Consider the following 72089-nt stretch of genomic DNA (forward strand, 5'->3'; position numbering starts at 1 on the left):
ACAGGACCCCCGCGCAGCATGACCACAGGGAGGAGTTGGGGTAGCGGTGCCCACAGCAGGTGAACCCTGGCTGGGTAGGGTAGACCAGGTTCAGCCCTGGGGCAGAGCAGCAGGTCTGCGTGGTGCCAGCCTCCATCAGGACACTCCCACAGCACTGGGCCTCCTCTGAGAGTCTGTCCTGAACCTGCAGGTTGTACAGAGTCCCAGCACAGCACTTCATCTGGTCACTGCTGTGGTCATAGGCCTTCCCTCCGCAGCAGGACTTGTTCCCCCACCTACTGTGTCTGGGCAGAGAAAAATATTTGATCTCCCTATATCAAAAGAGTCCATATCATCTCTCAGAATTTGGTTCCTGTTGTGCTGTCATGTTGGGTGAGATCAGAGCCATATGTACTGATAATTATTTATCATTGATTGGATTTTACCCAGTCTATTTCGATGAATAGCTCTCAAAGAAATGGTATCTGGAGAGTTCTAGCTCTAAAAATGATGAGTTTTAGCCAATTGATTACTTGAATCCACAGATTGAGCAATGAAGAGAGATGACCAGTAGCATGTATTCATGGATGCCATGGGAAGCCAGGCTTCCCCAAAAAAATGGACCAAGGAAGAAATATAAAATAATGTCTCTTTTTGTTTTTATAATTTTCCTTCAATTCGCAAGAGGCTGAATGTATCTCACCGGAGAAAGCATCCGAACGAGCGAAACAGAGCCCCTGTGTATGTGTCGGCCATCTATCTGATGCTGTCAGGTCATATTGTTGCCACGTATAGCATTAGATGAAAGGGAAACCGTTGAGCATTTGGCCTCCCTTGATAAAAAAGTATAAAATAATAGCCAATCAACATTGAGCTATACTGAGTGAGCTCAACTGTGAATGTTCCTGGTGCACCAAAAAAAAGTGTCAAGGGAAGCCAGTTTGGATTTGGCTTCACTCTTATCACATCAAATAAAGATAAATACGTTGTTGAGAGAAACAACTTCAATTGCTGCATCTAATTGTGTTGTTTACCTCCAGAGGCTAGCTAGCTAAAATTGTCCCTTTGCTAAATTAGCCATGGATGGAGATAGGGATTTGTACTTGTGGTTTTATTTAATTCTACGTACTGGCCAATGATTATAACGGCGATTCTGATTCAAACATAAATTCATACATTGTGCCCCTGGACCGAGAGGACGGAAGTTCAATATGTAGCTAGATGTAGAAGGCTAATATTAACTAGCTAACGTTGCCCATGAATGGAAGTTAGGCTAGCAAGCAAGCATTTTAGCCAGGTAGCCTAGGACAACAAAAATATGACAGAGTCATAGACCGTTTTGTTAACAGGAAAGAAAGGAGGATGGCATTGGCTTTTCTCTACAAGTAGGGTGAGTAAATTAGTTTTTCTTGAACAAATGCAAGCATGCACACGCACACACAAATCAGAACCATGGACAGCCATATCATATTTAGTTTATGTTTATTGGACTAAATAGTTATTGGTATCTTTTAGTTGTCACTGTATTAAACTAAGCAGAGGTAGTCAATGTATTCGACTAAGCAGAGGTGATTTGATAATGTTGAAGTCGAAATGGTGCTGAAATAGTGAAGGCAGCTCCTGTTTTCTTTGCAACTTGCGGTAACTCTCTGGTTCTAAATCATTAGTTTAGTAGTCGGCAACATTCTTGCTTGACCATGTAATATGCTTTGTGGACATCACCAGACAGAGCTTGCTCTCCAGTTTTGTGATGAAACAAAGGTATTGTTGAATTTATTTTGATTCAAATGAAAGTAGATTCAAGTGCGTCACTCACAAGTGCACTGCAGAGACCTCCCGCTTATTTCATGACCAAAGTATTCAGTAATGGTATCAGTGTAAATTCAGACTGCCATGCAAGTTCCTGGGAAAGCACTACGGGTTGCGACCCACAGTTTGAATGACAGGGTCATAGCCTTTTCACATTAGAGCATTGATTGTTAATTATGCGTTCGCCCACGTTTCCACTTGTTCTCTATAGAATTTAGATCAGCGTGTGATACAGACAAGATCGAAATTGTGGGGGGAAGTGAAAAGAGGGGTAAAATACCCCAAAAATATTTACAAAATAATTATATATATATTTCCAGTCTGTCAGGTCATGATACATTTTTCCATATTTCCAATTTACAGACTTCAGTCAATAATAAACACAGTTTACATGAAAAATACATTAGTAATGTCCCTAAAATCCCAAACAACCATCAACCAGCTTCCTCCCATAGCTGCGGGAAGTAGGGATGCTGAGGGTGCTGTAGCACCGCTTGAAAAATCACAAAATATATATATATATTTTTTAATTAAATTTAAATAAATGGTGCACTAGGCCTTTATTACTCTTGTTTGAGCAAAGAAGAATCCTGGCTAGGTTCAACTACCTATAGTTTCCACTCTATAGAGCAACTCACTTGTGTCCGTTGCAGCAGATTTCATACTGAGGGTCGTATGTGTCCTCTCCACAGCAGTGTTTGCCTGGATCGTTGAGATGAATGTGTGAACCACACACCATGTCATGGGATGGCAGATACAAGTGGCCACCTGGGGAGCACTGGTACCTATCCTCCACCACACGGTGCAAGGTCTGGTTACAGCACAGCACCCCTCGGTCCTCTACACCATACGGAGTTGTAACGCAGCACTGGGAGAGAGACACACACTAGTCAGCAGGGTAACAACACACACACACACCTGTCAGCAGGGTATCAACACACTCACAACATGAATAACAGACATGCAGACACACCGTAGCATGCACACACCCATAATTCAAACACAATCACAAAAGAAAGTCAACTTGCTATAGTGAAAAAAGGGAAGGTGTCTGAATACATGTCAAAATTCATACAAACAAAAATTAAGATCAAAAAGCAAATTTAAGGTTAGAAATTAGGGTTAGCAGTGTGGTTACAGTTAGGTTTAAAATCTAACTGTCTTACCAGCGGACCTGTCTTCTACCAACAGAGCGCCAAGCGAAAGAGGAGCTACTCTACTCTTAACTGATTGCAGGGTGGGGCTTACAGAACTAAATGTGCTGCCAAAACTGACATAGTACCGCATATAGCCTTTGTAAAGCAACCACCATAAATAGTCATTGTTACTGGTAAATCACGGGGCAGATTGTCTCCCTGACAGACTTTTAGATGAAGCAGCACTCTAGAAAATTGAGTATAGGACACCCTCTTCCCACTGGGCCCCTGTCTAAACATTCTGAGTGGACTGAAATGGGTCTGTGGATAATGTATAGTGTCAGCCTTGCCTTAAAATGCCACCTTTTAGTTATTTTGACCATTTAAATAATGCAAATACACAGATACATCCCTGTGCTGTACAGCATTGTCTTTATGCCTTGACAAACAACAACTCATTTACATTTACATTTACGTCATTTAGCAGACGCTCTTATCCAGAGCGACTTACAAATTGGTGCATTCACCTTAAGATATCCAGTGGAAAAACCACTTTACAATAGAGCATCTAAATATTATTTTTTTTTGGGGGGGGGGGGGGGGGTAGAAGGATTACTTTATCCTATCCCAGGTATTCCTTAAAGAGGTGGGGTTTCAGGTGTCTCCGGAAGGTGGTGATTGACTCCGCTGTCCTGGCGTCGTGAGGGAGCTTGTTCCACCATTGGGGTGCCAGAGCAGCGAACAGTTTTGACTGGGCTGAGCGGGAGCTGTGCTTCCTCAGAGGTAGGGAGGCGAGCAGGCCAGAGGTGGATGAACGCAGTGCCCTTGTTTGGGTGTAGGGCCTGATCAGAGCCTGAAGGTACGGAGGTGCCGTTCCCCTCACAGCTCCGTAGGCAAGCACCATGGACTTGTAGCGGATGCGAGCTTCAACTGGAAGCCAGTGGAGAGAGCGGAGGAGCGGGGTGATGTGAGAGAACTTGGGAAGGTTGAACACCAGACGGGCTGCGGCGTTCTGGATGAGTTGTAGGGGTTTAATGGCACAGGCAGGGAGCCCAGCCAACAGCGAGTTGCAGTAATCCAGGCGGGAGATGACAAGTGCCTGGACTAGGACCTGCGCCGCTTCCTGTGTGAGGCAGGGTCGTACTCTGCGAATGTTGTAGAGCATGAACCTACAGGATCGGGTCACCGCCTTGATGTTAGTGGAGAACGACAGGGTGTTGTCCAGGGTCACGCCAAGGTTCTTAGCACTCTGGGAGGAGGACACAAGGGAGTTGTCAACCGTGATGGCGAGATCATGGAACGGGCAGTCCTTCCCTGGGAGGAGGAGCAGCTCCGTCTTGCCGAGGTTCAGCTTGAGGTGGTGAGCCGTCATCCACACTGATATGTCTGCCAGACATGCAGAGATGCGATTCGCCACCTGGTTATCAGAAGGGGGAAAGGAGAAGATTAATTGTGTGTCGTCTGCGTAGCAATGATAGGAGAGACCATGTGAGGATATGACCGAGCCAAGTGACTTGGTGTATAGTGAGAATAGGAGAGGGCCTAGAACAGAGCCCTGGGGGACACCAGTGGTGAGAGCACGTGGTGCGGAGACAGATTCTCGCCACGCCACCTGGTAGGAGCGACCTGTCAGGTAGGACGCAATCCAAGCGTGGGCCGCGCCGGAGATGCCCAGCTCGGAGAGGGTGGAGAGGAGGATCTGATGGTTCACGGTATCAAAGGCAGCAGATAGGTCTAGAAGGATGAGCGCAGAGGAGAGAGAGTTAGCTTTAGCAGTGCGGAGAGCCTCCGTGACACAGAGAAGAGCAGTCTCAGTTGAATGCCCAGTCTTGAAACCTGACTGATTAGGATCAAGAAGGTAATTCTGAGAGAGATAGCAGGAGAGCTGGCCAAGGACGGCACGTTCAAGAGTTTTGGAGAGAAAAGAAAGAAGGGATACTGGTCTGTAGTTGTTGATGTCGGAGGGATCGAGTGTAGGTTTTTTCAGAAGAGGTGCAACTCTCGCTCTCTTGAAGACGGAAGGGACGTAGCCAGTGGTCAAGGATGAGTTGATGAGCGAGGTGAGGTAGGGGAGAAGGTCTCCGGAAATGGTCTGGAGAAGAGAGGAGGGGATAGGGTCAAGTGGGCAGGTTGTTGGGCGGCCGGCCGTCACGAGACGCGAGATTTCATCTGGAGAGAGAGGGGAGAAAGAGGTCAAAGCACAGGGTAGGGCAGTGTGAGCAGGACCAGCGGTGTCGTTTGGCTTAGCAAACGAGGATCGGATGTCATCAGCCTTCTTTTCAAAATGGTTGACGAAGTCATCCGCAGAGAGAGAGGAGGGGGGGGGGAGGGGGAGGAGGATTCAGGAGGGAGGAGAAGGTAGCAAAGAGCTTCCTAGGGTTAGAGGCAGATGCTTGGAATTTAGAGTGGTAGAAAGTGGCTTTAGCAGCAGAGACAGAAGAGGAAAATGTAGAGAGGAGGGCGTGAAAGGATGCCAGGTCCGCAGGGAGGCGAGTTTTCCTCCATTTCTGCTCGGCTGCCCGGAGCCCTGTTCTGTGAGCTCGCAGTGAGTCGTCGAGCCACGGCGCAGGAGTGGAGGACCGAGCCGGCCTGGAGGATAGGGGACAGAGAAAATCGAAGGATGCAGAAAGGGAGGAGAGGAGGGTTGAGGAGGCAGAATCAGGAGATAGGTTGGAGAAGGTTTGAGCAGAGGGAAGAGATGATAGGATGGAAGAGGAGAGAGTAGCGGGAGAGAGAGAGCGAAGGTTGGGACGGCGCAATACCATCCGAGTAGGGGCAGAGTGAGAAGTGTTGGATGAGAGCGAGAGGGAAAAGGATACAAGGTAGTGGTCGGAGACATGGAGGGGAGTTGCAATGAGATTAGTGGAAGAACAGCATCTAGTAAAGATGAGGTCAAGCGTATTGCCTGCCTTGTGAGTAGGGGGGGAAGGTGAGTGGGTGAGGTCAAAGGAGGAGAGGAGTGGAAAGAAGGAGGCAGAGAGGAATGAGTCAAAGGTAGACGTGGGGAGGTTAAAGTCACCCAGAACTGTGAGAGGTGAGCCATCCTCAGGGAAGGAACTTATCAAGGCATCAAGCTCATTGATGAACTCTCCAAGGGAACCTGGGGGGCGATAAATGATAAGGATGTTAAGCTTGAAAGGGCTGGTAACTGTGACAGCATGGAATTCAAATGAGGAGATAGACAGATGGGTCAGGGGAGAAAGAGAGAATATCCACTTGGGAGAGATGAGGATTCCAGTGCCACCACCCCGCTGGCTCGATGCTCTAGGGGTATGCGAGAACACGTAGGCAGACGAGGAGAGAGCAGTAGGAGTAGCAGTGTTATCTGTAGTAATCCATGTTTCTGTCAGCGCCAGGAAGTCTAGGGACTGGAGGGTAGCATAGGCTGAGATGAACTCAGCCTTGTTGGCCGCAGACCGGCAGTTCCAGAGGCTGCCGGAGACCTGGAACTCCACGTGGGTCGTGCGCGCTGGGACCACCAGGTTAGAGTGGCAGCGGCCACGCGGTGAGAAGCGTTTGTATGGCCTGTGCAGAGGGGAGAGAACAGGGATAGCCAGACACATAGTTGACAAGCTACAGAAGAGGCTACGCTAATGCAAAGGAGATTGGAATGACAAGTGGACTACACGTCTCGAATGTTCAGAAAGTTAAGCTTACGTTGCGAAACTCAACAAGCGTATGGAGGATTTATCTGTTTTACTTTAAATTGAGGAGAACTGATTTTTATGTAGCGGAGGAGGTTCAGTGAACTAAGCTCTAGCTGTAGGCCTAAGCTCTGGACTTACCAGGTTTTTTCCAAGCACCCTATTGGACAGCTTCCCGGCACAGCAGATTTTACTGTCTGGATTGTTTCCCTGAGAGCCACAGCTAGCACCATTGTAGAGATCTGGTTAGAGAGATGGGAACGAGGAAGGACAGCGATGGGGATGGTGGTGATGATCAGATCAAGACTGGTAAATAATCTGTCTGACCTGGCAGCATTTACTGTACATACTGTAAAATCAGCATCCATACAATACAGTGCGATGACTGCTGAACAAAACTGGTCATCTGTTACAAATATGGACTGCTTTTTCATCTACATATTTGATGCATTATGGCCTTGTAGAGAAATGTTACAGGAAAACCCCCAAAATTTGAGTAGAGATTGGGCGATTCGACTGATGATATAAAACAGCTGTTTAATGCTGTTTCCTCCCATGTGTGGTATGTGGGAAAGGGGGACACCTAGTCAGTTGCACAACTGAATGCATTCAACCGAAATGTGTCTTCCTCATTTAACCCAACCACTCTGAATCAGAGAGGTGCCTCCACGTCATTGGCACTCGGGGAGCAGTATCTTTCTTTCGTGGTAGAGCACCTAATCTTCCACAAGAACTCACACACGTGTCTCATTTAAGATTTTATATTTAATAACGCTTTCTGGAGTCTCATGGAATGCATTTCCAATGTCTCCATCGGGCTTCTCTGTCTGTGTGTGTATAAATAGCACAAAGATGCACACCCAGTCTGAGATGGTGGGAAAGTACGTACTGTGGAAAGTATTTTCCCACTTTCTCAGACTGGGTGTGATACTGCTTGTCCCAGCTTTCCCTTGGTCATTGGCTGTTTGGCCCAAATCACTGACATCTCTCCTGGAAAATATCTGTGGAAAACATGTATTTTTCGAAAAGGACATTGTAATTAAGAATACGTCCATATCTATGTAAGGTATAGGCATACCGGTCAGATTTTCTTCATAGGATTTTTCAGACGACTCCTCTCTATCAGAGTCATTCTCTGATGAATAAGAGTCTGCAGCCTCATTGTTTTCAGCCATGCTTATTTCTAAAAGATAGCCAAAAGAAGAATGCTAAATTGAGGCAAGCTAAATCTGCGCCAACCAAAACCTTTGTTTTTATTGTCAAAGGTACATTTACCACTGGGACTGAGGATTATTTCATCCAGAGTTTTCCCCTTGAAGTCTGCCAATCTGCCCTGTTCACACGCCATCAGTATTTGACTTATTTTTGCCAGCTGAAGCGTTCCCTCTGGAAGACGGTAGAACTTTCGATGAATCCGAATGTCGTGACCCAAGAAGTCAGCAAACTGGTCCTGTTCTGTATCATTGAGATTTAACACTCTGGAGAGGGTGGCAACCTGTTTTCGTAGTTAGGAGGTAGAAACATGCAAAGTAACAATTGCACATTAATGAATTGTTTGGATAAACCGACCAATTTCAATCTGTCATGACGCAGTATATCTGACACAATGCGGCTTTCGGACATCTTCAATGCATGTTGGATTCCACCGAAAGACATACATGACTGACATTAATGAATTAAAAATAAAGACAACGGGAACATGCATTGCTTGTCAATACACCAAATACAATTTTAGCAAAAATATTGGTTAACAGTTTAGTTAATAGCTTACCTTCTTGCATGAATGCAAACATCTGCAAACATCTGCAACCATCCTCCTCTTCCTTAAAAACGTGCTGCACAGCTACTTCAGTTTGAGTTTGAGTTTATTTTATTTTTACAGGGACAGTGCACATTAATCAACGTTTCAGTAAAAGTGCCGGTTTTAGCCTGCCGGCTAATTTTCAACCGCAGTCCCTGGGCAGATGATGGCTATTGGGCTTCCTATCGAGCACTTTGAGAGCCTGTTTGTAGACAGACTGAATAGGTTTTAATGTTGTATAGCAAGCTTGGGCCCAACTAGTCAAGCAGTATGTTAAGTGGGGGAGTATCATCGATTTGAAGTACAGTCTTGCTACCTCTGTGGTCAAATAATTTCGTATAAATCAGAAATTAGCTAGGTTGAATTTGGTTATTTGAATTACCTTTTTCACATGCTTTTTAAAAGAGAGGTTGGAATCAAGTATGATGCCAAGGTACTTAAAATCAGATACCACCTGGAGCTTCTCCCCTGACAGATAGACATCTGGCTCAGTAGCATCTGTTGCCCTCTTTGTGAAGAACATGCAAACAGTTTTTTTCACATTGAGATGCAAACACGAGTCACTGAGCCACTTTGTAACCTGGACCGTTACAGTAGTGAGTTCTTGTGCAGCTTGTTGTTTGCTCTTTGCATGCACATATATCACTGTATCATCGGCATACATTTGAACTTCAGACCCAGTGCAGACAGAAGGCAGATCATTAATGTACAGGCTGAACAGGAGGGGCCCCAGTATTGACCGTTGGGGCACGCCCACATCATAGCTAAGAGTGGGCGACAGCTCATTGCTCACTCTGACACACTGAGTTCTACCTTCAAGGTATGATTTCATCCATCTCAAGGCATCGGGGGAAAAGTTGAACTTGGACAATTTTGTGATGAGAATCTCATGGTTAACAGTATCGAAAGCCTTCCTTAGGTCCAGAAACACAGCCCCAACAACGCCCCCTTTGGTGATCACGCTCAGGCAGGGACAGGCTTGCCAGGTCAATTTCAAATTTCTAGGAGTCTGCTCAAAACCAGCCTTCAAAACCCACCTTCACTAGCTCAATTTTAGAATACAGGGAAATTAATCAATTTTTTAAAATGCCATGTTGGTAACGTTGCAATATAGAAGTAGTATAACAACTTCCACCTAGCGACCAAAATCTTTCACCTGCAGCAAAGTTTTCAAAGTACATCAATAAACCACAAAATAGTGTACATGGCAACCTTGGGCAGACATTTATGCTGCAACATGGGGGAGGGGGGAACTGTGTATCATTTATTATTATTATTATTATATATATTTTTTTTTATTAACAACAAATCAATACAGGAAGTACATGTGGGAACACAAGTATATATAAATAATATACAAAGGACGGGGGGAACTGTGTTGACCTATGAAACATTTGATAGTTTGGTACTTTTGTGCACTTTGCAGTGGGGGAGGGGCAGGACCTCAAGCTGAAATGATGGCCAGTAGATATGCAGAACAATGATTCCATCAGCCCAGATTTCTGAATATGTCTGCAATGTTATTACTGTTAGCTACATTTCCTTAGACAATTTGGGTTTGTAGCTTACACAATCAGTATCAGTGAGGTGTTAAGTGCAGCTACTTGAAAGGTCTGTACATGAGAGATGGAGTGGTGGATATGGACATTTTTCACTGGGGAGACTTGCTGACACAAAAGTATCTTATGGCAGGTTAAGATTCGATCTAGCAACCTAACCCCTGAGCAATCAGGTTCACTACCTGCCCACAGACCACTCAAACAGCCTACTGATATTAACAGCCATCTCTCACTATAGGCACTCAGCTACTCTCATATTCTCTCTTAACAGGCCTTTTTTTAAATCCTATTTGCATTTACCCTCCACTAGACCCCTGGTTTCACTATGTGGAATAAAATGTAATGATAATAAGTGATTTCTGGTTTGTACTGCTGTGAAGACGTAGGCCTTTACATTAGCAGTGATCTCTTCGCAAAAAGCCTCAAGAAAACTCATAATAAATTTGGGTAGCTGATGGGTAGCTGATGTTCATAACTTAAAGGACAAGTCCCTATAAGCCTTTGTCAGGAATCAGGACTGGGTTAATAAAGTCAAAGCAACTACATGTTTTACAAATGGTGGGCTATCAAATGGTAGGCCTAGTTATAAAATGACATTATAGGCCGACACTGTACACTATAGGCCTATTTCTTTTCCAGATAGGAGAAGGTCTATTGCAGACTTGCCTAGTGCGGCAAAATGGCCGAAACATGGCCTGGTCATGGATGAAAAGCACCTTTTGAAACTGGGGTAGAACTGAGGGAACATAAGGCGGACCCCAGGATTTCAGCTTCCTGTGTTAGCTGTTGTAATCCTCTTGCTGCGTTTATTTGTAGATAGACTCACCCCAACAAGGAGCTATGGGGAGGAAGGTATAATCAAAATGTCTGCTTAATGCTTTTGAAGGAGCAGCAGAAAAGTGTATCCAAGCTGGGGTACCACTTGCTAGAATTGGTAGTTGTAGCAGTAGTAGTAGCCATGTAATGGCAGCAGTGTTGTAGTCGAGTCACTAAAGCATATGTCCGAGTCAATTCACAAGACCCTATGGCTAACTCTGAGTTGAGTCAAAGTCACCAATGTTTGAGTCAGGAGTCGAGTCACAAGTCCCTATGGCTGAAATCAGAGCCCCAGTGTTCGGTCCAAGAGTTGAAGTCTAAGACAATGGGTCCATATTAACTTAATATTAAGTTATTAACCCAGTCAGATAGTGGCAGGAGGAATTTGATCAATCATTTTTTATATCCCCTTTCTTTCTGTGCCAACAAATGTTTATATGCTACAGGTCAACCAGATTGTCAGCTAGCTAGCTAATTAGGTAACATGATTGAACATGGTGTGGCTGCACAGCTTCTCTATCGTTGATGTAGTCTAAATAGAAACTGAAAGACACAGACAGACAGATATACTTCTATAGACTATACTGAAGTCAGATATTAGTGGCTAATGTTAACATTCTGTGGAGGTCAACTGCTCCTAGATCTGTTAAAAGGTCTACAGCAACAACAACACATTTTATGTTTGTGTTGGAGAGCAAATAACAGGCCTATCATTTGAAATCACATATTTTAATGTTAAGCTTTGATTTGTAACATGAAATGTTTTTCAGTGCATAGTAGTCTACAAGAGTCTATGGAACATGTTCATATTAGTGGTACAGTTGAGTGAGAATTTGAGCTAGCAGTTGGAATTTTGATTCATTGTATGACACACCCTACACTACAGCAAATCATTGAGCAGCCTCCCATCCCCTTCTCTGCTCCCATCCCCCCCTCTCCCCCCCCCCCACCACCACCACCAAGTCATATATATTAAGGCCAAATATAAGTCTTAATGAAGAAACTGCTATAGTCAATACTGAAGTAAATATTAGTGGCTGATGTTAACATTATGTGGAGGTCAACTGATCCTAGATCTGTGACTTTATAAGCGCCTAAAGCCAACTCTAATATACAGTACCAGTCAAAGGTTTGGAAACACCTACTCATTCAAGGGTTTTTCTTTATTTTTTACTATTTTCTACATTGTAGAATCATAGTGAAAACATCAAAACAGAATAATACCTATGGAATCATGTTGTAACCAAAAAAGTGTTAACCTCTCTGGGGTATGTGGGACACCCGCGGGTCACACTATTCAACAGCCAGTGAAATAGCAGGGCAGCAAATTCAAAACAACAAAAATCTCCTAATTCAAATTTCTCAAACATACAACTATTATATGTTATTTTAAAGATACACTTCTCGTTAATCCAACCACATTGTCCTATTTCAAAAAGGCTTTACGGCGAAAGCATAACATTAGATTATGTTAGGACAGCGCTGAGACAAGAAAAACCACACAGCCATTTTCCAAGCAAGGAGAGGCGTCACAAAAACCAGAAATACAGCTAAAATTAATCACTAACCTTTGACGATCTTCATCAGATGACACTCCCAGGACTCAATGTTACACAATATATGTATGTTTTGTTCGATAAAGTTCATATTTATATCCAAAAAAACCATTTTAGATTGGTGCATGATGTTCAGAAAACAGCCGGTGAATGAGCACATCAATTTACAAAAATACTCATCATAAACGTTGATAAAATTTACAACAGTTATTGAAAGAATTATAGATACACTTCTCCTTAATGCAACCGCCGTGTCAGATTTCAAAATAGCTTTACGGCGAAAGCACATTGTTCAATATTCTGAGTACAGAGCTCAGCCATCAAAGCAAGCTATACAGTTACCCGCCAAGTTCTGAAGTCAACAAAACTCAGAAATAGAATTATAAAACTTCACTTACCTTTGCTGATCTTCGTCGGAATGCACTCCCAGGACTCCCACAAGAAATATTTGTTTTGTTCGATAATCTCCGTTTTGTTCACGCGTTCAGATCACTATTCCAAAGGCACAAGGCGCGAGCGCAAAACCCTAGACGAAAAGTCAAAAAGTTCCATTACCATTCGTAGAAACATGTCAAACGATGTTTACAATCAATCCTTAGGGTGTTTTTAACATAAATATTCAATAATATTCCAACCGGACAATAGCGTATTCATTACAGAGGAAAAAGAAGGAACGGCGTGCCTGCGTGACCGCGCAGTAAACAACTCATTGGTCTCAGGCAGTCCAATTGTTGAGTCAGCTCTTATTCTCTCCCCAGTAACAGTAGAAGCATGAAACAAGGTTCTAAAGACTGTTGACATCTAGCGGAAGCCTTAGGAAGTGCAAAATGAACCCTAAGTCACTGTATACTGTATAGGCAATCACTTGAAAAACTACAAACCTCAGATTTCCACACTTCCTGGTTGGATTTCTCTCAGGTTTTTGCCTGCCAAATGAGTTCTGTTATACTCACAGACATCATTCAAACAGTTTTAGAAAATTCAGAGTGTTTTCTATACAAATCTACTAATTATATGCATATCCTACCTTCTGAGTCTGAGTAGCAGGCAGTTTACTACGGGCATGCCTTTCATCCGGACGTCAAAATACTGCCCCCTACCCAAGAGAAGTTTTAAACAACTCAAATATATTTTATATTTGAGACTCTTCAAACCCTTTGCCTTGATGATAGCTTTGCAAACTCTTGGCATTCTCTCACCCAGCTTCACCTGGAATGCTTTTCCAACAGTCTTGAAAGAGTTCCCACATATGCTGAGCACTTGTTGGTTGCTTTTCCTTCACTCTGCGGTCCAACTCATCCCAAACCATCTCAATTGGGTTGAGGTTGGGAGATTGTGGCCAGGTCATCTGATGCAGCACTCCATCACTCTCCTCCATCACTCTCAAATAGCCCTTACACAGCCTGGAGGTGTGTTTTGGGTCATTGTCTTGTTGAAAAAGAAATGATAACCCCACTAAGCGCAGACAAGATGGGATGGTGTATCGCTGCAGAATGCTGTGGTAGCCATGCTGGTTAAGTGTGCCGTGAGTTCTAAATAAATCTCTGACAGTGTCACCAGCAAAGCACCACCACACCTCCTCCTCCATGCTTCATGGTGGGAACCACACATGCGTAGATAATCCGTTCACCTACTCTGCGTCTCACAATGACACAGTTGGAACCAAACATTTCAAATTTGGACTCATCAGACCAAAGGACAGATTTCCACTGGTCTAATGTCCATTGCTAGTGTTTCTTGGGCCAAACAAGTCTCTTCTTATTTTTGGTGTCCTTTAGTAGTGGTTTCTTTGAAGCAATTCGACCATGAAGGCCTGATTCACGCAGTCTCCTCTGAACAGTTGATGTTGAGATATGTCTGTTACTTGAACTCTGTGAAGCATTTATTTGGGCTGCAATCTGAGGAGCAGTTAACTCTAATGAACTTATCCTCTGCAGCAGAGGTATCTCTGGTTCTTCCATTCCTGTGGCGGTCCTCATGAGAGCCAGTTTAATCATAGCGCTTGATGGTTTTTGCGACTGCACTTGAAGAAACTTTTAAAAAGTTATTGACATTTTCCTCAATGACTGACCTTCATGTCTTAAAGTAATGATGGTCTGTTGTCTCTGTTTGCTTACTTGCGCTGTTCTTGCCATAATATGGACTTGGTATTTTACCAAATAGGGCAATCTTCTGTATAGCCCCCCTACCTTGTCACAACACAACTGATTGGCTCAAACGCATTAAGAAAGAAAGAAATTCCACAAATGTACTTTTAACAAGGCACACCTGTTAATTGAAATGCATTCCAGGTGACTACCTTATGAAGCTGTCTGAGAGAGTGCCAAGAGTGTGCAAGGCTGTCATCAAGGCAAAGGGTGTTTACTTAAAAGTATCTCAAATATAAAATATATTTTTATTTGTTTAACACTTTTTTGGTTACTACGTGATTCCATATGTGTTATTTCATAGTTTTGATGTCTACAATATTATTCTACAATGTAGAAAATAGTAAAAATAAAGAAACCCTTGAATGAGTATGTGTGTCCAAACTTTTGACTGGTACTGTATATATATTTTGCGGTTGGCTAAAGACTCAAGTATGAAGGTAGGGTGGCCACGCCTATCTTGTTAATGAACTTATGGGGCCTAAGGCCATTTCTAATATATAGATGCTGCTATTGGCTCAGTACTCAAGTATGATGTCGGGAGTGCCACGTTGCGCCACCCAGTTAAGTTACAAGTGTACAGGGGCAAGCCTTCTTTTTCTAATATGTACCGGTTCATGAGGGTTGCCTAATCCCGCATATGACATTTTAGATAGATGTGACCTTTTTAACCCTTTGAATCAGCCACTATGACCCCAATTGTAGGCACGTCCGGTTGTCACAGGAAGCTGAAAGTAAACACTTATCCTCATTGGGGTAGGCTTTTACAGAACCCTGAGTTTCAAGTCTTTACGTTAAGAACTGACTGATTTACAGAGGGTTGAATTCAGTGTTTTCACGTGCTGCAGGTTGGGTATATCAAAACCCCTTTTAGGGTTATTTAACCACTTCCGGTTGCTCTAGGAAGCTTAAACTCAACACAGGTAATCCTCATAGTGGCTTGATGGATTGTCATTGAAGACAGCTTGATATGGCAATCATAACCCACATAGGTATCAGGTTGAATTTAGAGCAGCAGGCAATGCATTCCTATGGGGAGAGATGTCAATGTAAACTGTTAGAAGAAAACACCTTGTTTTCACTGTTAAGGGTTAATTCCACACGGTCAAAGGCTTGCACAGATCGGGAGGACCTTAGGAACGTTCTGGTGATTGAAATGTGCTTCTAGCCTCAACGGTTCTGCCGCTGTCACCCAAAAGCACCTCAAATTTAGGTCAGGCTTCATTTTGGGCCTTGTGCTAAGACCTTTCTGGATGTCAATATCTTTCCCCAAAAACGTCAGAGACAGCTGCTCTTCACATATGTGGCTCTTTATATGGCCCCCAACCATAATCTGGAATTATATTAAATTCAGACTATACATGGATACATAGCACTACCTAGGTGGCACTTGTAAGTCCTCCAAAAAGGGCTAAAAAACAGATAAAAACCTGGTTTTCTAATATGTACCGGTTCATGAGGGTTGCCTAATCACACATATGACATTTTAGACAGATGTGACCTTTTTAACCCTTTGAATCAGCCACTATGACCCCAATTTTAGGCACTTCCGGTTGTCACAGGAAGCTGAAAGTAAACACATCTCCTCATAGGGGTAGGCTTTTACAGAATCCTGAGTTTCAAGTCTTTACGTTAAGAACTGACTGATTTAGAGAGGGTTGAATTCAGTGTTTTTCACGTGCTGCAGGTTGGATATATCAAAACCACTTTTAGGGTAATTTAATCACTTCCGGTTGCTTCAGGAAGCTTAAACCCAACACAGGTAATCCTCATAGTGGCCTGATGGATTGTCATTGAAGACAGCTTGATATGGCAATCATAACCCACATATGCATCAGGTTGAATTTATAGCAGCAGGCAATGTATTCCTATGGGGGGAGATGTCAATGTAAACTGTTAGAAGAAAACACCCTGTTTTCACTGTTAAGGGTTAATTCCACACGGTCAAGTTTAGGCTTGCACAGATCGGGAGGACTTTAGGAACGTTCCTGGGATTGAATTGTGCTTCTAGCCTCAACGGTTCTGCCACTGTCACCCAAAAGCACCTCAAATTTAGGTCAGGCTTCATTTTGGGCCTACTTTTTTCCACGGTTGCTGCGGTCAGACCGAGTGAGCTACGGTTAAGTGGGGCATCTCGTTGAACTCGGCACGGCCTACAGGCGATGGTGGTGCCATTAAAATGCAAATCAATTTTTAACATTTTTGACATGCGTTTTTCTGGATTTTTGTTGTTATTCTGTCTCTCACTGTTCAAATAAACCTACCATTAAAATTATAGAGTGATAATTTCTTTGTCAGTGGGCAAACGTACAAAATCAGCAGGGGATCACCCTCACTGTAACTCTCCAGGCAGCTGTCAGTTAACAATAAAGTGTTAATAATAATCACTTTATTGTCCGTTTATAACCCTCGCCAGCTCAAATTAGCTTCTTGTCCCTGAATTTATTCAAGGGATAGTGGCCCTATGCTTTCCCCCTACACACAGTAGTGATAGGATACAATATTTTCATTAGTCTCTTACATTTGACATGGAAGCTTATGCGTTTCTGTCTATGTTCTGTTTTAAACAATTTGTGTGAAACAAAAGATACGTGGTGCTCAAAACATTACATTTTCTTTGTGTAGGCCATTAGAGAGCATAGATCTGCTGTGTTAGAACTGTTTTACAATAGTGTCACGTTTGGCTTACTTTGAGACACTTTCGGTCAGAGCTTCGTGCATCATACAGGAAGAGGCTGTGTGGTCCACTTTAGAATGGTGTGATTAACTGGGAATGTGTCCAAGGACTTGGACCATCTCCCACGACAAGAGCCTGGAAGGAAGCATATGAAAGATGCAATTTCTTGCTCACTTTCCTCTAATTTCTTGCCAAGTTCTCCTCTAAATTGTCTCTGCCACAAGTTGTTTTCATTCCCATTCTATTTCTTTAATAGTTATAGTACTACTCATGTACTATTTTTGGACCACTTCAGAATTCGGACAGTTTCCGGTGTCAACCCATTATTTTGATATACAGTAATTTCATTGTGGTTTCTGAGGCTCCACTAAAATATCCTAACGCTTTCTTCAATCACCTACAGATAAGTAATTACCTTATGGAAGAGAAGAGACACAATCACATCAGTTCCTTCCATTATTTTCAGCAACACTATAATGTGTTTGTAGTGTATACAATTGTTTGCCCTGTAACTGGACAGCTTTGTTTGATAGTTGTTTATGTAGAATGGAACTGAACCAAATCTTCTTTGTCTTTCATACAGTAGTTCTGTTAACTTACAGGTGCCAACAAAGCTGTGGCCTCCCACCCAGCCTTGTACAATAGTCACAACTAAGAGAGAGGATAAGCAAGGATCTTATCTCAGTCAATATCTGAGTTTGGAGGTTCTTCATTTATTGTCTAAATGTTGCATTTATTAGAATAATCCTTTATTAAACTTTTGAACAATTCTTATGACGGTTGCTATGTTGGCAGATGCTCCTCTGTCTTCTCTGACAAGTGTGCCTTGTAAAAAGCATACCGATTTCAGATAAAAAAGTGAATTAATGTTGACTGATAATAGCTGTCCATCCAACCTGACAGAGCTTGAGAGGATCTGCAGAGAAGAATGGGAGAAACTCCCCAAATACAAGTGTTCCAAGCTTGTAGCGTCATACCCAACAAGTCTCGAGGCTGTAATCTCTGCCAAAGGTGCTTCAACAAAGTACTGAGTAAAGGGTCTGAGTACTTATGTAAATGTCATATTTAAAAAAATGTTTTACAAAAAATACATTTTTGCTTTCTTATTATGGAGTATTGTGTGTAGATTGAATAGGGGGGAAAAAACGATTTAATGCATTTTAGAATAAGGCTGTAACGTAACACAATGTGGAAAAAGTCACGAGGTCATGGTGAAGTCACACACCTACACACAATTGCTTGGTTAGAAAATAGGCTTTATTTCCTGCCGTTTTACGATGTGGTACAATCACTAAACAGACAGATTCATGCCAATGATGTTAGTGTCACATTGAACAAAGAGTTTCAGTGAGTAAATAGCTTCAGTATGGAATAGCCATTATTAACACAATATAATTGCATTAACGTTAAAGGAACATTTGCGATAATATAACAGAAAACCCCTACCCAGACAAACATAATTAAATATGACTCATGAGAGATCATAAACATGCTAGTTTTTCTTGTAAGCAAATAAAAATTGCTAAAGATATACTGATATCTTAAATGGGTCATCTGTGATAGCCACATACATTTTTTTTAGTTTTAAATGAATGATATTCAAATTGACTCTTGAAGAATATAATGTATGCCTCATGAGCTTAGTTAAACTGTCCTACCCCATCAGAACCCAAAATAGACGTTTTCTTTTTAAAGCCATTGTAAGCAATGTAATTGTGAACAAACACTGTATTGCCTGAAAACATGGTTAAAAGTATCATTTTGAGCACCTGGAGAGGATGGAATGGAGAGGGTAGGAATGATCAGAGATGAATCTTATGGTGTCTGAGAAAGGTATTTTCATCCAGATGTAAGTGTTGCCCGGCACCAGTTCAGGGGAGCTGCAGTGGTCGGGTAATGTGACGTAGTGAGGGGAAGGCAGGGGGTTGACATGGCCACGTGAGGCCAGCATGTACATGGCGTTTATCATCACAATGGACCGCTCGTTCATCTTCACGGACACACTCTCCACTGTCCCCAGCAGAACTGACACACACACACACTTTAGATTAGTTTTGTGAAGCTACTGTAAATCAATTAGTCTAAGTGCTTCCCAAAGGGATTCAAGTGTTTTCCAAAATCTACATTTACATTTTTTTACATTTTACAGACGCTCTTATCCAAATGCATACATTATTATTATTTTTTTTTGTTTTTTTGTACTGGCCCCCCGTGGGAATCAAACCCACAACCCTGGCGTTGCACACACCATGCTGGCGTTGCAAACACCATGCGCTACCAACTGAGCCACAGGGAAGGCAGGGAAAATCATTCAAGTGCTACCCACAAAAGTAGATTCAAGGGCTTCCCAATGCTCTTGCTAAAGGTCAAAGATCCTGTGCTTCAAACTGGAAGCCTTACCTCTGGTGTGACACAGGACTTCAGTCTTCAAATCCCCCAGTGGTAGAAGCCTGGGTCCTGAGGATAATGAACAAATGGGCTAAGACAGAGACAGAATCCAGGCAGGGACCCATGAAAAGACACCCCCTTTATCTTATTCTTGTATGCCACTTAGCAGACGCTTTTATCCAAAGCAACTTACAGTCATGCGTACATTTTTACTAATGGGTGGTCCCAGGAATCAAACCCACTACCCCAGCGTTACAAGCGCCATGATCTACCAACTGAGCTACAAAGGACCACATGAATAACAAATAGAATCTTCATATCACTTGTCTGCCCTGTATGTAGGTCTTTCGGAGACCTTTCAGAGAGAAACTGTGACATAAATCATGTATGGATGAAAAATGGGAATCAAGTTCGGATTGTATCCGGTTCCCACTGACCTGGAATCATGTTCTTGCTGGTGGTGTGTAGTTCAGGCCTTGAGTACAGGACCCCCGCGCAGCATGACCACAGGGAGGAGTTGGGGTAGCGGTGCCCACAGCAGGTGAACCCTGGCTGGGTAGGGTAGACCAGGTTCAGCCCTGGGGCAGAGCAGCAGGTCTGCGTGGTGCCAGCCTCCATCAGGACACTCCCACAGCACTGGGCCTCCTCTGAGAGTCTGTCCTGAACCTGCAGGTTGTACAGAGTCCCTGCACAGCACTTCATCTGGTCACTGCTGTGGTCATAGGCCTTCCCTCCGCAGCAGGACTTGTTCCCCCACCTACTGTGTCTGGGCAGAGAAAAATATTTGATCTCCCTATATCAAAAGAGTCCATATCATCTCTCAGAATTTGGATCCTGTTGTGCTGTCATGTTGGGTGAGATCAGAGCCATATGTACTGATAATTATTTATCATTGATTGGATTTTACCCATTCTATTTCGATGAATAGCTCTCAAGGAAATGGTATCTGGAGAGTTCTAGCTCTAAAAATAATGAGTTTTAGCCAATTGATTACTTGAATCCACAGATTGAGCAATGAAGAGAGATGACCAGTAGCATGTATTCATGGATGCCATGGGAAGCCAGGCTTCCCCCCCAAAAAAATGGACCAAGGAAAAAATATAAAATAATGTCTCTTTTTGTTTTTATAATTTTCCTTCAATTCGCAAGAGCCTGAATGTATCTCACCGGAGAAAGCATCCGAACGAGCGAAACAGAGCCCCTCTGTATGTGTCGGCTATCTATCTGATGCTGTCAGGTCATATTGTTGCCACGTATAGCATTAGATGAAAGGGAAACCGTTGAGCATTTGGCCTCCCTTGATAAAAAAGTATAAAATAATAGCCAATCAACATTGAGCTATACTGAGTGAGCTCAACTGTGAATGTTCCTGGTGCACCAACAAAAAGTGTCAAGGGAAGCCAGTTTGGATTTGGCTTCACTCTTATCACATCAAATAAAGATAAATATGTTGTTGACAGAAACAACTTCAATTGTTGCATCTCTTTGTGTTGTTGTCCTTCGGAGGCTAGCTAGCTAAAATTGTCCCTTTGCTAAATTAGCCATGGATGGAGATAGGGATTTGTACTTGTGGTTTTATTTAATTCTACGTACTGGCCAATGATTATAACGGCAATTCTGATTCAACCATAAATTCATACATTGTGCCCCTGGACTGAGAGGACGGAAGTTCAATATGTAGCTAGATGTAGAAGGCTAATGTTAACTAGCTAACGTTGCCCATGAAAGGAAGTTAGGCTAGCAAGCAAGCATTTTAGCCAGGTAGCCTAGGACAACAAAAATATGACAGAGTCATAGACCGTTTTGTTAACAGGAAAGAAAGGAGGATGGCATTGGCTTTTCTCCAGAAGTAGGGTGAGTAAATTTGTTTTATACTTGAACAAACGTAAGCATGCACACGCACACACAAATCAGAACCATGGACAGCCACATCATATTTAGTTTATGTTGATTGGACTAAATAGTTATTGGTATCTTTTAGTTGTCACTGTATTAAACTAAGCAGAGGTAGTCCCTGTATTAGACTAAGCAGAGGTGATTTGATAATGTTGAAGTCGAAATGGTGCTGAAATAGTGAAGGCAGCTCCAGTTTTCTTTGCAACTTGCGGTAACTCTCTGGTTCTAATTCATTAGTTTAGTAGTCGGCAACATTCTTGCTTGACCATGTAATATGCTTTGTGAACATCACCAGACAGAGCTTGCTCTCCAGTTTTGTGATGAAACAAAGGTGTGGTTGAATTTATTTTGATTCAAATGAAAGTAGATTCAAGTGAGTCACTCACAACTGCACTGCACAGACCTCCCGCTTATTTCATGACCAAAATATTCAGCAATGGTATCAGTGTAAATTCAGACTGCCATGCAAGTTCCTGGGAAAGCACTACGGGTTGCGACCCACAGTTTGAATGACAGGGTCATAGCCTTTTCACATTAGAGCATTGATTGTTAATTATGTGTTCGCCCACATTTCCACTTTTTCTCTATAGAATTTAGATCAGCGTGTGAAACCCAATGAGACAAGATCGAAATTGTGGGGGGAAGTGGAAAGAGGGGTAAAATACATACAAAATAATATATATATATTTCCAGTCTGTCAGGTCATGATACATTTTTCCATATTTCCAATTAACAGACTTCAGTCAATAATAAACAAAGTTTACATGAAAAATACATTAGTAATGTCCCTAAAATCCCAAACAACCATCAACCAGCTTCCTCCCATAGCCGCGGGAAGTAGGGATGCTGAGGGTGCTGTAGCACCGCTTGAAAAAAATCACAAAATATATTTATATTTAAAAAAAATTAAATTATATAAATGGTGCACAAGGCCTTTATTACTCTTGTTTGAGCAAAGAAGAATCCTGGCTAGATTCAACTACCTATAGTTTCCACTCTATAGAGCAACTCACTTGTGTCCGTTGCAGCAGATTTCATACTGAGGGTCGTATGTGTCCTCTCCACAGCAGTGTTTGCCTGGATCGTTGAGATGAACGCGTGAGCCACACACCATATCACGGGATGGCAGATACAAGTGGCCACCTGGGGAGCACTGGTACCCATCCTCCACCACACGGTGCAAGGTCTGGTTACAGCACAGCACCCCTTGGTCCTCTACACCATACGGAGTTGTACCGCAGCACTGAAAGAGAGACACACACTAGTCAGCAGGGTAACAACACACACACACAACATGAATAACAGACATGCAGACACACCGTAGCATGCACATACCCAAAATTTTAACACAATCAGAAAAGAAAGTAAACTTGCTATAAAAAAGAGTCTAACTGTCTTACCAGCGGACCTGTGCACACGTCTTCTACCAACAGAGCGCCAAGCGAAAGAGGAGCTACTCTACTCTTAACTGGTTGCAGGTTGGGGCTTACAGAACTAAATGTGCTGCCAAAACTGACATAGTACCGCATATAGCTTTTGTAAAGCAACCACCAGAAATAGTCATTGTTACTGGTAAATCACGGGGCAGATTGTCTCCCTGACAGACTTTTAGATGAAGCAGCACTCTAGAAAATTGGCCTTGAGTATAGGACACCCTCTTCCCACTGGGCCCGTCTAAACATTCTGAGTGGACTGAAATGGGTCTGTGGATAATGTATAGTGTCAGCCTTGCCTTAAAATGCCACTTTTTAGTTATTTTGACCATTTAAATAATTCAAATACACAGATACATCCCTGTGCTGTACAGCATTGTCTTTATGCCTTGACAAACAACTACTCAACAAGCGTATGGAGGAATTATCTGTTTTACTTTAAATTGACTGAGATGAGGAGAACTGATTTTTATGTAGCGGAGCAGGTTCAGTGAACTAAGCTTTAGTTGTAGGCCTAAGCTCTGGACTTACCAGGTTTTTTCCAAGCACCCTATTGGACAGCTTCCCGGCACAGCAGATTTTACTGTCTGGATTGTTTCCCTGAGAGCCACAGCTAGCACCATTGTAGAGATCTGGTTAGAGAGATGGGAACGAGGAAGGACAGCGATGGGGATGGTGGTGATGATCAGATCAAGACTGGTAAATAATCTGTCTGACCTGGCAGCATTTACTGTACATACTGTAAAATCAGCATCCATACAATACAGTGCGATGACTGCTGAACAAAACTGGCCATCTGTTACAAATATGGACTGCTCTTTCACCTACATATTTGATGCATTATGGCCTTGTAGAGAAATGTTACAGGAAAACCCCCAAAATTTGGGTAGAGAGATTGGACGATTCGACTGATGACATAAAACAGCTGTTTAATGCTGTTTCCTCCCATGTGTGGTATGTGGAAAAGGGGGACACCTAGTCAGTTGCACAACTGAATGCATTCAACCAAAATGTGTCTTCCTCATTTAACCCAACCACTCTGAATCAGAGAGGTGCCTCCACGTCATTGGCACTCGGGGAGCAGTATCTTTCTTTCATGGTAGAGCACCTAATCTTCCACAAGAACTCACACACGTGTCTCATTTAAGATTTTATATTTAATAACGCTTTCTGGAGACTCATGGAATGCATTTCCAATGTCTCCATCGTGCTTCTCTGTCTGTGTGTGTATAAATAGCACAAAGATGCACACCCAGTCTGAGATGGTGGGAAAATACGTACTGGGAAAATACGTACTGTTTAAAGTATTTTCCCACTTTCTCAGACTCGGTATGATACTGCTCCCTTAGTATCCCCCCTACTGTCTTACATGGGGTGTGGTGGAGTGTTCCCTCACAGCAGGTCTGGTTGTGAGAGTAACTTTGTTCCAGGAGAGATGTAGGGTTCACACAGCAACGTTCTGTTGGGTTGAAACAGGCACCTAGACCACAGGGCTGTTTTCCAGACATACTGGAGGCAGATGGAGAAACAGACAGAGTGGGGAGGTTCTGAGACCACCTCTGCAGGAAGTGCAAGTCAGAGCAAGGAAATGCACAGGAAGTCTATAAACTGGGAAAGTTAAACTATTTGTTTGTCATTACATCCGCCTCCACAGTTTACCAGGGGAAGACATTAATTTCAAAGGATCCATATGCACAGTGCACACCCACAATTAGATGCCATACAAACGCATGCACATAAATACATTAACAGACCATAAACATACAGTAGATATGTATACAAATACACACATACAAGCATAGTTAAAACTATCATTTAAAAATTTTAACAATCTATCATGTTCCTAATTATTCCATCACACTTGTTCTACAGACAAACTTTTACAGTTAAAGTGCCTATTGGAGGTTGTCTCAGTGTCAATGTGCTTGTTGGCAGACCATTCAATGCGTCGGGCCAATGTCAAAAGGCAAAACCCACAAGGAAAATAAAGCAATATCTGACACCTGCAGATGTTCAGTAAATACTAAAGAACATTCAGAAAAACTGATATGTACTGGGTGTTTCTATTTGAATTTTAATGATGTTGCATCATTTAAAATGGATGCCATCCCATTGTGGCTTTTAGCCAATGGACATCAAGTATATTATTTTAAAACCTGAATGTTAATGAAATGGTTGAATTGAACATTGAATAAAGAAAGTGAAACATGAGGTTTAGTATACTGTATGGTTGAAGGTCAAAGGCAATCTTACCATTTTGGAGAAGTCTGAGCAATTCCCATGTGCTGAAACAAAAGAAAGAACAAAATACACACAAAGATGACTAACTATCATAATGTGTTTCATTACAACCATACAAAACCAGTAGGTTGCCTTTTACTAACATTAGACCCCGATGATGCACAGCAGCTTGCATTGAGAGGCTGTGGAGATAGTGGTTCAGAATCGATGCAGCAGCAGTGGCTTCGCTGGTCAAACTGGTGGTCTCCACAGCACCGGTGGTGACCAGACATTTTGGTCAGGACCTTTCTTTTAACGACATTTCCACAGCAAAGCTGGTGGTCTTCATTGTAAAGCTCTGCGGAACAGGTAATAATTATTGATCAGATGTACTGTTTAAATGACTGAAGTGCTTTCAAGTGCTCAAGTGTAACAGTCTTGACATTGTGGAGTGAGCATAGAAGCCGTGAGGTGCAGGTGGGAAACATCTCCCAAACAGCTTCCGGAGCAGACAGACCTCTATGGGAAAGACAGTTTGAGAGCAAAGTCTAAAACAACACCACCTCTGTTTATGCCTTTGTGAAGAATAAAACAAACACAACTACATAATCGATGATGACAGCAAAGATGTCAATAGGTGTGAATAGACCTGATCTCGCTTACCTTTTCCACAACACTTGGAATGGGGTTGGGTCCTGATTAGGATCTGAGAGTCACAGCACAGCTGGTTGAGTGGGTCATAGGCCCTAGAACCACAGCAATCTGACACCAGCTGGCTCACATTCAGAGTCAGCTGACCTGCATCGGTTGAATTACAGATAAACACATATCAAAAGGAAAGTTGGGAGGTGCTGAGAAAATAATGTTTTCACAGTTACCAGGTTTGAGTGAATACTGTAGATGCCATGGGATACTGCTAGGAGACATGACTCTGTCTATCTCACCTTCACAACAGGAAGCCTGGGTGAGGTTAAAGACCCTGTTTCCACAGCAGGACAGCCCCGCCCCTTCATGTAGTACGTTTTCACAGCAAGTGTAATCTAGAGCGTCATAATTCAGCCCGCCGCAGACGTGATCTCTGGGAGACCTGAAAGGCAGAGGCTCATCTTCATGTCTAGAGTGCATTTCCTATATCTATGTGCAGCACATATACTAGACATAGGCTGCATTCCTCCCCTCAGCCCTCAAATTAAGTGGACACTTCTGATGACATATCATGACGTCTGACGAGTATACGCTTGCAGGGCAAGGGGCGAGGGAGGAAGGAATGATTTTTAAATGGACCTCCCTTGCCTGGAAATTCGTCACTCGTTCGTCCCGCGACGATTTTCAGCCACCGGTAACTTATGGGTGCTTTATATGTGCTGCTGTCAATTATGATTGCATGTTTACTTATATTAACTATATAATTATTAATAATATAGCCTACTGTATGATAGCTCACAAATGAATTAGCTAACTAGCGTTAGCCTGCCTAGCTGGAACTTCTGATGAAGGAAAATGTTTTATTTCTACAATTTTCAAAAGCTAACCAAACAAAAACATCAGTACTTTTACGAGACATGTTTGTGCATAAGTAGCACAATTTGAAACGTATTTACATCCGTTTTTACTTACATTTGTATGTTGACTCCATATTGACGTTGAGGTTTTGAGTTTTGGCAGACTTTTCTTAGCGGATGTACTGTACAATCATTGTGAATTGAATTATGGGGCGTTTCAGGCCCGAAGTGAACATAATTGTGTACTCGCACTCCATTAAAAATTAGGGCTGAGGGGGTAAAAATGGCGCCGTAGAGAGAACACGGTGTTTCAGCGAGCTCATGTGACATTCGTAAATGTATATTCTTACATTAATCTCCTAGCTTGAAAAAGTGGTAGAATTGGCTAAATAAGTTACCCTACAATGAGTCTTGACGGCTATTTCTCAAAAATCTCCGACAACATGCCCAACAGAACTACTAAGAACTTGACCAAAACCACCATCCCTGTAGATGTGCAGGAGGAGCTAGCTAACGTTAGCGAAGCTAACACCATTGCGGATCCAGGCACAATGGACCTGGTGATTCAAAGGATGACGGATAACATTACTAAAGTGATCGATGTTAAGATAAGAACGGTCCTGGAAGCAATAGCAGGCCATTCAGCTGAACTACAGAGGGTTGTCAAACGTGTTGAGGCGGAAGGAAGAATTGCTACAGTGGAAACTTCAACTACATCTATGGACACTAAGATAAAAGCACTTGAGAAACAGGTTCGCGAAATGGCGGAGCACATTGACGACTTGGATAATCGAGGACGCAGATGCAATATTCGTGTTGTGGGACTCCCGGAAAATTCTGAACGGACACGTTCAGTATAATTTTTTGAGGAATGGATCCCTGGCTACCTACAAATGGACACTAAGGCTGGTCGTGTGAAGCTGGACAGAGCCCATCGCTCTCAAGCACCGATACCCGGTCCCAACCAGCACCCACGGCCAGTGGTTATAAAGTTCCACAACTTTACCGACAAGCAGCGCGTCATGGATGCGGCTAGAAACATCGGTTCTGACGGTAGTCAACGTAAAGGTCCAAAGGTCTCATTCTTCAATGATTATTCCACAGCGGTTGTACGAAGGCACAAAGCGTTTGATGAGGTGAAGGCTCGACTCAAGAGAATGAAGATGGACTACGCACTGCTGTACCCAGCCACATTGAAGATTATGGTCAATGGATCGCCTAAAAAACTCTACACACCTGAAGAGGCTGCTGCGTTTATTGACTCGCTCGGGTAAATAACTTTAAGCTGCACCTCTTCAGCATTGGATAACTTTTTATTTTATTTGAATCTGAGCATGTGATTTTTGGGTTTAGTATAGTTCGAGTTCAGGGTTCATATCATTTGTTTATGCTCAGTGAGATAGAAGAGAGTTCAACACATGGAAAAAGGTACCACCCCATTTTTACCGTAGGATTCAGTCTGGATATTGAATGGTCAAAGCGCAATGGCAGGTAACAGACTAAGTGTATGTACATGGAACATTAGAGGGAGCCATAACCCCATCAAAAGAAAGAAAGAAACTACTGTCTTTTTTGAAAAAATAAAATATTGATATTGCCCTGTTGCAAGAAACTCATTTGGATGATAAGGAGCATCTGAAATTACAACAAAGGGGGTTTGGTCAAGTGTTTTCTCATCATTTACATCCAGAAGTAGAGGTGTAGCAATTCTTGTGAAAAACAACCTACCACTTAAGGTCTTGAATTGTGTGAAAGATAAATTGGGTCGCTTTGTTGTAATTAATGGTACTTTACAAGGGCAGAACATTTCCATAATGAATATTTACTTCCCCCCTGCCCACCCCCTTGATTTCCTCACTAAGGTATTTCTAGACTTTTCAGAATTAAACTCAGACACTGCAGTGGTTGGAGGAGATTTTAATTGTTTGTTGAACCCCCTTATTGATAAGTTTCCCAGCGGTATAGCCTCATTCTCTCCTCAAGCTAAGTCACTTAAAGCTATTTGTGATGATCTGGGGTATGCTGATGTTTGGAGAACTTCTCATCCCTCCAACAGAGAGTTCACTTTTTTCTCTGCACCTCATGGATGTCAGACTAGAATAGATTACTTTTTTGTGCCCAGGACGTCTTTGCAGTCTGTTTTATCCGCTAGGATAGGGAGCATAGTCATATCTGATCATGCAGAGGTGATCCTGGACATAAAACTCAACGGGGCATTCAATCGGTCAAGACATTGGAGGTTGAATACAACCATTCTTAAAGACCATACATTCACATCATATTTTATTACAGAGTTTAAAGCATTTTTCTCTATTAACTCTCAATCAACAGATAACCCCTCGCTCCTTTGGGAAACCTGTAAAGTGTACGCCAGGCGTCTGATTATGTCATATGCAGCCACTAAGAGGCAGAAAAAGCGTGAAAAGCAAAAAGCGTTAGAGGGTGAATTAGGTACTAAAGAGAAGGACTACATTAAAACTCCCACTCCTGCCCTATTAAAAAAAATATCAGTCCTTAGATCAACGTTGGACTCTCTCCTAACACAGGACGCTGAAAAGAAAATGAGATTTGTCAGGCAAAAGCTATATGAACATGGCGATAAGCCAGGAAAGTACTTGGCGTACCTAGCTAAAAAGAGAGCTGACTCACAGTCAATTGCTACTATTACTGATTCTGACGGCAATCATTTATATGAAAATAAATTGATAAATGACTCATTTAAGAAATTTTATGCAAATCTTTATGCCTCAGGACTGCCAAATGATGCACCCAAGTTAATGGAGAACTTCTTTTCTAAGATTGAGCTCCCTACTATCCCCGAAGAACAGAGGTCTCTCCTTAATGCCCCTATTACCGAGGAAGAGATAATGTTCGCAATTAAGAATCTGCAAAATGGTAAGGCCCCAGGACCAGACGGGTTTTGTAGTGAATTCTATAAAGAGTTCCATGGCCTGATCCTTGAGCCATTGCGTGATATGTTTAACCACTCATTTTCAAATGACCAGCTCCCCCAAACGTTGAGAGAAGCCAACATATCACTTATTCTCAAAAAGGGAAAATGTCAAGAGACTTGTTCCTCGTACAGACCAATTTCCCTTCTGAATGTGGATAGAAAATTGCTTTCTAAAATTCTAGCCACAAGATTAGAGGACTTACTGCCACTAATTATGAAAGGAGACCAAACTGGCTTCATTAAGGGCCGTAAGTCATGCAACAATGTCAGGCGGCTTCTTAATGTAATTCAAGCCTACCAACGAAGTGCTATGGATGGTCTTGTGCTCTCCCTAGATGCTGAGAAAGCATTTGATCGTCTGGAGTGGTCTTACCTATTCTTTGCTCTAAATACATTTGGTCTAGGGGACAACTTTATAAAATGGGTGAAAGTTTTATATGATGATCCTCAGGCTGCTGTCCTTACTAATGGACTAAGGTCAAATAGCTTCTCTATACACAGAGGTACCAGACAGGGTTGCCCTTTGTCCCCCCTCCTATTTGCACTCGTTATGGAACCACTGGCCGAGGCCATCAGGGTAACGCCTGCTATACAGGGGCTGCTCATTGGTGATGTTCACCATAAAATAAGCTTGTATGCTGATGATGTCCTGATATTCATCTCTAGTCCTGAGACTTCAATCACATCTCTTATTAATATTACTGAATTATTCAGCGAATTCTCAGGCTACAAGATTAACTTAACTAAATCAGAGGCTATGCCACTTGGTAACCTTCACTCTGTACCTAACACTTCTCCCCCTTCCCGTTTAAATGGTCTCCCTCAGGTTTTACATATCTGGGTATATTTGTAACCCCTTAATTCCAGCAAATGTACAAAGCCAATTTTGTTCCCTTGTTTGATACGATAAGACAGGATCTGGAGCGCTGGAACTCTCTTCCGATTTCATGGTTGGGTAGAATATCCCTCTTGAAAATGAACATTTTACCTAGACTACTTTACCCAATCCAAATGATCCCAGTATCACTCTCCAATAAGGTAATAAAGGATGTAAATGGATGGTTAAGTTCCTTTATATGGAGTAAACGCAAGCCAAGACTTAAGATGGCAATATTGCAGCTGCCAAGTTCTATGGGCGGCTTGGATTTGCCCAATATCAGGTTCTATCAGCGGTGTGCCCACCTATGCTATATTTCTGACTGGATCACAAATGATGACTCCTCTATTTGGTTAGACATTGAGACTTCTCTTTCAAAATACCCCTTACAGGATCTTTTATTTTTCAGAAGTTTCAAGTCTGTAAAAGATCACTGTAATAACCCCATTACACTTAACACACTCAAAGTATGGAGGTCAGTTCAACGTTTCCTGGGAAGGTCCAAACTAATCTCTGCTCTTACCCCAATTCTTAACAACCCAGATTTTGGCCCAGGATTCCTGGATGCTGGCTTTAACTTCTGGCTTAATAAGTGTGTACGCCGACTAAATGACTTATTTGCTGATAAGATTTTATTGTCATTTGAGCAGATGGTTGAGAAATATCGACTCCCAAAGCAGGACTTTTTCCACTTCCTACAAGTAAGACATTATATTCTGAAGAGCACCACCTTAATTGGCAACCCTGATATGTCTGTCGTTGAAATAATGCTTTTCTTCCCACAAAGGAAAATGTCTGATAGTCTGTTTTATGATGCTTTAAGGCCCTTTGCTGCTGTCGACACACAGAGGATGAAACACGTGTGGGAGAAAGAATTGTCTGTTACTATTGACGAAGAGATGTGGGAGGACATTTGGAGATATGCAAAAATAATATCTATATGTAATCGTACTAGAGCAATTCAATTAAGAATAATACACAGATTGCATATATCCCCAAATCGCAGACATGCATTTAGCCCCTCTTCCTCTTCTCCTCAGTGTCTCAAATGTAAAACTGATACAGGCACCCTAACACATTGTTTATGGTCATGTACCAAAATACAAAGATAATGGTCTGGTGTTCTGCAAGAAATTGAAAAGATCCTAGGGGTTGATCTAGAATTGGACCCAGTTTCTTTACTGTTAGGTCTCCCCAGTAGGCATGTTACTTCGGTGGGTAAGAGGAGGCTTTACAACATCCTTACCTTCGCAGCGAGGAAAAACATCCTTTTACAGTGGATTAGTGATAAGGTTCCTTCTATTAAAGATTGGCATAAGATACTATTTGAATGGGTGCCACTGGAATATTTGACATGTACATTGCATTCTAAGACAGATCAGTTCTACAAAGTATGGGAACCTTACCTAAATTACCTAGAACCTGAAGTATCAGCTATTATGCTGCAAGGATTCTCTTAGAATGGTGATCTATGTATTTCAGAATTACACTGTACGGTCCATGTGGGGGAACCTAACTTCTTGGTTTAAACTGAGCTTTTTTGGTTTTAATTTCTGTTGGTATGTTTGTTTAAAATTTATGTATTGAGAGACGCAATGATGAGGATGGGGTGAGAGAAGTGCCGAGCGGGGAGAGGAAAATGGTGTATGTATGTATGTATGTATGTATGTATGTATGTATGTATGTATGTATGTATGTATGTATGTATGTATGTATGTATGTATGTATGTATGTGTGTATGTGTGTGTGTGTGTATATATGTATGCGTATGTATAGGGGTGTATATATATATGCAGGTATGTGTAAGTGAGTGCTGTTTTTTGCTTTGTCTTTGTTGTTGTATCTCTTAATATGGGTGAAAATTGTGAAACTCCTATAAAAATACTGTTACAAAAAAATGAGGGCTGAGGGGTTTACGTTGAAAACTTCCCTTGCTTGGCTAATCATTTGGACCGACGACAAATATAGCCGAAGAGATTCCTCCAAGGGCATAAGGCAAGGGTAAGTTGACGAGGGTGTGTCTGTTATGAGTTTGAAACGCAGCCATAGACATAGTGGAGTCACAATGCTCACAAATACAGTCACATCATGCTGACACATCTTAATTAAAGAAAGGTAGTAGGATGAAGTTGCCCCTAAACACTGATCTAAGGTCAGTATCCCCACTAAAGATCTGGGCCCAAGGGCAGCTTCTACCCAGAGCACAGATAGTAAGGGTACTTGCTATACTCACATGTCGTAGAACTTCCCAGCATGTGCAGAGACTGGAACTCCAAAAGGATTGACTTGCCCTGTGAAATGTGGAACATCCCCACATCAAGACAAAGCACTGGCTATGTATTCTGTGAAAATCTCTCTCGGGTCATGAGGAATGCTATTAATCTAAGGTATACCTTACTTAATGTATTGTCAGGAAACAACGGTATATCTATGGTTAGCGCTCCCTAAAGTTATCCGCAGCTCAATAGAAGTTATTTGAATTAAAAAACCTTATTTGGCTTAATATACCCAAAGCTCTAAACCACACAGCCAGTTGTATGCCATAGAAGGCTATACTGTTCAGAGCAGTGGTTTGCAACCAGGGGTACTAGGACCCCTGGGGGTATTTGGCCAATCCACAGGGGGTACTTGAGATTCTCAGGAGGCCATAGGACTACTGGTAAAATGCACACGAGGGGGTACTTCAGGGGTACTCCGGGCAGAGCAACATTCAGTTGGTGGTACAGTAACTGAAAAAGGTTGGGAACCACTGATGTAGAGCAGGGTTTGTTAAATGATGGTTTGGGAACCAAAGTGGGCCCTGAGCATGTGAGCGGTGGGTCGTGAGCTATTAGTAAACATTTATAATCACACAATATTTCTTCTTCATTTGAGTCGTTCAAGGACGGTACATTTCTCATTTGGGTCTTGAGCTGAAAAAGCATAAGAACCTTTGGTTTAGAGTAATGATGGGGCTCCCGAGTGGCGCAGTGGTCTAAGGCACTGCATCACAGTGCTAGAGGTGTCACTACAGACCCTGGTTCGTTCCCAGGCTGTATCACAACCAGCTGTGATCTGGAGTCCCATAGGGTGGTGCACAATTGGTCCAGTGTCATCCTGGTTAGGGTTTGGCCAGTGTAAGCCGCCATGGTAAATAAGAATTTGTTCTTAACTGGCTTGCCTAGTGAAATATAGATTTTAAATGATGACAACTAATTTCCCTGACTGATCATCTAGATTGCAGATATCCCTATAAAAGTATCACTATGTTTGGGCTTCTAAACCAAAATGATCCACTGCATTCCAGATTGACATTTGTTTTTCAGGATGCATTTCAAGGAAATAAGGTACATAATGTATGAACTCTCAAGTCCAAACCACAAAGCAATAATTTACAATTAATTCTGCTGTGGCTTAATCTGAGAGGCAGAGTAGTAGCCTACACCTCTCAACAGCTGGCCCCATTTCATTCATGCAAACAGATGAAAGACATGATAGTGCTTTCCACTTACCAGGTGTGCTGTAGCAGGGTAGAGCCAGAAGAACTGCACAAATTCAAAAAGCAAATGTTAAGGAAAGGAAGTCTAGAGGTTCTACACAAATTCTAGCGAATGTGCAGAGTTTGATAGGGATGGTCACATACCAAACATCAGTAGTGGAGTGGTCATGGTGACTCTTTCCATAAAGGACTCTCACTCTACAATGAAATACTCAGAGGCACTGAAATAAGTAGTACATTTCAGCCACACCTACAAGTACATCCCCTGACAACAATATCTAGTTGCCTAGCCATCTCAAAATATTCTACAATATGAACCCATGTCATTAATATGTTGTTTGAGTCATTGTTTTGCTGGAACCTCCTTTTCCAGTTGCAGTTGGTGAATTGAAAAAACTATCATTGCTACATTTCCAAAACGTCAGGTATTTTTAAGAAACAACTTATGGTAACACTTTCTAACAGCCACTACTTCATCACTGTTTAGGATTGTTTCCTTAACTAAATTAGTAGTGAGAAGGTTGGGAAAAAACAGGGGAAATACAGTAGGGGAAAAAAGTATTTGATCCCCTGCTGATTTTGTAAATTTGCCCACTTACAAAGAAATGATCAGTCTATAATTTTAATAGTGGTTTATTTGAACATTGAGAGACAGAATAACAACAAAAAAATCCATAAAAACGCATGTCAAAAATGTTATGAGATCTTGCATGGATCTATGTGAGATCTTGCATGGAGCCCCAGGGTGAGGGAGATTGACAGTTCTTTTGTGTTTCTTCCATTTGCGAATAATCGCACCAAATGTTGTCACCTTCTCACCAAGCTGCTTGGCGATGGTCTTGTAGCCCATTCCAGCCTTGTGTAGGTCTACAATCTTGTCCCTGACATCATTGGAGAGCTCTTTGGTCTTGGCCATGGTGGAGAGTTTGGAATCTGATTGATTGATTGCTTCTGTGGACAGGTGTCTTTTTTACAGGTAACAAGCTGCGGTTAGGAGCACTCCCTTTAAGAGCGTGCTCCTAATCTCAGCTTGTTACCTGTATAAAAGACACCTGGGAGCCAGAAATCTTTCTGATTGAGAGGGGGTCAAATACTTATTTCCCTAATTAAAATGCAAATCAATTCATATGTCACGGTTGTCGTCGGGAATGGAGGACCAAAACGCAGCAGGAATGTGGATGCTCATCTTGATTTATTTTTAAATAAAGTGAACACCAAAATAACAAACAACGGAGAACTAACGATCAACACAACAGTCTTGTCAGGCTTACATACGCAAAACAAGAAACAATCTCCCACAAACGCTACACCAAACACTTACCCATATATAGGACTCCCAATCAGAGGTAACGAGAAAGCACCTACCTCCAATTGAGAGTCCAACCCCCCATTAACCTAAACATAGAAATACAACTAACTAGACTAAACATAGAAATACATAAACATAGAACAGTGCCCAAAAACCCCGGAATACATAAATCAAATACCCTTCTACAAAACCACCACCCCGAACCACATAAAACAAATACCCTCTGCCACGTCCTGACCAAACTACCATAACAAATAACCTTTATACTGGTCAGGACGTGACATCATAACATTTTTGACATGCGTTTTTCTGGATATTTTTGTTGTTATTCTGTCTCTCAATGTTCAAATAAACCTACCATTAAAATTATAGACTGGTCCTTTCTTTGTCAGTGGGCAAACGTACAAAATCAGCAGGGGATCAAATACTTTCCCCCCCACTATAGCATGGTGGTGGAAAATTGTGTTTTATAAAGAAAGTAGGGATATTTCCCCCTTTTTTTCACCTTCTCGCCATTAAATTGAGTAAAGGGGGAAACTGACGCCTTTGCAGGATGAATAGAGAATGTTTTATGCATGAACCAGTCTACGGTGAATACGAGTGTATAGCAGGCTGCATACATTCCCATTGGACGGTATGATGACACTGACAACGGTGTACAGATCCCTGATCGAAAGTGTTCTCACTTTCAACATCACCTCCCAGTAATGGGAATCTCTCAGTCACAAACAGGCCAGCAAAACAATCTGCAGTAAATAACCTCAACTCCAAGAACTGTACACACATAACATCACAAGGGAAGCACTCCCGGTCTTCAATGACAACACCCACACACAGCACATATCCTTCCAAATGCTGCCGTCCGGTCGGCAGTAATTAATATGTAAATCTGCAGGTGCCGGAACAAAATGTGAGCATGAGAGGGGGGTGACCTGGAGGAAAAAATTCAACTTTACAATAGAGCTCTGTCGTGCATATCGTCTAATTTGCAAAGTGTCATAGAGTAGTCATAGAGCAGAGGAGCTTACAGAAGTTGCACACAAATCATTTTGTAGCCTAGTTTCTGGAAAAATATGTGGCCTTTTATAAATGTAATTCATGCAATTCTAAGTAATTTAACATGACTAGACACTTAAGCAGAATATTTTTTTAATACAGCACACATCAAAAATGACAGGCTACTTTGATACTGACAAATCAACCTGGTCTCAGAGATTATCGTATTATTTAGTACATAAATCCAAGACTCTCGTATGGTATGTATTCATTTGTGGATGTCTATTACACATTTCGTATGACATGTAATGAATTACAATTCGTAGTATATGTTACAAATTTGCAAAATACACTATAAAATGTTAACAATTTGCAAAACGTACTATAGGTTGCGAATACGCTAAATGTACAATACCAGTCAAAAGTTTGGACACACCTACTCATTCAAGGCTTTTTCTTTATTTTTACTATTTTCTACATTGTAGAATAATAGTGAAGACATCAAAACTATGAAATAACAGTAACCGAAAAAGTGTTCAGTCAGGAAGTTAAAGCTTGGTCACAAATGGGTCTTCCAAATGGACAATGACCCCAAGCGTACTTCCAAAGTTGTGGCAAAATGGCTTAAGGACAACAAAGTCAAGGTATTGGAGTGGCCATCACAAAGCCCTGACCTCAGCCTATAGAAAATTTGTTGGCAGAACTGAAAAAGCTTGTGCGAGAAAGGAGGCCTACAAACCTGACTCAGTTACAACAGCTCTGTCAGGAGGAATGGGCCAAGTTAAACAATTTAAAGACAATGCTACCAAATACTAATTGAGTGTATGTAAACTTCTGACCCACTGGGAATGTGATGATAGAAATAAAAGCTGAAATGAATCATTCTCTCTACTATTATTCTGACATTTCACATTCTTAAAATAAAGTGGTGATCCTTACTGACCTAAAACAGGGAATTTTTACAAGGATTAAAAGTCAGGAATTGTGAAAAACGGAGTATAATGTATTTGGCTACTGTGCCTACACATACGCTATGGTCACAAGACGCATGCTTCCTTATTGTCCCTAGAATTTTTAAGCAAACAGCTGGAGGCAGGACTTACTCCGATAGAGCTCAATTTTTATGGAATGGTCTGTCTATCCATGTGAGAGACACAGACTTGGTCTCGACCTGTAAGTCTTTTCTGAAGACTCATCTCTTCAGTTGGTCCTTTAATTGAGTGCAGTCTGGCCCAAATGTGCAAAGGTGAACGGCAAGGCACTGGAGCGACGAACTGCCCTTGCTGTCTCTGCCTGGCCCGGGTCCCCTCTCTCCACTGGGATTCTCTGCCTCTGGCCCTATTACAGGTGCCGAGTACCTGGCTTACTAGTGCTCTTCCATGCCGTCCCTAGGAGGGGTAGAGTGGGTTGAGTCACTGACATGATCTTCCTGTCCGGTTTTGCGGCCCCTCGGGCTTGTGCGGTGTAGGAGATCTTTGTGGGCTATACTCAGTGTAATTATCCTGTCTTATCTGGTGTCCTGTGTGAATTTAAGTATGCTACCTCAAATTTTCTCTCTTCCTCTCTCCCTCCACTCCCGGAAGTCCTGAGCCCGTGCTGCTGTTCCAGTTTCAACTGTTCTGCCTGTGGTTATGGAACCCTGACCTGTTCCCTGGACGTGCTACCTTGTCACAGACCTGTTGTTTTCGACTCTCTCTCACTCTCTCTCACTCTCTCTACCGCACCTGCTGTCTCGACCTCTGAATGCTCGGCTATGAAAAGCCAACTGACATTTCCTCCTGAGGTACAGACCCGTTGCACCCTCTACAACCACAGTGATTATTATTTGACCCTGCTGGTTATCTACGAACGTTTGAACATCTTGAAGAACAATCTTGCCTTAATGGCCATGTACTCTTATAATCTCCACCCGGCACAGCCAGAAGAGGACTGGACACCCCTCAGAGCCTGATTCCTCTCTAGGTTTCTTCATAGGTTCCTGCCTTTCTAGGGAGTTTTACCTAGCCACCGTGCTTCTACATCTGCATTGCTAGTTGTTTGGGGTTTTAGTCTGGGTTTCTGTATAGCACTTTGTGACATCTGCTAATGTAAGAAGGGCTTTATGAATACATTTGATTGATTGATTGATTGATGATAAGTATTTCAAAACATACTGTATATCACTTTCACTTGGCCACTCTCAAACAGTGTTTCTCGAACCACTTACAATCTCTAATCATGTGTAATTATACTGAGAAATTTGTTTTCCCAGACCATTACCCACTCATGAATCAGCACCATATTGTCTCAGAAACATCCCTTCATAGGGAACATCAAATGTATTCATAAAGCCCTTCTTACATTAGCAGATGTCACAAAGTGCTATATAGAAACCCAGCCTAAAACCCCAAACAACTAGCAATGCAGATGTAGATGTCAGTGACTCAACACACTCAAGTGACGCACCCCTCCTACAGACGGCATGGAAGCCAGTGACTCAGCCTACGTAATAAGGCCAGAGGCAGAGAATCTCAACAGTCTTTGCAGCTGGTGTGATTGGAGCCGCTTGGCTCTCTCTCTCTGTCCAGGTATGATCCGGTTTTGTTTGTTTAGTTTCCACTCAGTCATGTTCACACACACATATCCATGCACCCTACATACACCTTACACTATGACATGTCCACACCTCATTCCTTTTTCTTTGTTTAGAATTAATAGTTTTGTTTAATAATAAATAACTTTTTGAATTGGCCTATACCAGTTGTTGATGTCCTCTCATTTTTGCCACAGGTTATGAGCCGGCCTGTGACAAGTGGGGGTTCATCTATAAGTTAAAGTTAGTTGTAGTTATAGTTGGGTTAGTTCAGTTCAGATTGCCAAGTTTTTGTTTGAGAGGGATGTTTTGGTTTGGCCAATATTGTTGGAGAGAGCATTGAGAGCCATGTGTTATTTTGGATCAGTTAGCTTGGTAGCTAAATTTGGTTAGCAATTCACTCTGGGTTTTTGTTCAACTGGGAGTCCTCTCCTGTTCAGGCTTATCAGCGAGTGTCAATAGGAGGCTCGTGGTGTTTTTGTTTTAGGTGGCAGTGAACGTGGGTAGAGCTTCCCTTTTCCTTTTCCCCTACATCGGCTCGGGAGCACCTCCGTGGTTATGGGGGGGCTGCCAGTTTCTGGCTGTCTTTTCCACTCCACTGGTTTTGTGTGCATAAAACCCCACCACATGTGACTGTACGAAGACCAGGGCCAGTTAGTTAGTTGTTTTGGAGGATAGTGGGGTGTGGCTCCTGTCCTTGAACCCAGACTAACAGCAGGTAAGTTGTGTATTTTTTTTTGAGCATTGGTAATAGTTGTATTGGTTGAGGAAAATGTCTTCCATTCTGAGTGGTTTTGTTCAAGCTCCTTCAGAGGTAGCCTTAGAGTTGTGTACTAAGGTGCAGTTAATTGAAATTGCTGAACATTATCAGATTGAGATTGTTGATAAAAAAATTAAAGAGACTATTAAAGCTAAATTAAAGCAGGGTCTTATGGAAATAGGTGTTTTTTCGGGTCAATCTGCTAGTAGTGAAGGTACAAGTTTTTAGTCTAGTACTTCATTAACTTTTGAGCAGCAGCGGGAGCTGTTGGGAATGCAGTTGGAGATAGAGCGATTGTGACATGCTAATAGACCATAAGGACTACAACAGTTTGATGTTGCACAGAATCTTCGTTTGTTGCCTAAATTTGATGAGTCAGATCCAGATACATACTTTACTTTATTTGAGCGTATTGCGGAAGCTAGAGCTTGGTCTGATTTGGACATGACTATGTTGTTGCAATGTGTAATTACAGGTAAAGCACGTGAGGCTTTTGCAGCACTGAGTGTAGCTGACAGTAAAGTGTATGCTAAAGTTAAATCAGCAGTTCTGAAGGTTTACGAACTTGTGCCGGAGGCATATCGTCAACGTTTTAGTTACAGGAAGAAGTTAGATTCACAAACCTATTCTGAGTTTGTTCGTGATTTGACTTCTGCATTTAATCTTTGGTGTACAGCTTCAGAAGTTAGTACTTTTGAGGATCTGTCTAATTTGATTGTGTTAGAACAGTTCAAAAATTCTGTGTCTGACCAGGTTGCTACATACATGAATGAACGTAAAGTTAAGGCTCTTTTGTGTTTGGCACCCGTGTTGGTAGCACCAAATTTTGAGAAACCTTTCAAATTACAGGTAGACGCCAGTCAAATCGGTACTGGGGCTGTGCTTCTCCAGGAAAATGATGACAATATTGAGTGTCCAGTCAGTTTCTTTTCCCGGAAATGTAAGAAGTATCAGAAAAACTATTCTGTAATTGAAAAGGAGGCTTTAGGTCTCATTTGGGCTTTACAACACTTTGAGGTCTATGTTGGTTCTGGTTTAACCCCTTTAACTGTGTTCACGGACCACAACCCACTTACTTTTCTGAAGTCCTTGCAAAATCCCAACCAGCGCCTGATGTGTTGGGCTTTGTTCTTGCAACCATTCAACCTGGATATTAGACACATTAGGGGTAAGGATCATATAATTGCTGATGCTCTGTCTCGTGCTCCTTTAACCTAGTTTGTATTTTCTCTCTGCTGACCCCTGTGGGCTGTCTGCGCCCCTTTCCTCTTAATTTTCTCCCCAGGTACCAGGGCTGCTGAGCTTGAGGACGGACAGTCAGCTAGGGGACAAGGGGCTACTACTAGGAGCCGGGACTGGTATCTGTTTGTTTTTTTTTTGGGGGGGGGGGAATTTGGATTATGTGTTTATTATGTTGGGTTGTAATTTGAATTGAGGGTGGGACCCTCATTTTAAGGAGGGGGGTGTCACGGCTCCTCCTCTGCAGTGCAGGGGCGGTTTCCCCTGCAGGCAGAGGAGGGTCGTTAGTGATTGCAGCTGGTGTGATTGGAGCCACCTGGGCTCAGACTATTTAACAAACTGCTCCACTAATCTCTGGCTGGGCGGGCTGACTCTTCTGGCTCGCTTGGCTTGCTCTCTCGCTCCCTGCTCCCTTGCTCCCTGCTCCCTGTATGATCCGGTTTTGTTTGTTCCTTTGTTGGTTTCTTTAGTTTCCACTCAGTCATGTTCCCACACACATATCCATGCACCCTACATACACCTTACACTATGACATGTCCACACCTCATTCCTTTTTCTTTGTTTAGAATTAATAGTTTTGTTTAATAACAAAGAACTTTTTGAATTGGCCTATACCAGTTGTTGATGTCCTCTCATTTTTGCCACAGTCTATGAGCCGGCCTGTGACACATGTTTCATCGAAATGTACAGATGTGTGTTGTTCACATAGCAGTGGAAGTTAACATTGTGTATCCGAATTACATCACCAAGAGGAAAAATATATAGTGAAAACAATAGTGGTCTGTAATCAATATGTAATGAATATTCATTTCCTCCACAATGGCTGTCCTCACCATAAGGTGATAGTTTTCCTGTAAATTATGAGTACAGCTACTACAATTAGATGGCATAGTGTTAATGTTACTACTTAGTTTCGGATGGTGGAGGTCCTGTAGAACCAGGTCCAGGTAAAGCGTCCGGGGTGAAAACGTTGAATAATAAAAGTCAAGCAAAAAAAAAAAATGGTGTTAAATGAGTATTATTCCAACCTCATCGTGTGGACATATACATAAACCACGTTTTTGACTACAATGGGCCTTTAAAGAAGTAATCCCTTTGCGTCCCTTGCTCCAGAGCGCTCAGGACCTCAGACTGGGGCAAAGGTTCACCTTCCAACAGGCCAACACACCTAAGCACACCGCCAAGATAATGCAGGAGTGGGTTCGGGACAAGTCTCTGAATGTCCTTGGGTGGCCCAGCCAGAGCCCGGACTTGAATTCTAGCTTCTGTCCTCCTCAGGATACATTGACTTCAATACAAAACATAGGAGGCTCATGGTTCTCACCCCCTTCCATAGACTTACACAGTAATTATGACAGGTTGGAGGACGTCCTCCGGAAGTTATCAGAGCTCTTGCAGCATGAACTGACATGTTGTCCACCCAATCAAAAGATCAGAGAATGAACCTAGTACTGAAAGCATTAGCTACAGCTCGCTAGCACAGCAGTGCATAAAATGCGGTGAGTAGTTGACCCAAAGACAATATTTGAACAGTTTTGAAGAACTTAATTTCTTACAAAATTAAGGAGAAGCAAGAGTGAAAAAGAGTGTCTTTTTTTTTTTACTTAACTAGCAAATGGAGCTAGCTAGTTCAACCTACTGAAACACCCTGCTCAAAAATAGGGATACTATGTTTGCTAGCTGGCTATGACTATCCAACACAACACTGGAACTCTTCCAAGTCAAGGTAAGCTTTTGGTTTTACAAATGTAGTTTTACAAATGAAAATTTCCCAGGACACAGACATCTGATATGGGCAGAAAGCTTAAATTCTTGGTAATCTAACTACACTGTCCAATTTACAGTAGCTATTACAGGGAAATAATACCATGCTATTGTTTGAGGAGAGTGCACAATTTTGAATATGAAAAGGCACATTTGGGCAGTCTTGATACAACATTTTGAAGAGAAATGCAATGGTTCATTGGATCAGTCTAAAACTTTGCACATACACTGATGCCATCTAGTGGCCAAAATCTAAATTGCACCGGGGCTGGAATAATACATTATGGCCTTTCTCTTGCATTTCAAAGATGATGGTACAAAAAAATACAAAAGAACGGTTTGTTTTATCTTTTTGTCACGTCCTGACCAGTGAAAAGGGTAATTTGCCATAGTAGCGTGGCAGGGGGGTTGTTTTGTGTCTTTTAGGGTTTGTTTGTTTCCAGGGGAATGTGTTCTAGTTTTCATTTTCTATGTTTCATTTTTCAAGGTTTCGCTGAGTATGGTTTCAAATCAGAGGCAGGTGTCTTTCGTTGTCTCTGATTGGAAGCCATACTCAGGCAGCCTGTTTTTCTTTGGGTTTTGTGGGTGGTTGTTTTTCATATAGTCGTGGTACCTTACGGAACTGTTGTTTGTCGTTTGGTCATTTTGTTTAAGTGTTCTCTCTAAATAAAAGGAAGATGAGCACTCAACACGCTGCGCCTTGGTCCAATCCTTTTGACGCATGTGACACTTTTAACAGATCTATTGTGTTATATTCTACTACATTCTTTTCACATTTCCATAAACTTCAAAGTGTTTCCTTTCAAATGGTACCAAGAATATGCATATTGTTGCTTCAGGGCCTGAGCTACAGGCAGTTAGATGTGGGTATGTCATTATAGGCAAAACATGGAAAAAAGGGGCTAATCCTTAAAATAATTTCTTAAACAGAAGAAAACAGAACATAATGGGGATAAACATACCTGAATTTGTCCAATAGAAACTCTCATTTGCAACTGTTGGACTAATGAGTACACCCTATATCAACTAGATGCAGGCAAGAGTATGCAAGGCGGTATTGAATGTCACCGTCAGTCCATGTGTCACTGTCTGTCAACTCAAATTTGTCTCTTGACCTGTGTGCATCTACGTTGTAAACTTTCATTTATTGGCTAGGTTTTAATAATGACATGATGGGTATAGGGAAAATGTTAGTATTATGTAGTAGCCAAAACCTATCGCTGTTACATTGAACTGGGTGAATTGAATATGAATGGTCCTCTCATATGATGTAATAGAAATAAGGCCATGCTCATGGAAAAAGTGTGTCCTCCATCATCTTATACGGCACTGACTGCAACTGACATTGAGGTGTTACTCATAACTGGTTCCGTTTCATTTAACTATGGTTGTCTTGGCAGGCTTGGCAGGAAAAGTTCAGGAGGAACCGGAGGCTGAGAGGGCTATTCTTTGATTTAAAGAGATTTTACTCATAACCGGTTCCGTTTCATTTCATTACAGTTGTCTTGGCAGTCTTGGCTGCGTAATGCTGTATATTATCCTTAAAATTCTCTTCTTGTCAAGTGTGAAAATATTCCTACTTTGTGAGTTGCTTGAGACAACCAGTAGTGTAGAATGGTTGTGTAGGTGCAAACTGTGGTAGTTTCTGAGTAGCCCCACAGATGAGTAAGGCTTACTACGTCAATAATAGGGTGATTCCGTGGATAAGTCAACCTGTGCATGTACAAATCAAGTTAGTAATTCCCAAATGGAACCACATTCATAATTATTCCACACTACTGTATGTCCCAACAATGCAACTCTTAAAGTAGGAACGTGTCCACAGTTGATGAGAAAAGGATTTTAGGAGAATTACTACAGAAGATACCCAGACCATTTGACGAAAATACCTTTAGATAACATTGGTTCATCTAAAAGAGATCAGGTTCTTACGTAAACACGCAATAATGTATGTTGCTTCCTGTACTCAAGGACTTTTCACACTACTGAGCCGAACCAAATGAGCCAAATCAAGCTGTGCTGAGTTGGCCTGTTTAAAGACTCACATCTTGCGACTTAGATATTAATAGTCTTGGATGTGGCCTCCACTCAATAGAGTTCTTGCGCCTGGTTTTTCTCTACAATCGTGATCATTGCATCAGCTTAACCCATGAGTAATACTGTTATGCTTTCTAAGAAACATGATAAAGTAATAAACACAAATACACTAATTGTATTCTCCTGATTCCTGCTTGCAAGCAAAAACTAAAGCAGGAACCACCAGTGACTCGGTCAATAAAGAAGTGGTCAGATGACACAGATGCTAAGCTACAGGACTGTTTTGCTAATACAGACTGGAATATGTTCCACGATTCTTCCGATGGCATTGAGGAGTACACCACATCAGTCACTGGCTTCATCAATAAGTGCATCGATGACGTTGTCCCCACAGTGACTGTACGTACATACCCCAACCAGAAGCCATGGATTACAGGCAACATCTGTACTGAGCTAAAGGATAGAGCTACCGCATTCAAGGAGCGGGACTCTAACCCAGACGCTTATAAGAAATCCTGCTGTGCCCTCCGATAAACCATCAAACAGGTAAGCGTCAATACAGGACTATTGAATCATACTACACCGGCTCCGACGCTCGTCGGATGTGGCAAGGCTTGCAAACTATTACAGACTACAAAGGGAAGCACAGCCGCGAGCTGCCCAGTGACACAAGCCTACCAGACAGAGCATCAGCTGTTCCGGATGACTGTGTGATCACGCTCTCCGTAGCCTATGTGAGTAAGATCTTTAAACAGGTCAACATTCACAGACAGATGACCAGAACGTTTACCCCGAGCATGCGCTGACCAAGTGGTAAGAGTCTTCACTGACATTTTCAACCTGTCCCTGACTGAGTCTGTAATACCAACATGTTTCAAGCAGACCACCATAGTCCCTGTGCCCAAGAACACTAAGGTAACCTGCCTAAATGATTACTGACACGTAGCACTCACATCTGTAGCCATGAAGTGCTTTGAAAGGCTGGTCATGGCTCACATCAACACCATTATCCCAGAAACCCAAGACCCACTTGAATTTGAATACCGCCCCAACAGATCCACAGATGATGCAATCTCTATGGCACTCCACACTGCCCTTTACCACCTGGACAAAAGGAACACCCACGTGAGAATGCTATTCATTGACTACAGCTCAGCGTTTAACGCCACAGTGCCCTCAAAGCTCATCACTAGATCCTGGACTTCCTGACGGGCTGCCCCCCAGGTGGTAAGGGTAGGTAACAACACATCTGCGGCGTTGATCCTCAACACAGGGGCCCCTCAGGGGTGCAACCTCAATCACCTCCTGTACTCCCTGATCACTCATGACTGCATGGCCAGGCACGACTCCAACACCATCATTAACTTTGCCGACGACACAACAGTGGTAGGCCTGATCACCGACAACTATGAGACAGCCTATAGGGAGGAGGTCAGAAACAAGGCCTTGTGGGGGCAAGATAACAACCTCTCCCTCAAAGTGACCAAGACAAAGGAGATCTGGTGTCCACATCACCATCAAACTTTTATGGTCCAAACGCACCAAGACAGTTGTGAAGAGGGCACAACAAAGCCTATTCCACCTCAGGAAACTGAAAAGATTTGGCATGGGTCCTCAGATCCTCAAAAGGTTTTACAGCTGCACCATCGAGAGCATCCTGACGGGTTGCATCACTGCCTGGAATGACAACTGCTTGGCCTCCGACCGCAAGGCACTACAGAGGGTAGTGCGTATGGCCCAGTATATATATATATATACTGCTCAAAAAAATAAAGGGAACACTTAAACAACACATCCTAGATCTGAATGAAAGAAATCATCTTATTAAATACTTTTTTCTTTACATAGTTGAATGTGCTGACAACAAAATCACACAAAAATAATCAATGGAAATCCAATTTATCAACCCATGGAAGTCTGGATTTGGAGTCACACTCAAAATTAAAGTGGAAAACCACACTACAGGCTGATCCAACTTTGATGTAATGTCCTTAAAACAAGTCAAAATGAGGCTCAGTAGTGTGTGTGGCCTCCACGTGCCTGTATGACCTCCCTACAACGCCTGGGCATGCTCCTGATGAGGTGGCGGGTGGTCTCCTGAGGTATCTCTTTCCAGACCTGGACTAAAGCATCCACCAACTCCTGGACAGTCTGTGGTGCAACGTGGCGTTGGTGGATGGAGCAAGACATGATGTCCTAGATGTGCTCAATTGGATTCAGGTCTGGGGAACGGGCGGGCCAGTCCATAGCATCAATGCCTTCCTCTTGCAGGAACTGCTGACACACTCCAGCCACATGAGGTCTAGCATTGTCTTGCATTAGGAGGAACCCAGGGCCAACCGCACCAGCATATGGTCTCACAAGGGGTCTGAGGATCTCATCTCGGTACCTAATGGCAGTCAGGCTACCTTTGGCGAGCACATGGAGGGCTGTGCGGCCCCCCAAAGAAATGCCACCCCACACCATGACTGACCCACCGCCAAACCGCTCATGCTGGAGGATGTTGCAGGCAGCAGAACGTTCTCCACGGCGTCTCCAGACTCTGTCACGTCTGTCACGTGCTCAGTGTGAACCTGCTTTCATCTGTGAAGAGCAAAGGGCGCCAGTGGCGAATTTGCCAATCTTGGTGTTCTCTGGCAAATGACAAACGTCCTGCACGGTGTTGGGCTGCAAGTACAACCCCCACCTGTGGACGTCGGGCCCTCATACCACCCTCATGGAGTCTGTTTCTGACCATTTGAGCAGACACGTGCACATTTGTGGCCTGCTGGAGGTCATTTTGCAGGGCTCTGGCAGTGCTTCTCCTGCTCCTCCTTGCACAAAGGCGGAGGTAGCGGTCCTGCTGCTGGGTTGTTGCCCTCCTACGGCCTCCTCCACGTCTCCTGATGTACTGGCCTGTCTCCTGGTAGCGCCTCCATGCTCTGGACACTACGCTGACAGACACAGCAAACCTTCTTGCCACAGCTCGCATTGATGTGCCATCCTGGATGAGCTTCACTACCTGAGCCACTTGTGTGGGTTGTAGACTCCGTCTCATGCTACCACTAGAGTGAAATCACCGCCAGCATTCAAAAGTGACCAAAACATCAGCCAGGAAGCATAGGAACTGAGAAGTGGTCTGTGGTGCCCACCTGTAGAACCACTCCTTTATTGGGGGTGTCTTGCTAATTGCCTATAATTTCCATCTGTTGTCTATTCCATTTGCACAACAGCATGTGAAATGTATTGTCAATCAGTGTTGCTTCCTAAGTGGACAGTTTGATTTCACAGAAGTGTGATTGACTTGGAGTTACATTGTGTTGTTTAAGTGTTCCCTTTATTTTTTTGAGCAGTGTATGTGTATATATATATATAGATATAGATTTTTCCCAGTCTGAGCTTGATTTTCAGAAGTCAGAGATTTCAGAGTTCTCAGTTGTTTGTAAAGATGCATTAATGCTTAGAGGGAGACGGCAGGGTATTCCCTTTGAGTCAGGAACCAAAACTCCTCCATAGTCAGCTATGAACGCATTCGTCACATAACAGCTCGATCAGCTGTTCGATTTTCACTTCGATTTGGAAGAGTTGCCCTCGGTGTATCATACAATGCGTCCATATGGCAGAGGGAGACACAATCATAACTAGAGTGCAGAGGCCTACCCGCCATCGCACCATTGATGGAGCCCCATCTGTTTTCCATCAATATAGCCATGCAGCACACTGAACTGTGCCGTTTCATGCTTGGGAATCGTGAAACAGAACAACATGTCCCTGTGAATAGCATCCTCCGACTTGTATAGTTAACAAAAGTCAGTGCATGGGCACCTCGGTCCTCACAGCTAACGTCCATTTGGAAAGCATAAGCTGGGGTTTTCTTGAGTCGTTCAGTCAGAGTTCCTCTTGATTGCTAGCAATAGCATAAATTATTCGTTTAACAGTGTTATCTGACAAAAGTATTGATGTGAGTTTCTGAGAGTAGCGGTGTGTGGGTAAAATAAGTGGGGAAGCCAAGCCCCCCGCCCAAAGCCATATTACAACCTATGTGTTGTGATAATGGAGACAATAGGAAGACACGGTGGCAGAATACACTCAACCACACCTTTGTTTTATCACAAAACCGGATAGCAACCTCTCTCCAGTGAAGTCCACAAAGCATTTTGTATGTACAGTAACAGACAGTTACGTGACCTACAGCATGGTCAAGCAAGTTAATGTTTCCTACATTTTCGTACCACTAAACAACTATTGATTTAGAACCACAGAGAGTTACCACAAGTCACAAAGAAAACAGAAGCTGCCTCCACTATTCCAACACCATTTCAACTTCAACATTTCAACATCATCAAATTATCTCTGCTTAGTATAATACAGTGACAACTAAAAGATACCAAAAACAATTTAGTCCAATCAACGTAAGCCAAACATGGTGTGGCTGTCCAGGGTTCTGATTTCTGTGTGTGCATGCATGTGTGTGTGCATGCGTTCACATTCGTGCAAGTAGAAAAACATGTTGACTCACACTACTTATAGAGAACGGGGCCAGAGCGTCCGAGTTGGAAGACCGTTCAAATAGATCATCATGGTGTCATGACCCCTAGTTTGGGAACAGTTGATTTAATAGGAGGAAGTTGTGAGTCATCCAAATATTTCAATCACTATTACAGTCTAATAATTTATCTGTGGAGATAAAATCCTCTGGTGATACAGGGCTCCTGAGTGGTGCAGTGGTCTAAGGCACTACATCTCAGTGCTAAAGGTATCACTACAGTCCCTGGTTTGATTCCAGGCTGTATCACAACCGGCCATAATTGGGAGTCCCATAGGGGGGCGCACATTCGGCCCAGCGTCCTCCGGGTTAGGGTTTGGCTGGGTAAGAATTTGATCTTAACTGACTTGCCTAGTTAAATAAAGGTTCAATGAAAAACACTGCAGAGTTGTGCATTGTCTGCATAGCAGTGAAAATCAATGCTGTGCTCTCTGATAACACTGCCAAGGGGTAACATACAGTATATATGACAAAGAAAATCACATGGCGTACATCCCAGACCTGAAGAAGATGTAAGATCAAATAAAAATATAAATAAGGAAAATATATTTAAATAATGTGTATATATACATTTTTTTTTTAAATGCCTATATATATGGGGGATTGGAAATCATGCAGTGTCACAGTTGTCGTACGGATTAGACCAAGGTGCAGCGGGAATATGTATACTCATCTTCTTTTATTCGGCAGAAAGAAGGGAAAACCAAAACAAAACACACGTATACAAAACCAACGATGATACTAAAACAGTCCTGTCAGGTGCACAAACACTAAACAAGGAACAACTACCCACAAAATCCCACAAAAACACCCCTCTTAAATAGGACCTTCAATTAGAAGCAACTAGGAGCAGCTGCTTCCAATTGAAGGTCAACCCCATTAACTAAACATAGCCCAACAAACCCCGAAACACTCTAAACAAACACCCCTCTTAAAACAGAACATACCCCGAAATACTCGAAACAAACACCCCCTGCCACGTCCTGACCAAACTACAATCACAAATAACCCCTTATACTGGTCAGGACGTGACATGCAGACAATCTATCTGCGATATTAGCTGATCTACCCCCCCACCTTCTTTCAATTAGTGGAATAATTCATAAAGAAGTAAAAATATTAGCATTTTAATTATTTGTCAGTTTTCAATGACACATGGATGGGGGAAAAAAAACAATATTAAAAAAAACTAAGATGTGTATTAAAAGTGGCTGTGTGTGGTGGTGATGATGATGATGATGATAGAAGAATAAAAGCCCTGAACGGAGACAGCAAGCACATCCGTGTCACGCCCTGATCTGTTTCACCTGTCTTTGTGATTGTCTCCACCCCCTCCAGGTGTCGCTTATTTCCCCCGGTGTATTTATCCCTGTGTTTCCTGTCTCTGTGCCAGTTCGTCTTGTATGTTTAAGTCAAACAGCGTGTTTTTTCCCCCTGTGCGCCTGCTTCTTCTATTCTCTTTTGCTTGTCCTCCTGGTTTTGACCCTTGCCTGTTTCTGGATTCTGTTACCCGCTTGCCTGACCATCCTGCCTGCCTTGACCTCGAACCTGCCAGCCACTCTGTATCTCCTGGACTCTGAACTGGTTTTGACCTTTTGCATGTCCACGACCATTCTCTTGCCTACCCTTTTGGATTATAATAAATATCAAAGACTCAAACCATCTGCCTCCCGTGTCTGCATCTGGGTCTCGCCTTGTGCCCTTATAATCCACCTCTTCTTACCAAACATCCTGTAGTAGAGGGTCAGAACCTAAGAATCAGCTGAAGTATATTGGTGAGGGCACTCGCAGCCAACCGCATCCAAATAACAAACACACACACGCTTTTAAAAGTATTTTGAAGGCCCCCTCGTTATAAGCTGCAATTCTTTACATTCAAATGTCCTTATTGTCATCTGAAATTGAAAATAGCCCACAATATTTTATATTCAACAATGCCTAATTAATTTTGATCCAGTAGTAAGATCAATCAAGTAGGGGGAGTGATTGATTTTTTTTTATACAAACACTACCGTAAACACGCCAGCTAAATGCATCACATTGCCCCAGCAGCCTAATTACAGTCTTAACTGGCTTCCACCTTGGTGAACAGTGCACAGACTTTAGAGTGCTACCTCCTTTATTTTGCTGGGCGGCATCAATGTCATAGATTGTGTTGAGTGGTCTACTGCAGAACCAAGGATAAAATACATAACATTTTCTGCTCACGTTTAACCGAGGGACAACAACATTTACAACTCAAATGGTACTCATAAAACATACCAAAGATTTTTAGAACTAACCCAAGATACAGTAGACCAGAAAATTGTTTCCAATGGGAGCAAATGAATAATAGTGGGCAGAACAAGCATGGAGATGGGCAGCACAAGCTAGTGAGACCCCACGTTCTAGAATCTATTTGGATGTTTCTGTTAGGGAATGCTTAACATTTGCCCTTGCACTCCTTCTAAACAACACCATTTTTTAAAACTTTGACGTAGGGTAAAGTCTACAAAACGCAGTCCACTCTGTTTGTTACAGATTCTAGTTTTGGAAACAGAAAACTGTATGGAGATCAAATTGATCAGAAGATTAGCAGAATCCATCCCACTCCGCCTTCTCCCACTGCCGGCCAGTGGGTTCCCTCTCATCACCATTTAGTAGGAAGTGGAAACGCCAACCGGATGCTTCACATTTATACATCTGGTGAAATATCTGGCTCATTGTTCTATCTGTGAACGTACTCTTTGACCAATTTCAAAGCTAATCTGGTAACTCTGAGTTGGTAAGTACCAAATACGAGTGACTTCTCTTAGCGAGCTGTGGACCAAAAATCTAGCTTGTTTTGCTCTACAGCATTGTACTCGGACACTGCTTACAAGACCAAGCATGCTGGCTAGCTAGCGAATGTGACAACGCAAACAACTGTGGCAGAGCAACCACAGACAGCCTAGCGCTACTGAGTGCAGCTATAGAACTCTACAGTACCATTCGTGGACAGGGACACGCTTTGTGAAGCCATGTAGAAATACATGGTTTAAACCATGCCAGAGAGATGGGAGTGTTTGTTTCAATTGGAAGCTTTTATTTTCATATTTACCACTGCATTTTACACAAATGGGAGAATGGTTAAATTAGCGTTATTTAGGGGAGCTAATCTCTCATTCAGTGGAGCTGAGCCCCCCCCCCCCTGGCTCCCCCATATTTCGCACAATGCCACGATGGTGTAATGAGAAGAGCTTCAACTTGGTCAACGTAATGGCTGGTTGTAAACTGATTTGCGCCAAATTGGATGTATCCATTGCAGAACTAAACAAATATGAATGAGTTTATTATTTTCTGTTGCATAAATCGTTTGCTGTATGTTATTATTGGTTTTGAATATGCTGATTTCAGACATTATGACTAATAATGGTCAATATGTAAACCGTTGCAGAATTCTTGTCTATTAGCAGTGGCGGTTCTAGCTTGTATGGCTCCCGGGGCTAACCCCCCCTTCAGCGCCATTCTGCACTAACGGTCATTTCTATTCAGACATTTGGAACAACACAAATAAATAATCATAACATTTAAAACTATATAAATATAAAAAATATATACATAAAATAAAAATCAGACTCATAAATATCAAAGAAGATGTAAGAAAGACAAATAGAAACAAATTTGTGTTGATTTGGCACTCGAGCATCAATACATTACCCATCCCCCAACACTGTCAACCAAGAGTCAAGACTAAACCAATTCACCTTGGTGGTGTGCAGACTGGTTTTATATTATTCTTAACAATTTTACACAAACCAGAAAAAAATGCAACAATATGTCTGTGAAACTATATATTCACAGTATTATGAATGAATTGGGGTTTATTTGGTAGCATTTCGCAGTGTGACTGATTTTACTAATTGCATTAGTACTGTACGAAGTTAGAGTTGCGCTATTTGATAGATTCTCCCGCTCCCCCTACCTCTGTCTTCCAGTGGGGAGACGTATGGTCAACCTACCCCGCCCCCCTCCCCATCTTGCACTTCTGAATGTAAGACCTTCCCAGGCAGTAGCCTGTCTAGCTCACAAACTAGAATCAGGGTGCCCACTCCGACAAGGTTAATTGACCCACAGTCCCACACGGTGACATGATATCATTAACCTGACGTGTAAATGAGAGATAGAAAACCGATCGCGCAAATGTCACCATTCCAAATGTTTTGGTGCGGGTGCCCCGTGCCACCCCCGGCAAGATGCCTGGGCGGCTGCCCATGTCGCCTATACCTAAATCCGCCACTGTCTATTAGACTACTGTTATAGAGAGGAAACGATGAGAAAATGTGAAAGAAGAAATTTGCTAGTGTTTAGAGTAAAACTGTTTTCACGATACATTGATTACATTAGGAATACATTACGTTTTTTTTCTTTTTGATGAAAAAAAGTTTCCAACTAACTCAATTATATAAAAAAATATCAGTGTTGCCTATATGCAGATAAACCATGCTGGATATTTTGTAGCCAGTGTCCCTCCAGTTAGGAGATATCGTACCAGTCATGGTAGTCCGACATGTATGACATCCCCTCCGGGACGCCTTAATCCGTGTTGCCCCATTTCTCTGTCTTTGGTGGTGCTCAAGTCCATGTTCCTGTGGCACAGGGTTTCCACTGTGGCATCAGCACACAAGCATCTACCCACCGGGTTTGGCAAGAACATGGGCAACAGTGGGCATCGTAGAGGTCTGCTTTGGCACAGGCAGCTACACAGATGGATCAGCTGACCCAGGATCCAGTTCAGCCCCTGTTTATGATAACAAAGAGGGCATTGAAGAGGGTATAGGTACAGCATAACCCAGGAGCATGAGGAAGTAGTTAGCCACCTGCTAGGATCCATTGGGGGCTCCTCCGTAGGACTCTTCCTGGCTGCTCACCAGGTCTCCCGAAGCCCATCATGCTGAAGGTCACAAAGCAGATTTACAGGCATTCGATGTAGCTCCAGCCCTCCATGGCTGAGTAGAGAGTGGAAGCACCACACGCCAACACCAGGGTAGCATCAAAAAGTATGAGAGTGACGGAATACACAGAGGGCCTCCACCCCTCTTTCCCACCATCCATGTCTCTTTCCTCTTCTCCAACTTCACCCTATGTTATTATGTGAGGCCATTTTGATAAGGTTTTGAAACTTAATCTCCGAAATCACACTATTCAAATCAGCCATGTAGAGGCAAACAAAAGATATGTGGTGCTCAAAACATTACATTTTTGTACATTACGCTTCGTACATCATACAGGACGAAGCTGTGTGGTCCACTGGCAATGTGTCCAAGAAGTCAAACCATCTCCCACAACAAGAGCCTGGAAGGAAACATATGAAAGATGCATGTTTCCGTTACGGAACGCCTCCTTTGTGAAGTTCTCCTCTAAATTGTTTCTGCCACAAGTTGTTTTCATTCCCATTCTGTTTTCTTTAATAGTTATAATACCACTCATGCACTATTTTTGGACCACTTCAGAATTCAGGCAGTTTGAAGTTATATTTTGTCGCCGGTGTCAACTGATTATTTTGATATACAACAATTTCATTGTGGTTTCTGAGGCTCCGCTAAAATATCGTTTTGAGGCGGGGGATCCGGTAACCGAGGTACATATCCTATTGCTTGCTCCAATCACCTTAAGATCAGTGATTACCTTACGGAAGAGAGGAGGGAAGGATGTGTTTTTGAACATACCCCCTTGAGACACCATCACATTAGTTCCTTCCATTATTTTCAGGAACGCTATATTTGTAAGACTATAAGGTGTTCATAGTGTATACAATTGTTTTCCCCGTAACTGGACAGTAATCCTGTCAATGTTCTGTTTTAAAAAATGTGTGTGAAACAAAAGATACACTATATATACAGAAGTATGTGGACAGCACTTCAAATTAATGGATTCGTCTTTTTCAGCCACACCCGTTGCTGACAGATGTATAAAATCGAGCACACAGACATGCAATCTCCATGGACAAACATTGGCAGTAGAATGGCCTTACTGAAGAGCTCAGTGGCTTTCAATGTGGCACCGTTGTAGGATGAGACCTTTCCAGCAAGTCAGTTTGTCAAAGTTCCTGCCCTGTTCAACTGTAAGTGCTGTTTTTGTGAAGTGGAAACATCTAGGAGCTACACCGGCTCAGCCGCAAAGTGGTAAGCCAAACAAACTTACAGAACGGGACTGCAGAGTGCTGAAGTATACGTAGAGCGCAAAAATCGTCTGTCCTCGGTTGCAACACTGACTACCAAGTTCCAAACTGCCTCTGGAACAAACTTCAGCACAAGAACTGTTCCTCATGAAATGGGTTTCCAGCCTCACACAAGCCTAAGATTACCATGAGCAAAGCCAATCGTCGGCTGGAGTGATGTAAAGCTCGCCACCATTGGATTCTGGAGCAGTGGAAACACGTTCTCCATCTGGTAGTCCAATGGATGTTTGGTGGATGAGAGGAATGGTCTGGGGTTGTTTTTCATGGTTCGGGCTATGCCCCTTAGTTTCAGTGAAGGGACATCTTAATGCTAGAGCATACGATGACATTCAAGGCGATTCTGTGCTTCCAACTTTGTGTCAACAGTTTGGGGAAGGCCCTTTCCTGTTTCAACATGACAATGTCCCCGTGCACAAAGTGATGTCCATACAGAAATTATTTGTTGAGATCAATGTAGAATAACTTGTTTATTTTTATTTTTTTAAATTGGGGGGGTGGAAGAATTTGCTGGCCTGCACAGAGCCCTGACCTCAACCCCATCGAAAACCTTTGGATGAATTGGAAAAGTGACTGCGAGCCAGGCCTAATTGCCCAACATCATTGCCCAACCTCACTAATGCTCTTGTGGCTGAATGGAAGCAAGTCCCTGCAGCAATGTTCCAACATCTAGTGGAAAGCCTTACCAGAAGACTGGAGGCTGTTATAGCAGCAAAGGAGGGACCAACTCCATATTAATGCCCATGATTTTGGAATGAGATGTTCTACGAGCAGGTGTTCACATACTTTTGGTCATGGAGTGTATGCTGTGCTCAAAACGTTTTATTTTCTCTGCGTAGGTCATAGAGAGCATACGTCTACTCAGCTGTAGTGATCTCTCTGACATGGTCAGTGTGTTTTAGAATAGTATGTTTGACTTTCTTTGAGACACTTTGGTCAGAGCTTTGTACATCATACAGCAAGAGGTTGTGTGGTTCACTTGAGAACGGTGTGGTTAACTGGGAAGGTATTCAGTAAGTCAGACCATCTGTCACAACAAGAGCCTGGATGGAAGCATATGAAAGATACATTTTCTTACTCACTTTCCTCTAATTTCATGCCAAGTTCTCCCTTAAATTGTTTCTGGCACAAGTTGTTCCCGTTACAAATTTCATTTTATAAAACAGTTCTAAGGATTTTTTTGCAGACCGGGTTCAAACGGTTTCCTTGACATAATATGGTCCACTACTTTTTGGCCAGAGCCCTGGTGGGCCCTGGTCAAAAGTAGTGGTTTTGAGACGGAGGATCTGGTAACTGAGGTACATATCCTATTGTCACATCCTGACCAGTAAAAGGGGTTATTTATTATTGTAGTTTGGTCAGGGTGTGGCAGGGGGTGTTTTTCTGTGTGATTTGTGGTTTATATTCTATGTCCTTTTTTCTATGTTTTGTATTTCTTTGTTTTGGCCTGGTATGGCTCTCAAACAGGGACAGCTGTACTTCGTTGTCGCTGATTGGGAGCCATACTTAGGTAGCCTGTTTTCCTTTGGGTTTTGTGGGTGGTTAATTTCTGTTTAGTGTTGTTACCTGACAGAAATGTTTTGGCTGTCGTTCGTTTCTTGTTTTGTTTAAAGTGTTCCATTAAAATATTATGATGAGCACTAACCACGCTGCGCCTTGGTCCTCTTCTTCCAAAGACAACCCTTACACCTATTGCTTTCTTCAATCACCTACAGATCAGTGATTACCTTACGGAAGAGAGGGCAGAACAATGAGTTTTTGAACAAACCCCCTTGAGACACCATCACATCAGTTCCTTCCATTATTTTCAGCATATTTTCAGGAACACTAAAATTATAAGACTATAATGTGTTTGGTAGAGGTGTAAAATATGTATGTTGTCCATGCCCAGTGAGGCTCTCCATGGTGCTGTTGAAGAGACACGGCGCTCCACCAACACTCCGTCAAAGCCATCTAACATAAATCATGTAGCCTATACGGTAAAAAGAATATATAGCATCTATAGTTTTTTGCTGCAGCCTACAGGGCGACCAAATTTATGACAACATCATGAGCCAGGCACTTTTACCATCATGCGTGTTTCTAATCAAATAGCCTAAATGGCGCCCTATCAAATAAAATGTGCATCGATGTGAATATGAATGAACATGTTAACAAACACACCATATTCTATAAACAGGACAGTTGAAAGTAAAATGGAAGGCTGATATTCACAGTTTGAATAGCCAAAATGATTAGTCTAAGTCTTTGTCGGGTACCAGGACTATAAAGCTGATGCAACTTCCCGTTTTAGAAACCACATGGATAGGCTTTCATAAAAGTGCATTGCAGGCAGACACTGTACAGGCTACAGGATACTATTCTACTCTGCAGGGATAGGAGGAGGGCAGCAATTTTTGGTCTCGCCTTGACCGTCCCACGACAGAATAGGCTTAGGATGATTTTGGCAATCATGAGCTTCACTCTGAAATGGCCAGCATGCATCTCGGTCAGCACAGCCTCCTTTTCCTCTTTAGTGAAAATCTCCCTCCTATGTCGCTGGCCCTACTTCGTCTGTAGATACATGTGATTGCTTAACAAGTTGGAAGACAAAAGTTGTTGAAATATAAAAGAGAGGTCAGGCTCTGAACCAAATAGCCAATATTGTAAACCGCTAACCGTGTACTTTGAGATACAATCTGATTCAAATAAAGATTTGTTAACTTTTACTTTGTCAGTTTTTGTGCAGTTACAAAAAAGGAGAACGACTTTAAACCATTTCTCTCTCTTCATCCCCCTTTCCATGCATGTCCACTCACTAATATGTGGTGACAGAGTTGTTCTCTGCTCAGCTGACAGAGACAGGAGAATTATAGTCCATTCTGTTCCAAGTAGGTTACTTTAACTTGTTTTATTTTTATTGAATATTAAAACATACAATCTACTTGCAGTGAAGCCGCTCAACATTTACATTAGATGCAGTCATCCTTCAGACTCCCATCTAGAGATGATGTTTAACATAGATTAAAATTGTATCTAATCGAATAGAATCCACAGATTGCAAGTTGAAGATAAATACTTTTACTAAGAGTATTAGTAATTGACTGACCAGGTCTCTCCAGATCTCCTAACAATTTTAGATTAATGTTATGCTTTTCAGGCATACCTGAACTTGAGACCAGAAACAGGCTACCTGAGGGGCAATACCAAAACAAATGGTCTATTGATTCTGTGTCCTCACAACAACATCTGCAGAGCTGCGATGATTGTATGCCCCAAATATTCAACATTTTGTTGGTGGAAAGAATTCTGTACAATCATTTTAGATGTAAAGCACAAAGTGTTGAATCTTACGTAGTTTTATATATCAACTCATACACCCTGTGCCATGGAATCGGTACATCAAAAATCTCTTCCGAACTATTTTGCAATCTGTATAGCACAGCTGTCAACATCCTGGTCCTCAAATGAAACTGGTATACTTTCCTATTTATGCTATTTTTATTCGTCTGCCAGTTTTGATCCTTTATATTGGGCAGACAGACAAGTTCCCTACCTCCTGCCACCTGCCTCCTCCATCTTGGATTATCATACAATTCTTATAACTCCATAAAAGACAAAACTCTACCATTCCAATTTACAATATTTAAAAACAAAATACCCTTTTCAAACACCTTTTCCATAAATACTGGTATCAACCAGCACATTTAAGTTCAGCCATAATATTTGTTGTATCATTTTAGGGGGATGAAAATGAAATTGTAACCAGCTCTGCAATGCTTGTTTGAAAAAGAGATGTACTTTGAAAAAGGTTTAATTTTCAATTAATCGAAAATGAGACATGGCAATCTGCACAAAGGCAAAAAGGCAATTTTTAAACAATGGATGAGCTTTTCTTATTAATCTACTTGAGAACCATTTAGGGTTCAAGTAAAACTTTTGTGTAAGTGAAGCTTTTAGAGTGTCAGGGCTGTGCGCTGCTGGTGGAAAAGTCAGGTGCAGGAGAGCAGGGAGTATTGAACAAGCGCACACTTTATTATGGCAGTAGACCTCCATCCCACAAGGCAAAAGTGTAAGGCGCCATAAATGTTCAATACAAGACACTGTAATACAAAATAAACAAACCGTGCGCAAAAAACACGGAAAAATGAAAACCCTGTCGGGCACGTAACGATAACCACGTAACACGAAACTATTACACACAAAGACATGGAGGGGAACAGAGGACTAAATACATGCAGTGTGATTATGGAATGAAAACCAGGTGTGTATGGAACAAGACAAAACAAATGGACATATGAGAAATGGAGCGGCGATGGTTAGAAAGCCGGTGACGTCGATCGCCGAACGCCGCCCGAACAAGGAGAGGGCCGACTTCGGCGGAAGTCGTGACATAGAGAGAGGTTTAGTGCTTTTATATTTAATAATCTCAACCCACCTAGCTCATATTCATTATATAGATAGGCACGCTCTATCTTGTCTAGTTTAGCATCCCAGATGAAGCAAAATATTTTTTGCTCATATGATTTGAAAAACAAATCATCAGGACTAGGCAGTGCCATAAGTAAGTGAGTAAACTGAGATATCACTAAGGATTTAATCGGTGCAATTTTTCCATAAATAAACAGGTATTTACCTCTCCATGTTTGCAGGATCTTGTCTATTTTTACTAGATTTCTATTGAAATTCATTGTGGAGAGCTCATTTATATATTTTGTGATATGAATATGCAAGTATGTCTGCTTCACCGTCAGCCCATTTTATAGGTAAACTGCAGTGTAATGTAAAAGTTGTATTTTTTCAAGATCCAATACGTAATATGGTACTCTTAGGTTTTAGTCCAGAGAGTCCAGAAAAGTTATCTAGATCTTCAATGAGACATTGCAGGGATCTAGCTTGCAGACTTAATATAAAACTTAAGTCATCAGCATACAAGGTTACCTTGGCGCTCCTCTATGTACAGCACTCTGGGGACTTCCTGCGGATAACCATGACATCCACCAATCACCCCTGTAACTGAATCATTAGAGGTACCTTAGAGGTTCCTCAAATTTATTTTGATGCTGTATGAAGGCACTGAGCTGCTGTCTATTGGTTAGAAAGTTGGTGTCACGACTGTCAGAATGATCGGACCAATGCGCATCATGGTTGTAGTTCCACATCTTTTTATTTATAGTGAAACGGTGCAATACACCAAATACTAGAAATACAAAAACAACAAAACGTGACGCAGAGAGGAAAACACACTACTCAAAATTAACAACCCACAAAACCCAAAAAACCCCCCCTACATAAATACGATCTCCAATTAGAGACAACGAGAACCGGCTGCCTCTAATTGGAGTTCATCCCAATAACCCCAACATAGAAATAGAAATCTAGAAAACCCACATGGAAACAGAAAACAAGAACCACCCAAAACACCCCCTGTCACGCCCTGACCACTCTACTATAGAAAATGACCTCTTACAAGGGTCAGGACGTGACAGTACCCCCCCCCCCCAAAGGTGCAGACCCCTGCACACAAACAAAAACCCAACAAAACAACCACAAAACACAAAGGGAGGGTAGGGAGGGTGGCTCTAGTGCTACACCCAGAACCTTCCTCTCCCTCCGATCCTCCAGCGACGGAGGTGGCTCCGGCTCAGGGCGTAACCCCCGTTCCGCCCGCAGATCGCTCCGCTTCTGTAACACCGGCCTGTGGATCATTATCAGAGGAATCGGACTGTAGGTCATTACCGGAAGCTCTGTGCTGCAGACCACCACTGGAGGTTCCGGCCTACAGGCCGCCGCTGAAGGCTCCGGGCTGCAGGCCGCCGCTGAAGGCTCCGGGCTGCAGGCCGCCGCTGAAGGCTCCGGGCTGCAGGCCGCCGCTGAAGGCTCCGGGCTGCAGGCCGCCGCTGAAGGCTCCGGGCTGCAGGCCGCCGCTGAAGGCTCCGGGCTGCAGACCGCCGCTGAAGGCTCCGGGCTGCAGACCGCCGCTGAAGGCTCCGGACAGAGGAGCGTCGCTGGAGGCCCCGGACTGGGAGGCGTCGCTGGAGGCTCCGGACTGAGGAGCGTCGCTGGAGGTTCCGGACTGTAGTCCGTCTCAGTGAGTTCCGGACTGTAGGCCCTCTCAGTAGGTTCCGGACTGTAGGCCCTCTCAGTAGGTTCCGGACTGAAAACCGTCGCCGGAAGCCCTGGACGGGGAACTGTTGTCGGAAGCTCTGGACGGGGAACTGTTGCCGGAAGCTCTGGATGGGGAACTGTCGCCGGAAGCTCTGAACGGGGAATTGTCGCCGGAAGCTCTGGACGGGGAATGTGAACCGGAATCCTGATGCGTGGTACTGGCATGGGTGGCGCCAGACTGGTAACCCCCACCTCAGGATGAATGCAGGGAGCAGAAACAGGGCACTCCGAACTGGGCATGCGCACTGGAGGTCGGATGCGTGGAACTGGCTTAGGCGGCGCCAGACTGGTAACACGCACCTCAGGACAAATGCAGGAACAGGACACTCCGAACTGGACATGCGCGCTGGAGGTCTGATGCGTGGAACTGGCTTAGGTGGCGCCAGACTGGTAACACACACCTCAGGACTTGTGCAGGGAGCAGGAACAGAACCCTCCGGACTGAGCATGCGCACTGGAGGTCTGATGCGTGGAACTGGCCTAGGTGGCACCAGACTGGTAACACGCACCTCAGGACGAGTGCAGGGAGCAGGAACAGGACGTACCGGGCTATGGAGGCGAACTGGAGACCAGGCATGCTGAGCAGGCCTACTCCTTCCTGGCTGAATAACCATCTTCGCCCTACACCGGTGAGGAGCTTGCACCGACCGCACCGGGCTGTGAGTGCGTATGGGCGATATAGTGCACATCACACCATAACCCATTGCTCGTTCATCCACTTGCTCCTCAGCACGCCCGCTCCGCAGTGCTCTTAATGCCAGTACCTCTCTCCGGAATCTTGCGTCGAGCTCCGCGCTTGACTACCTGACTGGCTCCGGTTCACTCCACGGCTCTCTCTGATAAGCACGGGAAGTTAGATCAGGTCTCCCCCCTGACATCGCCAAACTCCCCGTATGCCCCCACAAAAAAATGTTTGGGGGCTGCCTCTCCACCTTGCCTCTTGGTGGATATAGCGCCTCGTAGTATCGTCGCTCCCTCTTTGCTGCTTCAATTTCCTCCCTCGGGCGACAATACTCCCCAGCCTGCCTCCCGGGTCCTTTCCCATCCAACATTTCCTCCCAAGTCCATTCCTCCAGATACTCCCTCCCACGCTGCTTGGTCGTTTTTTTGTGGGTTGTTCTGTCACGGCTGTTCAAATGATCGGAACAAAGCGCAGCGTGTTCGTAGTTCCACATCTTTATTAACCGTGAAACTAAATGCAATACACCAAGCACTTGAAAATAACAAAACAACAAACCGTGACGCAGAGAGAAAAACACACTACTCAAAAACTAACAACCCACAAACCCAAAAGGAAAAACCCCCTACTTAAATATGATCTCCAATCAGAGGCAATGAGGACCAGCTGCCTCCAATTGGAGATCAATCCAGAAAAACCCAACATAGAAATTACAACCTAGAACACAAAACATAGAAATAGAAAACAAGAAAACCAACCAAACACCCCCTGTCACGCCCTGACCCATCTGCTATAGAAAATGACCTCTTACAAGAGTCATGACGTGACAGTTGGTTCTATAATGAGTGTATGTGATAGTAATTTCTAAACAATATGAGTAGAGTAGGTCAGGGATGAAGTGAAAACCTATAGGAGGATAGCTCTCCATGAGGTGGGTTGGGCATGAAATGACATCAGGCTGTTCAATACGGAGCCATCCTGACTGACAAGTGGCGTGGATTGGTACAGGGCAATTCCTCGATAGTAGAGTGATGCTGAGACGCATATTTTTCACTCTAAAATGTATGTCAAACAAAACAATGATTGCAAATTGTTAAAAGTAGTCCTCGTGCATGGAGTTGTATGGTTTGTTCCATTTTGAAATCATTGGTTTTTGTTTGACGTACATTTTATAATGAAAATTCTGAGTGCTAACTCTTTAGAGTGGAATTGCCCTACAGCTCGGCCCAGTCCCACATCGTGTGTTATCACCTATTTTGCTAAATGACTTTCCATAGTTGCCTCTTTTGATACAGCCACAGCCATCTTAAAATTGACTGTTACATTGAATGCAACATTAAGATGTTAAAACAATTCAACTTTTTCTGTGACCAGTGAGTCACCAACTCGTCTTATGCCTTACGCAACTCGGCTCCACCTTCCTCAAACTCCAGTGCCCTCCTTTTGCTTACCTTTTTAACAATGTCTATGGATTGTACAAGGATTTTAAATTGGGACTTCAACTCCATACTAAATCTAATTCCATCTGCTGTGTTGTTCTGCCCTATCTATAGATTATGCTGATGCCCCACTGTAAGAACCTGGAGATCATCACTGGTTCTGAGGGAGGTGTTTTCATAATCAGTGGCTGTATTGGAGGTGGAGTGGTTTCTCCTCCTAGGTAATCAGAAATGATTACCAGGAGGTGTGCTCTTCACCTTTGCAAGGCATTTAGCAATTATTATTAGTACTTTGTCTCCCCTGCTTTCTCAGCAGCAGTCGTGTCAGCCGGTGGTCTTGTCGCAAAACTAAGGCTGTTGCCAAAAAATATACTGTTTTGCTGAGTTGTTCTGCTTAGTTTTTCTAGGAAGGCTCCCACCACTCAGTCACTTGAGTATCTTACCTAGTTATTTCAGATGATCTCATTTTGCTGTTTTGTAGGTTTGGCAACTATGTGTGTGTTTTCATTACCTGTTCGACTCCTCTCCCTGAAGGCTTTACAGACACTTCCCATTCCTTGGCTGCAACCCTTCTTATTTAATGTACTCTGCGCATATCCCATGTGGAATTCCTGGTCTCTGGCAGTGTTTGGTACTGCCGATCTGCGGTCAAGAACGCCTTGTTCATCTCAGCCTATGCTGCCCTTCAGTCCCTTGACTTTTTGGCCCTGATGGAGACATGGATTACCTCTACTCCAGCTGCTCTCTCTTCATTTGTCTACGTTTTCTTTTATTGTCCGAGAGCATCTGGTCATTGCGGTGGTGAAGATTCTCTTTTCTCCCTTTCTCACCTGTCCATCTCCTCATTTGAATTCCAAGCTGTCACTTATCCACTCAAATGTCGACTGCATTATCTACCAAGAGAATTCTCTTTGATTATAATCACAGCCGTATATATCCCCCCCAAGCAGACACATCGATGGCCCTGAATGAACTTCATTGGACTCTACGTAAACTGGAAACCACATATCCTGAGGCTGCATTCCTATACAGACACTTCCCATTCCTTGGCTGCAAACCTTCTTATTTAGTGTACCCTGCACATATCAAATGTGGAATTCCTGGTCTCTGGCAATGTTTGGTACTGCCGATCTGCGGTCAAGAACGCCTTGTTCATCTCAGCCTACTGATAAGGGAATAATATGTTCAAAGGTAAATGATTAAAGAATCCAACCCTGTCACGTAACCAATTAGTAATTAGTGGTTATGTAGCATGTATAATGAATAATTAAAGTACTAAACGAAAGACCCATAAGGTCTAGTAGAGGCCCGGAAGGAAGAGAAATGTGAGTGTGTGTTAGTGGGCCTAAGAAAATAGCGACAACAAGTAGACTGTGATTGACCCGACAGCTGAAGAACTTTGAGTAACTTAGAGAAGAAAGGGAGTGACCCTCAAGGTCCCTCTAATCTCGAGGGAAAGGAACAGACAGCGCTGGGTAGTGATTAACAGTGATGAGAACTCCGGGGAGGGATACAACTCACCTACTGTTTGTGTGGAGGTATGTGCGTAAGTGGGGAGTGAGCATAAAATGAATATCTTTGTGTAATGGACTTCAGAACGTTCTCTGAATAAACTGTACAGACCTTTTGCAGAAAGCTGAGTCCTTGCCTAATTATTCTTACAAACTTGGGGATTAGTCAAGGCTTATTGATTGTTACTTATTATCATCGGGATAGAAAATTCCACTAACAGATTGGTCCTTCGACAGCTGGAACTCAATACCTGCTTCTGTCGGTCCAAGGAGACACCGAAACCGTGCACGGGCGGATGAAATATCCGTAGATTAACAGGTACTCCTCCCCTCAGTATCTTACACACTCATCCAGATGTACAGCAGGAACACTATTTGCTCTCCAATTTAGCTTCCTGCTTTACCTATCGGTTGATGGACTGTGTTGATCTCCACTAATCATGTCTACCCAGTCCGTGATTCTCCTCCCCTGTGACACCCACTGGCCCTTGTCCTCCCACCTTTCTGAGAGCTCCCTGGCGAGAGATACATGGGGGCTCCACCTTTCTCTGAACAGTGTCTGGTTCTGTGGAAGTAGCTCCACTTCCACTGCAACACGAGTGCTGTCATAGTGTAACCACTTTAACCCTCTAGTTCTCTCTGGGGTCTTAAGTAATGCTTCCTCATAGACTGGATCTGGACCTGGGTGTTTGTTATACCAGAGAGTACAGTGTAAGTCATCGGGGGACATTTTAATGAGTCTTGGTACTACTTTGTCTGAGAGTTCCATCAAGGTTTTAGGAATATCCGTTATCCCCCCTCAGCAAATCCTGACTGTACCAATAACATGGTTCCCCGTCCCAACAAACGACCATATTGTATGCCTTCACTCCCCTCTCAGTGGGAGTGACGGCCATCTCGACCAAGTTGACTGGGCATAGTTTAGATATTAGAACAGGGACAGTGGCTTCTCCCCCAGATGACTCATGTTTCAGCGTTACAGGAGCGGATAGCCGTTCCATGAATTGATGTCCTGATGCTGACCATACTATTATCTGTTCCCCATTACACTTTACCTCATTGGGAGCATCGTCTGCACAGATTGCTGTATGACAAGCCCCAGTGTTACACAGAAATGTAATTTTCTTTCCCATTACTGTTAATGTTAAATAGGGGTTATGTTCCTGTTGTAATGCCAAAACAATCATAGCCAATTCAAAAACCTCACAGTCACTGTTTATAACCAAATCCTGAAAATCCTTCTTCGCCTCACTAGTCTACTCCCCTGCTCCCCCTAATTAGTCATACCTAATTTTCCTCTTCCTCCTCTGTGTCTGGCTGTGGACGCCTGACCTTTTTCTCTCTGTATTTGCCAACACCCACTCTCTTGCCTCTCCTGTCTTAGTTATTTTTACAGTCTCGGTGATTATGGCCTACTTTATTGCAGTGTTTACACGGCTCCTCACATTCTCTAGCAAAATGTCCTGTCTCGCCACAATTGTAACATCTATTTCCCCCTTTCTCTCCTGCCTTGCTATTCCTTCCTCCCCTGTCACCTCTACCCTTCCCTGCAATCTCTCCTAGAGTGGCCATCAAATAATCCGCTCCCTTACGTTCCTTCTTTTATCTCTCACTTTTCCCGTGCTGCTCATAGTGGACTGCATATCTCTTCACTTCTCTCAGCTCTGCTAGCCCCCACCCTACGAGGTTCTGTTTGATGGCACGGCTTATCTTGGGACGCAGTCCACTGAGGAAAGCAAATTGAATTGCTGATAATACGGGGCATCAAATCCATCCACTACCGGGGTTCTATTAACCCACTATTTGCGTTGAACATGTATTTTAATCTCTCTAAGTATTTACTTATAGTCTCACTGTCTTCTTGTTTACATTCGTGGACCTTGGATAAATCTGCATGTTGGTGATAGTGTTACCTTATTACACAGCTGTGTGATTTTCTAGGTTTCCCTCCTTCAATGGATAATCAGACCTAGATGTGCGCCTCTGGAAGATCTGACCATCCCCTCCTAGGCGTATTTAGACAGGCGACCTATATTAATGTAATCATGTGTCACGACTCCTGCCGAGGGTGACTCCTCTCCCTGTTCGGGTGGCGCTCAGCGGTCGTCGTCACCGGCCTTCTAGCTGCCACCGATCCCTTTTTCCTTTTCTGGAGCATTACGTCTTGCTCTCCCGAGGGAGTATGATGGAGGAGCAGCGGGGTGCCAGGGGTTTCTGCTTCAGATTGACTTATACCTGGCTACCGTGAGGCCGACTCCCTCGGGAGAGGAGAGTGTGAGCCTCCTCGTCTCCTGCCTGACGGGCTGAGCGTTGGAATGGGCCAACGCTGTCTGGAACAGCCCCAACTCAGCGAGAGAGAACTACCCTGAGTTCACCCGCCGTTTCTGGGCCGTATTCGATCACCCTCCAGAAGGCCGGGCGGCGGGTGAGCGACTGTTTCATCTCAGGCAGGAGACGAGGAGCGCGCAAGACTTCGCTCTGGAGTTCCGGACCTTGGCTGCGGGGGCCGGGTGGAACGACGGGGCCCTAATAGATCATTACCGGTGCAGCCTCCGGGAGGACGTCCGCAGGGAGCTAGCGTGTCGGGACACTACACTCTCCCTGGATGAACTGATTGACATGTCAATCCGACTGGACAATCTGCTGGCTGCCCGCGGGTGTTCAGAAAGGGTCCTGTCAGTTCCATCTCCTAGCCCTCCCGCGCCCATTCCCATGGAGCTAGGAGGGGCTGCATCTAAGGGAACCGGAGGAGGGTGCTCCTCCTGCACCAATTGTGGTCGCCGAGGACACACGGTCGACCGGTGCTGGGGGGGTCCCCTCTGGGAGTCGAGAGGGCAGGCAGAACACTCCTCGTTCACCCCAGGTGAGTCAGCACCAAACTCACCCAGAACCCTCTGTTGGTCATATGTTTGTTTTAATTTTATTTCTTGATTTTTTTTCACCTTGTTCCCAGCATAAGGCGCTACTCGATTCAGGCGCAGCGGACTCGCCCTCAAGCTGGGAGTTCCACTAGTACCATTGGATTCCCCCTTCCCCGTGCACTCCTTAGATAGCCGGCCATTAGGGTCAGGGCTGGTCAGGGAGACCACGGTGCCACTGGACATGGTAACGCAGGGGACCCATAAGGAGTGAATTTGTTTCTTCCTTATCGATTCACCTGCGTTTCCAGTGGTGCTGGGGGTGCCTTGGCTGGCCAGTCACAATCCCAAGATTTTGTGGAAACAGGGGGTTCGCCAGGGGTGGTCAGAGGAGTGTTCAGGTAGGTGTCTCGTTGTTTCCATCGGTGCCACGTCGGTGGAGAGTCCAGACCAGGTTTCCACTGTGCGCATTCCCCCTGAGTATGCCGATTTGGCTCTCGCCTTCTGTAAGAAGAAGGCGACTAAATTACCACCTCATCGACAGGGGGATTGTGCAATAAACCTCCAGGTAAACGCTGCACTTCCCAAGAGTCACGTGTACCCATTGTCCCAGGAGGAGACGTTGGCTATGGAGACATGTCACGGAATCTCTGAGACAGGGGTTCATTCGGCCCTCCATCTCACCCGTCTCCTCGAGTTACTTTTTCGTGAAAAAAAAGGGGGGAGGTCTGCGTCCGTGCATTGATTATAGAGGTCCCAATTCCATCACAGTGGGGTTCAGTTACCCACTACCTCTCATCGCTACGGCGGTGGAATCATTTCACGGAGCGCGTTTTTTCACGAAACTGGATCTCAGGAGCGCGTATAATCTGGTGCGTATTCGGGGGGGAGACGAGTGGAAAACCGCATTTAGTACCACATCGGGCCACTATGAGTACCTCGTCATGCCATATGGGTTGAAGACCCAAGTCTTTCAATCCTTTGTGGACGAGATTCTCAGGGACCTGCATGGGTAGGGCATGATAGTGTATATCGACGATATCCTGATTTACTCCGCCACCCGCGCCGAGCATGTGTCCCTGGTGCGCAGGGTGCTTGGGAGACTGCTGGAGCATGACCTATACGTCAAGGCTGAGAAGTGTGAGTTCCCCAAACGAGCAGTCTCCTTCCTGGGTTATCGCATTTCCACCTCGGGGGTGGTGATGGAGTGTGACCGCGTTAAGGCCGTGCGTAATTGGCCGACTCCAGCCACGGTGAAGGAAGTGCAATGGTTTTTGGGTTTTGCCAATTACTACCGGAGGTTTATCCGGGGTTTTGGCCAAGTGGCGGCTCCCATTACCTCACTGCTGAAGGGGGGGCCGGTGCGTTTGCGATGGTCGACAGAGGCGGACAGAGCTTTCACCCAGTTGAAGGCACTGTTCACTGATGCGCCTGTGTTGGCGCACCCGGACCCCTCCTTACCATTCATAGTGGAGGTGGACGCGTCCGAGGCTGGGGTGGGTGCCGTGCCATCTCAGCGCTTCGGGTACGCCACCGAAACTCCGCCCCTGTGCTTTCTTTTCTAGGAAGCTCAGTCCAGCGGAGCGTAACTATGATGTGGGGGACCAGGAGCTGTTGGCTGTGGTCCGGGCTCTGACCGTGTGGAGACACTGGCTTGAGGGGGCTAAACACCCTTTTCTCATCTGGACTGACCACCGGAACCTGGAGTATATCCGGGCAGCTAGGAGACTGAACCCGCTTCAGGCACGGTGGGCCATGTTCTTCAACCGGTTCCAGTTCACTATTTCGTATAGACCAGGTTCCATGAACACTAAGGCTGTCCCGTCTTTATGACACTGAGGATCGGCCCATCGATCCTACTCCCATCCTTCCAGCCTCTAAGCTGGTCGCACCGGTGGTATGGGAGGTGGACGCGGACATCGAGCGGGCGCTACAGTTGGAGCCTGCGCCTTCTAACTGTCCAGCAGGCCGTAAGTACGTTCCACTTGGTGTCAGTGATCAATTGATTCGATGGGCTCATACGTTACCCTCGTCGGGTCATCCTGGGGTGGCGAGGACAGTGCTAGGCCTTAGGGGGAAGTACTGGTGGCCCACCTTGGCTAAGGACGTGAGGTTTTATGTCTCTTCCTGTTCGGTGTGCGCCCAGAGTAAGGCTCCTAGGCACCTTCCTAGAGGGAAGATACAACCCCTCCCCATTCCACAGAGGCCGTGGTCTCACCTGTCGGTGGACTTTCTCACCGATCTTTCCCCGTCTCAGGGGAATACCACGGTCCTGGTAGTTGTGGATCGGTTCTCTAAGTCCTGCCGTCTCCTCCCGTTGCCCGGTCTCCCTACGGCCCTACAGACTGCGGAAGCTCTATTCACCCATGTCTTCCAGCACTATGGGGTGCCGGAGGACATCTTTTCTGATCGGGGTCCCCAGTTCACGTCCCGTGTATGGAGGGCATTTATGGAGCGCCTGGGGGTCTCGGTCAGCTTGACCTCCGGTTATCACCCCGAGAGCAATGGGCAGGTGGAGAGAGTGAACCAGGAGGTGGGTAGGTTTCTGCGGTCGTACTGCCAGGACCGGCCAGGTGAGTGGTCCAGGTACATACCTTGGGCCGAACTGGCCCAAAACTCACTCCGCCACTCCTCCACTAACATGTCACCATTTCAGTGTGTTGGGCTACCAGCCGGTCCTGGCACCGTGGCATCAGAGCCAGACCGAGGCTCCTGCGGTGGAGGATTGGGTGCAGTGCTCCAAGGAGACCTGGAGGGCTGTCCAGGAGGCCCTTAAACAAGCAGGGGGACGACAGAAGAGGAGCGCTGACCGCCACCGCAGTGAGGCCCCCGTATTCCAACCAGGGGACAGGGTCTGGCTCTCGACCCGAAACCTGCCCCTTCGCCTGCCCTGCCAGAAGCTGGGTCCGCAGCGTGTAGGGCCCTTCAAAGTCCTGAGGAGGATAAATGAGGTGTGTTACAGATTACAACTCCCTTCGTATTATCGTATTAACCCCTCGTTTCATGTGTCTCTCCACAGGCCAGTGGTAGCTGGTCCCTTACAAGACGGTGAGGTGCCGGAGGTCCCTCCGCCCCCTCTGGACATCGAGGGGTCCCCGGCGTATACAGTACGTGCCATTCTGGACTCAAGGCGCCAGGTGAGGGGCCTGCAGTACCTCGTGGACTGGGAGGGGTACGGTCCGGAGGAGAGGTGCTGGGTGCCGGTGGGGGACATACTGGATCCAGCACTGTTGAGGGATTTCCATCGCCTCCACCCGGATCGCCCTGCGCCTCGCCCTCCGGGTCGTCCCCGAGGCCGGTGTCGGCGCGCTGCGGGAGCCGCGCGTCGGGGGGGGTACTGTCACGACTCCTGCCGAGGGTGACTCCTCCCCGTGTTCGGGTGGCGCTTGGCGGTCGTCGTCACCGGCCTACTAGCTGCCACCGATACCTTTTCTGTTGGTTTTGTCTTTATTGGTTTCACCTGTGTTCCATTAGTGATTAGTTGGGTATTTAAGCACATTTCCCCTCCTGTTCTGTGTGCGGGCTTATTTCTGTCTTTCACTGTGTTTTGTGTAAGTGGAACGTGTTTTGGGTCCTTGTATTTTTGATTACACCCTGTTGTTATTTTTGGGTGTATATTCTCTTTGACGGTGCATTTATTAAAGCACGATAGCAAACGCTCTTGTTTCCTGCGCCTGACTCCACACCCACTACATCAAGCGTTACATCATGTCTCTGACCTACTCCCTCATAATTATATTACTATATTTCGCCTTCCAATTTATGTTTTTGTGCCAATGTCTTTCAACCAATTTTACGTTTAAGGTCTCAACATTTAGCTAGTTTATATTGGTAGTGGCCACAGATACCGTGGAGTCATTCCGGACCTCTCCTCCTCCTATTTGGATTTATACCCGATTCCTATCTTCCATTTGCACAGAATACTTGGTTCTCTTTAAAACATTTTTTCTCCACACAATATTCTAAAGACAGGTCACCAGATATGAACTCCTTCAGATATACCAGCGTCTAACACCCAGAGTACATTAAAATCCTTCATAAACACTCCCCCCTTTCACTCTCACATCACTCATTTCAACATTTAATGCAAACATACAGGTGCTATCCCCCAAATCCGTGAATAAAGAGCACCACCCTTGATATTTTACAGCTGAGGTTTCAATGTTGGTAGGATCTCGTCACCGCT

The 72089-nt window shown here is 43.8% G+C and overlaps 2 protein-coding genes across 2 annotated transcripts in view; both read right to left on the reverse strand.

The window, feature by feature from the left end:
* LOC115162785 (galaxin-like) overlaps positions 1 to 7743 on the reverse strand; it is a 9751-nt gene extending 2008 nt beyond the window's left edge. The window contains exons 1-4 of the mRNA XM_029714211.1: positions 7647 to 7743; positions 6710 to 6810; positions 2427 to 2656; positions 1 to 284 (exon numbers count right to left, since the gene is read on the reverse strand). The exon at positions 1 to 284 is cut by the window's left edge and continues 45 nt beyond it. Of these exons, the coding sequence (XP_029570071.1) occupies positions 1 to 284; positions 2427 to 2656; positions 6710 to 6810; positions 7647 to 7743 (712 nt within the window). The remainder of the gene's footprint in view (positions 285 to 2426; positions 2657 to 6709; positions 6811 to 7646) is intronic.
* A 10619-nt stretch (positions 7744 to 18362) lies between these two features.
* Positions 18363 to 34144, reverse strand: LOC115162983 (uncharacterized). The gene is made up of 13 exons (XM_029714536.1): positions 34016 to 34144; positions 33885 to 33917; positions 32627 to 32684; positions 26006 to 26148; positions 25725 to 25859; positions 25226 to 25419; positions 25095 to 25126; positions 24211 to 24350; positions 23373 to 23473; positions 22422 to 22651; positions 19950 to 20278; positions 19525 to 19581; positions 18363 to 19149 (listed from the first exon to the last, which is right to left on the reverse strand). The coding sequence occupies exons 1-13, from the start codon at positions 34053 to 34055 to the stop codon at positions 18881 to 18883; spliced, it is 1761 nt and encodes a 586-aa protein (XP_029570396.1). The 5' UTR covers positions 34056 to 34144; the 3' UTR covers positions 18363 to 18880.
* Between the last annotated feature and the right edge of the window lie 37945 nt (positions 34145 to 72089).

The sequence above is a fragment of the Salmo trutta genome, chromosome 26, assembly GCF_901001165.1.
Source record: "Salmo trutta chromosome 26, fSalTru1.1, whole genome shotgun sequence".
NCBI classification, from domain to species: Eukaryota; Metazoa; Chordata; class Actinopteri; order Salmoniformes; family Salmonidae; genus Salmo; species Salmo trutta.

What these genes read in the sequence shown, in the direction of transcription:
- LOC115162983 (XM_029714536.1), bottom strand. Translation starts at nt 34,055, where the DNA reads ATGGAAAGAGTCACCATGACCACTCCACTACTGATGTTTG. An exon ending in CACTCCACTACTGATGTTTG is followed by an intron (nt 33,918 to 34,015) that starts GTATGTGACCAT and finishes GAATTTGTGCAG; the next exon opens with TTCTTCTGGCTCTACCCTGC. An exon ending in TTCCAAGTGTTGTGGAAAAG is followed by an intron (nt 25,420 to 25,724) that starts GTAAGCGAGATC and finishes CCTGTTCCGCAG; the next exon opens with AGCTTTACAATGAAGACCAC.